The 72089-nt window shown below is 36.5% G+C and overlaps 1 pseudogene; it reads right to left on the minus strand.

Annotated features, from left to right (window-relative positions):
* Positions 1 to 17377: 17377 nt before the first annotated feature.
* On the minus strand, positions 17378 to 27205 carry LOC146545691 (uncharacterized; annotated as a pseudogene).
* Between the last annotated feature and the right edge of the window lie 44884 nt (positions 27206 to 72089).

Genomic DNA, 72089 nt, shown 5'->3' on the forward strand with positions numbered 1-72089 from the left:
TTGATCTCCTCTTACAGGTGTTGCCCCTTCAGTTCCACTGCTACTAAAGCTCTACCATGAAAACTGCATAAAATAATATTTGGATATTAGATACAAAATTAACATAATATATATATCCAAATGTTTAACAAATAATAAAAAAAAAAACATGTAATACACAAAATTATGAGATTTCATAATCAAAGGTCACCAGAAATTGTACACAGAAGGCATGGGGATAAATTCTATATAGTTCAGACATAGTCAGTTTGTAGAAGTTTCAATTAACTTAGTGCAACTTCAAGGCAACTCTGTGTAAGTTGGTATATAAATACATCATAATTCAATATCATGAAATTTCTGTATACTTTTGTCAGTGGTTTATAGGCTAATTTGGCCCAGTTCTGTGACTAACGGGGCAAAGGGACACACAGGTCTATTCCCCGGGAAAGGAAAAAAGGGAAAAAGGGGAAAAGGAAGATAGGCCTAAAAACAAAATAGTGGCAATGATCTGTGAATAAACTAATTAATTTACTAAATAAGATCTTGGAATGCAAGATTGCACACTAAAATACAATATACTACAATATAATTAGAATTGAAGGTATTAAATCAAATATAATGAGAGTGTCCAAAAAATTGAAGGCCTAACTCTAATGCTGAGATGAGTTGTGCAGTCAAGGCGAGCAGAAGAAAGGAGAGCTCACATGCTGCTGAGACCAAAAAGGGGTGTCGGGTGACCTACAAGGCCTTTTATTTGTTCTTCATGAGCAGAAATGATGACAGAACAGTGAAAATCCTCTGGGGTATGTAGTAGTTCTTCTGGGACAGGTATCTGGAGCTGGAACGTTAATTTTTTAACTTCCAGTACACTACATAATGTTATGATGTGGAATACCAATAACCAAAAATCAAAAGCCATGACAACTTTCAATATAATCTGAGATTATGAAGCCATGATCATAATAATTTCCTTTTATTTTCATGCTATGCTATTCCCATTCTGTGTGCCTGTCCAATAATCACAGTCAATATTTTTGCTGTTAGGATTATAAAACTCTAAATATTCTGAAACTCTAAATCTAATATTTATGATATACAGATTCCTCTTAGTTCATTGTATGTTTTTGCTAGTTTTCATATTTCCAACTTGGAATGCTAAAATATAAAAATGAATAGTTAATGAAAAAAACCAAGCACATTAAATTTACATGTCCCTCATAAATATAAAATAAAAAAAATACTGTGTGGTTTTGTTTTTTTTTCTTTTTCCTAGGACTTTTCTTACTTATTTCAAACTGTGAATCTAATCAGCATCTTTTGTATGACTGAGCAATACTCACTGAAAGGCATATTTATTTAAAGATTACTTTAGCAACCAAAACCCAAAACACAAACATAAACAGAAAGCACCATCTATGACTCATTCCTCTGTTTTCATTATAATTAATGACAATATTTTTTCAAAATCTTTCCTTATAACAAAAATAAATGGTGTAGCATGCAGCCTTCAGGGAAGACATCCAAGAAACCTGTTTGGATGAATCTTCTTCAAGAACTTAACCTTGGCATCCAGGACAAATGAGATACTTGGCTTAAAAGGAAGTGGCCACTCAGAGATATAGTGCCTCTGGGAATCCATCAGAGAAGAGAGCACAGCAAAGTCAGGCTTTCCTTTTATCCATTTCCCACGTGTCATCAGAACGACAAGAACATATATCCTAGCTCAGATGGAATGTCAACAGCCACAAGCCAAATTCCTCATCTGCCTTGTTTGAAAGACAACACATTGTGCATTTTGTTATCTTCTGTATACAAGAATAAATAAATAAAATAATAAGAGACTAAGCATATAAAAAAATGCACAAAGAATCAGGCGTGAAGATTTTATACTACATATTTAATTTTTGTCTTTTGGAATAGATACTTTGATTGGATTTATGTAATGTTAATGACAATAAATAAACAAATAAATAAAAATAAAGGAATGGGATAAGCACTGCAAAGTGTGTTGTATTTTAAAATTCTTTTAATGATTATCCAAAAGATATTATTGAAGCCTTAGTATGAGAGAATTTGTTTATATGTATGGCATTTAAGCCTACACTATATGAAAGACTTTCAAAGTGTAAAATTATGAATGGACCTACTGTAGAGGTTACAATGATCTGTAAAAGTGAGTGGAGTGCCAAAAGCTGCCAGCTGGAAAGAAGACAGGAGAATGTCAACAGACTGCATTCAGAAGGAATCCTGATGTGTTGATGTAATAGCTAGATAATTAAATGATTTGCCTGCCTTGAAATTCCATTTACAAAGAAGTCATTTGGCCTTTGAAGTGGAAGACTTTAGAGATCATATAAACATATTCTAGGTTGAAAACAGACTCTTTAACTGTGTTAGATTTGCCTTTGTAAACATTAATTCTGATACTTCAATAGCTAAGGTTGTTACATTTAATAAACATATAGAAATGTATTTGATATCTTGCTAGCTATGAAGTTAAAAAAAAAAAATCAGTTCTCATTTTTCAGTAAACATGGAAAAAAATTAGATTTATCTGTCTAGACAAGGGCAAATGCATTGTCCTCACATGAAGAGAGTAACAGAATAACTGGAAAGTTTTGAGATACAATGCAGAAAAAAGGAGTATGTTTGCATCTTTTTATCCAATATCCAATTTTGTTTTATACTGAACATATAAAAGACAATGCAAACATCAGTGATCTCTAAGTTGGAAGAAAATAAAAAAAATGTCTGCCTATTATGTTCATACTGGAACAAATTAGATAAGATCTAAAAACAGTGAAACCGATTCCTTTTCACAATACAAATCTTAATATGTAAAAAAAAAAATATTTTTGAAATTGTAGTTTCTAGTAGTCTCTGAAGAGAAAGAGCTGTGCTCAGCAAAAACAATTAATAAAGCTTTTCTCATGCACAAATACAATTGTGTGGCAGCCTACCTACGAGGAAGGGTGACCATTGTGATTTCAACTACTGATTCTACAAAATATCACAACTTTTTAAACAATTGTTCAGTAATATCATAACAAAGAATGATTTTGAAGTAGATAAGAGTGAACATTCCAAATTTGCAAAAGAACTTTTCAAAACATAACATGCACTACATGCAGAGGCCCAAATTCTGTTCATAGTGTACAATTCATTAGCAAGTTACTGAGTTTACGAAAGCAGAGACCTAATTTTGGTCAAATGATGAATACTTATATGTATATATAAGTTGTTGAAAAATGTGTATTACCTGCTATGGAATTTAGAATATAACATTGCAAGATATTTAATACATGAAGAAAATTAAGAAATTATATGACAGTAAAACAAACAAACAAAAAAAAAAAACACAAAAAACCTTTTTCATTATTATCAAAAACATATCTTTCTGTGATCCCACTTTTGAAATAAATGACTGGTATCAAATATCATCATATTTTTTCCACAACTCAGCAAAATATTTTTTTTCGGAAGATTAATAAATTTTTTCCTTGAATGTATTAACCTATTTTGACAAAAATTAAAACAGAAATTGTAGAACAAAAGTAAGTAATTCATCATCTTTAATCCAGAGGTAAGATTCAGGTAGGGAATCAAGAGGTGATCTATCTTTGAAATTTCTATTTCAAATTTTAAATCTGATATAATTTAATAATTCAATTTAGTCTACTTCAACAGAAATCAGAATATTCTAAATAGAGAGCAGTCAGCTTTTACTTTGAATAACACCTTACTCAGATAAAAAAAAAATTAAATTAAAAAATCAGATAAATGATTAGATAAAAAGGATTATATATATCCCTAGTGGGATGAAACGAAAACAAACAAACAAAAACAAACAAAAAAAACAAGCCACCCAACCAACCAGACACACAAATAAAAACCAGAGGGAGAGAAAAGAAAAAAATCCATTGCTATTTCTAAACTAAATCAAAGAAAAAGATCTGAAAATAAAATGATTATTCCCAGAGAGGTTTTATACATGTAACTTTCTATTTTGGGAAGAATAAAAAAGAAAAGTAATTTGGGAGAGGATGATTTCATTTCAACTGCAACAGAACTAATTCAGTTATGACAGAAGTGGACAAGTATCTGAGATGTGTGAATATTTGTTATGGGAGAACTTAGGATACAGAAGCTGTGAAAAAGTACAAGATAAAAAACAACAACAACAACAAAAACAAACAAACAAACAAAAAAAGCAAAAGAAATCAAAACCACACCAGTCAGAGATTTAAGTACGTACGTAGCAGACAGACAGCAGTTTCATTTCTAAGATTTGGTTCTACAATTCACACAAAGTCTGGGATTCTGTACTGGATACATGCAATAATGAATTGCTTGCCCAGCTGCAAGGAGCACTGTACACATGTCCTACACCTGGCTGGCAGCCTGGCTATTCCAAATCTTATAATTCCCTTTATCATGTTGCTAAACATAATGTCTCTATGTGTTTCCCCCACTCCATAGGCTATTGTTTTCACTATTGCTTTCCAGTTAAAACTGTTGCCCTAAATTGATAATAGTTTCCTTGTTCATGGGTCTGAGGGTTGATTTCCCTCTCTCTAAAAAGAAAAAACATTTTTTTACCTGGGTTACTATCACATCTGTTCTCTGCTCCAAGTGCATTAAAAGAATGTAGAGTTGTTAAAGTTTATCTGTGTTTTGTTTCTTTCCCACATATGATTTCCTTGTGAGCAGGGTAGATGAGTTCAAGTTTAATTTAGCAATGTATACAGGAAACACCACAATGATAGCTGTATCTTATTTATTCAAATATTTTTTCAGCACAAATTAAAATGATCTTATTAGTTAGAGCTGGATATGTATAGCACCTGAGTAGGTAGGTTTCACTCTGTAATAGTACTGTTTTACAAGTGACAACAAGCATACATATTTGAAGGATGAAGTGCTGTAGTTATCAAATTTGTGCAGAATATGATGCTACATTGAGGAAATATATTACTTGCATATAAATATGCATATTATAAGTATAAATATGCATATTATAAGTGTAAATATGCAAATGTAGCTATACATACATATATGCATATATATATGATATGTATAATCTGTTTCTCTTCTTATCCATTCAGTGATATATATGTGTATACACATATGTATATATGCATACATACAATCACCCAAAGCCTTACAACACTGATTACTGCTCCAGAAATCATGCTACACTGATAGGGTTTTTTTTTTTTTTTTTGCTAAATGTGAATGCTATAAGGAAATAGGACAAGAAGAAATGGTTTCAAACCTGATAGGATAAGAGGAAACAGTTTCAAACTAAAAGAATGTAGATTTATATTGGATATAAGGAAAAAGCTTTTACAGTAATGATGGTCAGGCTGGAAGGTTGCGCAGAAAGACCGTGGATGCCCTGTCTTTGGAGACATTCATGGTCAGGTTGGACTAAACTCAGAGCAGCCTGATCTAGATGTTGATGTTCCTGCTCATTGCAGGCAACCTTTAAAGGTCCATTCCAGCTCAAATGATTCTATGATTCTGTGGAATCCTTTTGGCAATCTGCTGCCTTTACAATACTGAGAAACCAAAACAGATGCATAAAACAAGATGTGATATTAAGAATAAGTAACTCTGAGCTTAATCCTGAATTAGCAATCTCCAGAGATCCTTTTTTAACTAAAATTATTCTGCTTCTCTGTGATTGTTCTATCAATTTTTTTCTTAATTTTTAATTCCTCATTGTATACCTTTGAGCTCCCTAGGGTAATGATGCAAACAGATCTGCTCAACATTCAGTCATTTGATAACAGAAAAAAGGTTTTAGGCCTTCTGATGAATATGAGTTTCACTCTGAAATCAATGCTTCCTAATTTATTATGCTGGCTCTCAGTCTCAGAGACAGATATTGTTGATACGGGAGTAGAAGTTAAACCTTCCTGCCACTACTCTGCTAAATTTTGTTGCCAAGCAGCAGATGTCAGATGGTTTTTTGTTTGTTTATTTTTAAATGAAATATGTATTTTTTTAGTTAAGAAGTCTTTTTCTGGTTTTCTTTCAGACATTCATTTTAAGGAGATAGTCCAGGGAGGCCTACATCAAAACTCTAATCATCTTCTGTCTTGCATTAATTCTGAATGCTGCAGAAAAAAAAAAAAAAAAAAAAAATGAAGGCCAAAAGTATCCCAAAGCTATTCAAATAGAATAGAGAAACTATAATATCAGGTATAATTATTAAGTTTTAAGCTGAATGTATGACTCTGAATACAGGACTTTGATCACGTATCATGACAAATGCACCGATTTGGTAAAAACATTTTCCTTTCCATTATAAAGTATTCAGTTGAACGTTGCTTTTCCATACTTTTTCCCCAAATAGATTGCCTCAAACTCATAGCAGCCTAGAGAGGAAACTAATTGCAATTTAGGTAAATAGATGACAAGAATATCTAAAATATGCACAAATACAGGAAATAAAACAGGGCTAAATCCATCAACTAATCTTTATCTGCTATAATCATTCATTCCAAAAATATAAGTACAGGGTTTCATCTAGGCCTTTCCATAGATCTGAATTTTATTAAGTACATTTAAAACTTCCTAATTTACCCTTATGGATATTTCCAAGTTTCTGCAATTATATCACTATTCGCTAAACAAATATACACCTTTTACCTGAAAAATTGCAAAGAATGTACCATAAAATTCCTTTCATATTAAGAATTTAAGTAATGTATTAATCAGATCTAACACTGTTTATTATCATTTTACCTGGAGATTAAAAAAAAAAAAAAGTCGAAATGCCACATATTGCTTAATAAATTCTTATCGCTTACTTATATAATATGAAATAAAGTTACATGGGACTGTGACAGCACCATGTTTTCTTTTGAGATTTACAAAGTAAAAATAAAAAGTACATCCATTTTTCTTTAACAGTGAGTTCCATTGAAAGAAAATTATTGTCATATTTTTTAAATTAAACTGATAATTCTTCTGCTTTGCAGTTTAAATCTCTCTCCTTCTCAGAAGGGAGCAAATACACAATCTAATTTTAGTCTAGCTATAAAAACTACACAAAATATAACACTTAATCACAGCATTGCAGACTTCAACATAAGTCATTCAGATGAATGAAAATTCAAGACTCCCTAGTAAATGTAAACAACATTAAATACACACTCAGTTTCTTCTTTTACAATAATTCATGTTTGCTTTTTGCAGTAGTTCATGCAGTTTAATATAGAACAATACAAAACATGTTTTTGTTGCCTCATTATCGAAGTTTAAAATTCAAATTCTACTTGGAGTTCCAAACACAAAACAAAGAAAAATATCTAAACTATATTCTTCTCTGGTAGGAAAATTTCTGTCTTCTTTTATTACTTTTTTTTTTTTTTTTTCCTTACACACACTCTATTTTGCTTCTGGAGACCCTATTCTGTTCTGTTGTTTCACACAGATCAGAGATGCGTATGAGTACTATTGGCAAACCTCAAGTCACTTTACAAAAAAGAGGCAATTTACTTTTGAAATACAGTTCTTCACACACAGGTTTTTGATTTACATTACATTTTTTTTTTTTCAGCTATGACATTATTTATACTACGTAATAACATGTCTTCCCATGGTAAATATTTACAGTATTAGGGTAAATGTTTGAAGTGAGTTTGCCAAATTAAGTAGCTCTACAAATTCAGAAATTATTGTAACAATTTTCAGCTTACAAAGCACATTTCTCTGTGTGTCTGTGTATTTTAACTTCTTTTTTTCCTACATATTGGATGTCAACTCTATCCATTAAGCTACACTAAAAGCATTCTGTCACAGTCATTGCTGGTTCACCTCTTCTTCATAACACTACTTATTCTCTGGAAGTCCTATGAATTTTATCTCAATTACTTTTTATTTTTTTCTTCCAAAGGAGAAAAAATGCATAAAGAGACATATTCTTCCTTTAATCTGACTGATATTCATAAATAGTCTCCAAATGACTGAAACTGCATTATACAGCAAATTTGCTATAAGAGAGAGAAAAAAGAAAAAAGGAAAAAAAAAAAAAAAAAAAAAAGAAAAGGAAAAGGAAAAGGAAAAGGAAAGCAAGATAACTGGTACTTTCAAAAATTTTAGCAATCTATTTACAATCTAGCTCAGAATATGTAAGCATAAGGGAAAAATTTAATTACAGTTAAACAGGAAATCATTCTTTAGGAACTTTTAAACTATGGTGTTTACAAATTTACAACAGTAATAAAGTTATTGCACTAGATAATTTTTCTTTTCTATGTATCTTTGCATGTGAATGAACACAAACTACGTAAGTCTAGAAAATAGTACAAATTAACCCTTCTCTCCTTACCTCTTCTCCCTTGCCCAGCTCTCCAGTGTCTTCTACCCCAAATCATCAACAAAGCAAAACTACAGGGTGAATAAGATTTATATCTGATGGGATACATTTATCAATAAATAAATAAGGTAATTTAATAAAAGAAAGATACTACAGAAGCTATGAGGAACAATATTTGGAATGCTAGATAACTAACAGTTTAATAGAGAGTGTTTCCCATTGACCTGGTTATTTCTGTGTGAAAAAAAAAGGCTAACACTTTGATTTGTTTTACTATCCTGACTACTTCAGATAGTGCTTCTGTTATTCTTGTTTTTTTTTCTTCAGACCACTTCCTTGTCTATTCATCTCCATCATGGGAATTAAGTACTTCCGAGATAATCACCAGAATACTTAGCTTCATAATCCTAATGTGTCTAGACATCTAGAATCCTTTGGATCAATTTTATTTTATTTTATTTTATTTTATTTTATTTTATTTTATTTTATTTTATTTTTTACCTTGTCTATAATGGAAATATTGTGCAAGCAGCTCAAGTATTGATATATCTACTGTAGGCTTGGTCTGTTTTAATTCCATAGTTCACACTCTACACTGTTAATTCTTTCCTGTCCAGCTCCCAAGATGTCTTTTGTCCCAGACTTTTTCCAGACTCACCTACTTAACAAAACTTTTATTCAATTTCACAAATGTCCTCCTTTATTTATCTTCATCTCTTCTATTATACACGCTCCTTGTATGCCTGGCAAATCACCCTGCAATTTAATTAACTCGCTTTAATTGTATAGTTATTGATTAAATTTATGCTTTATTACATGACATTTAGTTAGTAAATGCATTAAAAATGATTATTTGGTCGAGAATATCCAGAAGTGACTAATAATTTACCATTCACTAAATACTTTTGGGATCAAAGTCTAAATCTAATATAAAGCCTTGACAAATACTGATTTTGGTAACAAACAAGATATCTGTAAACTCAATAACTCATATCAGAAGCTTGTAAAATCTCCCCTGTTGACTTAAGTAACACCACAGTGACACATCAATTCATTTTACCACATTCTGATTTAGTGTTTTAAGTTCACTCACTCAGCACTGTTGATAGTATGAACAATGTTTTGGTGGGAAGATTAAGCCAATTCCATTGCATTCATCTATACAACAATATTGATGACAGAAAGAGAAAAGCTGTTGTTCTTTTATTATTGATCTATAACAGAGAGAATATGCTTTCATCATAAAATCCTTGAGGATGATCTAATCCAACTCTATAGAATTGAACATATTTCAGAGTGCTCAGTATACAAATGCCTATGAGGCACTGCCATAATTTATCATCTTGAAAATCCTTCACTCAGTTTTCCAGGTAGAGGCAAAGATATTTTTACAACTTTGCAAAATAGCGTTTTTTCCATGATTAAACAGGGTACTATTGCTGCAAGATGATTTTGTAAATATAGCAGTCTGCAGATGTGTAAAGCACAGCTAGATATAAATAATACAGACAAACAAATTTAATCCCTGTGAAGTTATTGATTTTTAAAAACTTGGACAATGTTCTAAATTTAACTACTATTTTTCATATTCCAAATGCATATACTGCCATATTTTCAGCATCATTACTTAGAAAGGAAAGTTGATTTAAACAAAACAAATTCATTCATTAGTCAGAGGCTATTAGCAACATTCAGAGTGAGGATTAAAGAGCTCCTTTCATATCTGAAATTCTTAAAGAACCATTTTGGTATCTCCACTTCTGAGTACAAAAGACACATCAAAATCCGTGCAATATTCAGTTTCTCATAGGCTAATTATTTTACAAGACATCTAAAAACAATCTTTAATTTCTCACAACATAGCAGCATTTACTGAGGATGCATCATGAAAGTTAAACAACTTTCATGAACTGGTGCCATGCTCCAATGAAATACCACAGAGATTTCTGTCATTCTGTTTTTCAAGTAAGCAGAGTGATTCACATATTGTTTAAAAAATTCAGAGCCATCCTCTACTCCTAATAGCAAGATAGTAATTGATTCCATTCACTGTAGTCAAGATCAGAACAATTTGTTATTTGTGGTATTCTGAAGTTATTCTGGAAGATTTGGATAGGTTTTTTGTTTGTTTGTTTTTCTTTTTTGTTGTTGTTGTTGTTGCTGTTGTTTTTGTTTTGTTTTGTTTGTTTGTTTTTCCCCCCAAGAAAACCTAAATAATTTCAAAAGAATATGTGTAAAATATGTAGCTAAAGATCTGTAGTCAAAAGGACTCACCTGTGAACTCCAAAAAATTAAATTATTTTTTGATACCCAAGACCAGCATATGGTTAACTTGCTCTCTTTAGAACACTGAATCAAAGGTATTGTTGAGAAACAGAAAGGCGTAGGCAGGGTAATAAGTTTTGCTGCTCAACGCACTGATGCTACATTCTCAGGGAGCATGGCAAGCTATCAAGCACAAAGTAAATCTCTGTTTAAATGTCCTATATTTGCCATATTTTTTAGGAAAGAACATGAGTTCCTGTGTTCCCCAGCAGCAACAGGAGTGTTCTCAACATTTTCTGAAGTTGAACATCACTCTTACTGTCTCTAGACAAAGCCTTGGTAAATACACTGGTATTTAGTTATAAACTAGATAACCTACTCCTCATCCCCTCATTAATCTTCTTATGATCTGTTTTTTCATATAATAAGTGTCCAAAATAATTAGAAGAAATGAAACCTGCCAAATTCCATCTCTGAAAGACTGGAGTCGTTGTTAATGTAACTTAAGTTTTCTGCTGTAAAGATAATGAAGTAAGATTTATCTTGTATATTCAAAAGACTTCGATATGAGACAAATATTATTTATTCAGATGAAGAAATCTTTGATACCTTTCATCCCACTAAGGAGTAAGATAATTCTAATCATACCTAATATAGGAGAAAAGAAATTACACTTCTTGGGGTATCATGAATACAGTGTTATTCAGAATTACAATAATAACTTTTTGAATTTTTCAACATGTTACAAATTAAAAATTTGCTTTGAATATATGGCACTTCCAGTCAGGAGGGAAAAGAAAAAAAAAAAAAGAAAAAAAAAATTGAGAGAAGTTGATTAATATATCAGTAGCACATCATAACTAAATCCTTAGAGCATGAAAACTGATAGAAGGTGTCACTGGGCTCCTACTTACAGGGAGACTGAAGATACAGAATAACAAATTGAACAGAGACAAAGAAGATAACAGAACTGTGGTTAGTAACGACCCATGGGAAATAAAAATCAGTATTCTGATGGTAGTGGTTAGTTTTCAATCTCTTCTCCTCTTTGCCAGGGCTCTTATAATTGTTGACTGAAAATTTGAGGGTTGGATGTAAAATAGATATGTATGAACTAAAATACAGTTAAAAAGGATAGAGAAACAGAAATGAAGATTTATACTTATGATTAAAGAGTGATTTTTTATTGCACTTGCTGTCTTCATCATTTGCAATGTAGTTGAAACATCAGTACCTTTGGGAAAATATTAATCTACCCCTTTTATCCATTGTCTTTCTTTTCTGCTATACTGTGTTCTTCCTTGTCAAGAAGAGCACTCATCCAGAACTCTGGTCAGAAGAAGTTTTGCTACGTCATCAAGATCATTTCCAAGCCTATAAAAATAAATATCCTGCTTTGCAGGTGCTCTTAAAAAAAAAAAAAAAAAAAAAAAAAAAAAAAAAAAAAAAAAAAAGTTAAACAAATGATAACTGATTACATTGCAAATGCTTTTGTGAGCCAGAGCATGACAGTTAGATTAATGTTGAGCAATACATAACTATAAACAGTTTCAATGAAGTTACATTTTTTAACTGGTTGCAACTTGCAGCATCTGATGCATGGACTCAGATGTGAATGATCCAAATCATTTATTACAAGTTCTCACATCACTTATACACTTTGACAAGTTTTCTTTAGCTTTCCCATCCACCTCTACAACTTTCCCATCCGCCTTTACATGTCAACAGAGCATTATACAAAATACTCTTCAACTGTTCATGCAGGCACTTATCCAATCAGAGGCATGAGAATTCTTTCTTCTAGAGGAGTCCTTGGTCCTCATGCTGTTTATCTTGCTCCACAGCTGCTGCTCTGAACAGTTTTTCCTGTATTCCCACACCAACTAGCACTGTAAGAAGCTACAAGTAGACAGAGGTCATCAGAGACCAATTGGTCTCTGATATCATCTATAATTCCACTACACTACAATTGAGTGTAATGGGATTACTCATGAGAAAACTTTTCTCAATTTGAACGGTGATAACATGCAACCAAAATTACAAACTTCATAAAGGCATGAAAACAAAATATGAAATGAATAGAAATGCAAGACTGAATGCAGAGAACATCTTAATGAACTGAGAGCAGCACATTAGCTCTCTTCCAATGTGAAATAGACTGCATGCCACATCATTTTATATGAAAATGAGGCAAACAGCCTTTTCCACAATGCCATTTTTCCTTCCACAGTAAAAGTTATTCACGTCTACAGAACTCCTATTTTCAAAAGTTAATAATTACAGAACAGTCTGTCCCTTCCCAGCACCACTCTCAAATATTTCAAAGAATTGTAGAGTTTCCACTCTACTGTGCCTAACAATGTATGTAACTGTTTTCTTCAAGCTCAAATGAAGCATTCAAATACATTATATAAAGTTTCCATGCCAGTGCAGTTGATGCTAAGAATGGCACCAGTCCAGAGAATAAAGAAGAAAATGAATTTTCAGCAACACCTCACACTTGTGAAAGAAACATTATTGAAATATATATATATTTCTAACTAGCCATAATTTTATTCTAATTTGACAGGTGATGTTTAGTCTTATTTTACCATCTCTGAAAGAAATGCAATTAGGAAAGACTGACAACAGGATGAAGATCCATTTCTTCTCCCTTTGGTGAGTAGATGCCTCTGCGAAGATATCTCAGGGTGTGATAGAAATATTCTTAATAAAGTTACTTTCAACTCCGAGCTCTCCTTGGTTATGCTTACTTTAGCAAGTAAACTGGCCCTAGGAGATTTGTACAATGAACATTACTGTTGAAGACATGGAATCTTCAGTTTGATCACTTCAGAGATTTTAGTTTAGATTAGCTCTAAGCTGGCATATACAATGTACCAGTATATTGCTATTCAGTATGTACAGGAAAGAGAGAGAAAGAAGAGAGATAGATAGAGAAGAGCGAGAGAAAGGGAGAAAAAGAGAGAGAAAAAGAGAAAACAACAAACAACCACAGAGAGGTTTCAGCACTCCTCAGATCCAGCGTTATCTTAGGCCAAGGTCCTTATCAGTGGATGGCAGGTCAACATAGGTAAAAGCGCACACTCAATTTTATATATTATCATTGGACCAAGACTGCCCTTGGGGCAGCAACTCCATTAGATCTGTGTAATTAAGTTTCCTAGAAGATTCAGAGAGATTCAGTATTCAGAGAGAGTCTCTGGTGGCTGTGGAGGATTTCTGGTAGTCAATCATTTTTCATGTTCAAACTAACACTCTTTTCCTTAATCTAGTAGTTTCATCCATAAGAGGAAATAGAGAAAAGCAGTTTGCCATTTTGCTTCCACAGGGATCAGTCCGCTTCTACCTCCCCTCTTGCAGCATTTCTTGCTCGAGTCGATTGTATCAGCACAGGACAAATTCCTTATCAGTTTCAAACATGCTCAAATTTTAATCTGAATTGCCATGTTGAACTTTTATTTCTCTATATTTCTATAGCAAAATCTGTGACTCATTCAGTTTCCCTTAAAATGAACAAAAATTTGTTAGCTATCATTTCAGTTCCTTTTGTCTGTGAATGCATAGGCATTCATGAGTTTCCAGAAAATAAGAAGATACCTGTTGTATTCCTCACAGTGGAAATTGCGAAGAAAATACAAAAACTTCAATAGTAAAGATGTAATTTCACTGCAAACTTTGAAGTCAGTTTTTCAATGGTTATTTCTTCCAGGATTTGAATAGGAGGGAGTAGTCAAATAAACCACACAGCTATCTCACAGAATCACAGAATGGCCAGTGTTGGAAGGGACCCTCAAGGATCATGAGTCTCCATTCCCCCTGCCACAGGCAGGGCCACTAACCTCCACATTTAATACTAGACCAGACTGCCCAGGGCCCCATCCAGTCTGGCCTTGAACACCTCCAGGGATGGGGCATCCACAACCTCACCACTCTGTAAAGAATTTCCCCCTGACATCCAACCTAAATCTTCCTCCCTCAACTTCAAACCATTTCCCCTCGTCCTGCAGTTATCTACCCTTTCAAAGAGTTGATTCCTTACCTGTTTGTAGGCTACCTTTAGGCACTGAAAGCCTGCAATGAGGTCACCCCACAGCCTTCTTTTCTCCAGGCTGAACAAGCCCAGCTCCCTCAGCCTTTCTCCGTAGCAGAGGTGCTCCAGTCCCCTGATCATCTTCGTGGCTCTCCTCTGGACCCTCTCCAACAGCTCCCTGTCTTTCTTGTACTGGGGGCTCCACACCTGGACACAGTACTCCAGGTGGGATCTCACGAGAGCAGAGTAGAGGGGGACAATCACTTCCCTGTCCCTGCTGGCCACCACTTTTCTGATGGAGCCCAAGATACCATTTGCTTTTTGAACTGCAAGAGCGCACTGCTGGCTCATGTTAAGTTTCTCATCCATCAAGACCCCCAGGTCCTTCTCTGCAGGGCTGCTCTCAAGGACCGTTCCTTCCAGTCTGTATGGACATCTGGGATTCCTCCAGCCCAAGTGCAAAACTCTGCACTTTGCTGTGTTGAACCTCATTAGGTTCACCTGGGCCCACCTTTCAAGCCTGTTGAAGTCCCTCTGAATGGCATCCCTTCCTTCTACTGTGTCAACTACACCACTCAGCTTGGTGTCGTCAGCAGACTTGCTGAGGGTGCACTTGATTCCATCATGAATGTCATTGATAAAGATGTTAAAGAGCACCGGTCCCAAGACAGACCCCTGGGGAACACCACTTATTACCAGCCTCCACCTGGACATAGAACCATTGATGACCACCCTCTGTCTGTGGCCTTTCAACCAATTTCTTATCCATCAAATGGTCTACCCATCAAATCCAATCCCTCCAATTTGGAGATAAGGATGTGATGGGGGACCATGTCAAAGGCCTTGCTCAAGTCCAGGTAAATGACATTGGTCGCCTTCTCCTTGTCCACCGATGCCGGCACTCCACCATAGAAGGCCACCAGATTGGTCAAGCATGACCTTCCCCTGGTAAAGCCTTGCTGGCTGTCTCGAATCACACGCTCATTCCTCATGTGATCAAGCATGTCATCCAGGAGGATCTATTCCACAATCTTCCCAGGCATAGAAGTGAGACTCACCGACCTGTAGTTCCTAGAGTCCTTCTTGCTCCCTTCCTGTGACGTGGCAGTGATGTGACCGTTCCTCCAGTCATCTGGGACCTCACCTGACAGCCACAACTTTTCAAATATGATGGAGAGCGGCTCGGCAACCACCACAGCCAGCTCCTTCAGAACCCTGGGATGCACACCATGCAGCCCCATAGACTTGTACACGTTCAGTCTCATGAGATGGTCTCGGACTTACTCTGACTTTAAAGTAGGGGGGATTTACCGCCCCGGTCTCCACCTAGAGGTTTAGGGATGTGGGGCTCAAAGATGTAAGAAATACCAGAATCCTGGCCTCCAGTGAAGACCAAGGCAAAGGACTCATTCAGTACCTCAGCCTTCTCTTTATCCGTTGAAGCCAGTTCTCCTTTTACATTTACCAAAGGAGGTATGCTCGCTTTGACCTGTCTCTTCTGGCCAATGTACCTGTAGAATGTCTTCCTACTGTTATTATACACATCCCTCGCCAAGTTCAGTTCCGCCTGCACTTTGGCTTTCTTGATCCCACGTCTGCAAGTCCGCACAACATCCCTGTATTCTTCCCAGGTGACACACCCTTGTTTCCAGAGCTTGTACGCACCTTTCTTCATCCTCAGTGTGCCCAGCAGGTCCTTCCTGAGCCATGCTGGTTTTCCTACCTCCTCTGCTCGCTTTCCTATTCAGAGGGTTGGAGAGCTTTTGTGCTCTCAGGAAGGCATCCTTGAAGAGTAGCCAGCTCTCCTCAACATCTTGGTTTTTAAAGACAGCATCCCAGGGGATCTTGGCCAACAGTCCATTGAACAGCTTAAAGTTCGCTCCTCCAAAGTTCAGGGTCCTGATGCCACTCTTTGCCAGGTCCACATCCCTCGAGATCACAAACTCAACCAGGATGTGGACACTGCAGCCCAGGCTGCCTCCAGCCTTAACACCTTTAATGATCCTCTCTGCATTGGTGAGCAGCAGGTCCAGCAACGCTTCACCTCTGGTCAGTCTGTCTAATACCTGGACCAGAAAGTTATCATCAGTGCATTCCAGGAGCTTCCTGGACCTCTTGCAGCTCGCTGTGTGGTCTTTCCAACAGATATCCGGATGATTGAAGTCCCCCCTCAGGACAAGACTCCGTGAGCATGATGCCTCCCGCATCTGAAGCAAGAAAGTCTCGTCAACAGTCTCCCCTTAATCAGGTGGTCTGTAGTATACGCCTATCACCAGCTGCCCTTTGTTAGACCTGTCCCTAATTCTAACTACAGGCTTTCAACCTGTTCCTGACTGTTTCTCAGAGGGAGCTCTTCACAGTCTACCCTGTCTTTGACATAGAGGGCAATTCCCCCACCCTTCCTACCTCACCTATCCCTTCTAAAGAGCCAATATCCCTCAGTGGTGGTATTTTAGTTGTGGGAGTCATCCCACCATGTTTCCATGATAGCAACAAGGTCATAACTTTCCAAGCGCATCACCGTTTCCAACTCATCCTGCTTATTTCCCAGGCTGCGTGCATTGGTATAAAGGCATTCAGCTAGGCTTTCTGTCTCACCACCTTTCTAGAGGATCTAGGATCCCCTAGAACGGCAGCATCTCCAGCATCCCCCTGCCCTAGTCCATCCCTTTGTACTCCCCCATCATTCCCCATCAAGCTTGGAACAAGCCCTCGAACAACCCGCTCAACCCCAGCGGCCCTCGTTTTGTCCCCTTCCCCCTTCAAACCTAGTTTAAAGACCTTTCAATGAGTCCTGCCAGTTCCTCTACTAAGATCCTCTTATCGCTCAGAAACAGGCTACTTCCATCTGCAGCCATCATGCTGGGTGCTGAGTAAAGGGCCCTGTAGTCAAAAAACAAAATGCGTGTGTTTACACCAACTTCTAAGCCATTTATTTATGAGGTGGGTTTTTTGGATCCTCTCAGTATCCTGCCCTGCCACTGAAGGGATAGAGCAAAAAAACACCTGCACACCCACTCTGTCAACTACCCGCCCCAGTCCCATGAAGTCTTTCTTGATAGTCCTGAGGCTTTTCTCAGCGACTTCATCACTGCCAGCCTGAACTATCAATAAGGCCTAGTAATCAGAAGGGCAAATCAGTTCAGGAAGTTTCCTAGAAATGTCCCTGACTCGTGCCCCAGGGAGGCAGCACACCTCTCTACAGGTAGGGTCAGGCCAACATATAGGGCCTTCTGTTCCTCTCAGCAGGGAGTTGCCTATGTCAACCACCCTCCTGTCTTTCTGGGTGGAGGCAGTCTTGAGGGGGGGTTGACCGCTTCACCTGAGACAACTTCAGGGGTGGACCTCCCTCCACACCCTCACTCGCCTCTCTTTCGAGTTCCAGGGTCTCAAATCTATTCCGCAGAGGCACCTGGGGAGCCGAGGATGGTCGGAATGGAGGATGCTCATTTCTCCGAGCAAGTATCCTCTTCCACTCCTTCTCCACTCTCAAATTGTTGCTAGGGGGAGTACAGGGAGCTCACTGGAGCACCATCTGCCTGCAAATTCCCCTCTCCTACCTGCCGTTTCTCCTCTCCCACCTGTTTGCAAGGCAGAAGGTGGTGACATGCTCCATGTGGAGCCTCAGCTCTGTCCCAAGATCTCGAGGCCAATAGGGACTGGCACCACCAATCAATCTCCCTCTCACACTCCTTTATGGTCCTCAGCCTCTCCACCTCCTTCTTTCAGGTCGGCCACAAGGCTGAGTAAGTTATTTAGCTCGTCACATCTTATACAAGTGCTGCCTCCATCACCCAGCACTGCAAAGGCCAGGCTCTGGCACTTGTGACAGCCAGTGACCTGCGTGCTAGCATCTTATGTTGGGGCCTCAGTCCACTCAGTCTCCACACTTTTCTTAGCATCAGCTATCCTTTCAAGCATGCACAGGACCTCAGTCTGGGTCTCCACATTCTTTTTGGCTGCAGTCTTCTTTCTGCGTGATCATGGGACTTCTGTCTGGGTCTCCACAATTTTTGTGGCAGTAGCCTTGTACCGGGGTGCAGCCGGCAGGCACACTAACTCTACTAGATAGCCTTAATGAGGTGTGACTGATCAGCCCTGCCCTGCTGCCGGTAGTGCTGTCTCTGCCCTCGCCCTGTTGCCAGGTCGTTAACAGGAGCCCCCGCAGTTATCACTCACTTGACAGTGATAACAACCCTCCTCGCTGTGTAGTTCCGTGTATGGGTGGCTTACAGTTTCTCCACTTTAAAACAGCCCACGTGATTCTCACACCCTGACTCCTCCTCTCCCTCCATGAGGGTTTTTCTAGGCGATGGTGGTGGATGCAGAGCCCTTGCCCTGGCAACGCCCCCGCCGTGTCAGCCGCTCTCACGCGAACTGCCCGGCCACTCTGTTGTCTCGTGGATCCCTGAATGAGGGAACTGACTGAAACTCCCCTGTACCTCGTGGTCAGTCGCTGCCATTCAGGCTGGAAGAGCCCCGAAGTAGCTAACTTCAGCGATCAAGGGCTTATTCTACATTTGCACCCATTTAAATCTCCCGCCGTTGCCCTGGCAACACCCCCGCCTGTCAGCCACTCTCGGGAGAACTGCCTGGCCAAGAGCTGCCCTGCTGCTCTGTTGTTTTGGAGAACCCTGAGTGAGGGAACTAACCAAAACCCCCCTGTACCTCTCAATACATCTTTTCTCTCCTGTTCCCTGGAAGAAAATGCAGTATCTATAGCAGATGGGTATAAATTTGGATGCTGGAATAAAAGAGAAATTCAAATATGTAGTCATTCTGCATATTAGAATCTCATCTCACCTACAGAAGATACACTACCTGTAAGGGCAGGTAGTGACAGGACAATGGGAAATGGTTATACTGGAAGAGGATAGATTTAGACTTGTTATTAGGAAAAAATTTTTGTAGGTATAGAATGCAATTTAGTTGAGTAAGAACTATACAACTAAAGAATTACTAGAAGAATAACAAGAAATACAACTATATATATTAACCAAAGTGAAGAGCATGAACACTTCTTTGATTATTCGCAGTAGAAGTAAATTGCCTTTGTTTATTTGTTTTATGTGGTGTTTTGGCAGGACAAGAAATACCTTATAATATTCACATACCTTTTTTTCTGTACTCATAGGAAAAAAGTATTTGTGTAACTGTAGCAGAATGTTAGTGACAAATACACATTAGCTCTAATTCCTTGCCTAGAAAACAGCTTGTATTTGATTAGATTTTTATCAGGTAATCCTTTTTGCAAAAAAAAAAAAAATAGAGTTTTTTGTTCTTGGATATTTCCTTTCTAAATGTGTAATGTGTCATGTAAGCTCTCAAAATACCTCTATATATCTTAGGCAGAATTATCATCATCATCATCAGCAGCAGCAGAACCATCATCATCATCATCATCATCATCATCATCATCATTTTCCAGAAAGATCTGTGTATTCTTCAGCATCTTCACTCATTCTCAGCATATACACATATTTAAAAATAAATAAATAAGTAAGGGAAGTTAAAGGCAAATACAATCTATGTAAATGCAAATTCACTGGAAATATTTTCTGGATACTGTTATTCCTGCTCTCTACATTAAAGTGAGGTTACATTTATCTGAGAGTTTAACTGATCCTGGATATTCCAGCACTACTTCTGAATTTTACTGATTGTAGAAAGCTTCAACACTTTGTTAAAATAACTGTTGGCTCTTCACTTTTCTCTTCTTTGTTGCCTAATTCTTTATCTCTTCTATTAGAATTTGGGACCCCCAAAAAAAGATATTCGTAAGAAATCAATGATGGAAAATATTGCATTTATTTTGATTTATTCTTGTAATATGCTAACTTATAAAATTAGATGTGGCTGTATAGTCAAGACATGAGCTAAGTCAGGTAAAGCAGCATTTTGAAGTCAAAGAAAATGTGTTGTTTGAAGTAATAAATAAAAAAAATAAAACATCATCCTGAAATCAAATGAGAAATTGAAAATGTGTTTTATTTTTTTCCATTGTTGTAGATATATTACGGGTTTTTTGTTGTTGTTGTAGGTGGTGGTGCTTTTTTTTTTTTTTTTTTTTTTTTTTTTTTTTTTTTGTAATAGAGATATGTCCAGACCATCAGAACAAACACTTCAAAAATGATTAAAGGATTACCTTTCTCTATCTGAAAGCCTGTCAAAGCCTCTCAAGCACTTGGTTTCTGATTAAATTCCAGTTTCTGAAGGTAAGTAATTGAGGGATTTTTCTTCACCTATTTTGACTATAGTTGAAATCTGACTGGATATCAGGAAGCAGAAAGAGGGAAATTGCTTTGAACAAAGAGCAAATGCTGAATTTGTGCCCAGGTAAATACTCACAGAAAGCTCTTGTTTGCATGACAAGCTCAAGCTTGCCATATTGGTGAAGCATGGAGCTACTAAGCTGGAATAAGACCTCTGCTTGAGGAAAACAAGTAGAAGACTTTTCTCTCTTGTTACATTCTTTTAGGAGCCCAGAATCTAAGTTGGTCTCAAGAGCAATGTGTTAGAGCAATGCTATTCTACAGGAAAAAGAGCAATTCCTTTAATAGAGCAAGCTAAACTTATGAATAGTACCCTTAAGTAAACTAAGCAGCACAACCTTCCCCTTCATGTACATTGTATGTTTCAGTAGAATTTGCAGTCTCTGACATAATTGTACAGCATTATGAATATTAAATGCTTGTGAACAAAGAAATTCCAAACAAGTAAAAACAGACTTATACTGAAATAAATACCTCTGTTTGCTCATTTCTTCCTTGCTACCAATGAATGCAATTTGTGTGACAGATATTAGTCAAACCTCTGGGATGTACTTACATTCTTCATTGTCAGTTATATTGAAAATATCTATATTAATCTACAGTATCCAGATAACTACACCAAATAAAGCAGCACAGAAAATAAGAGCCATCAGCCATCTTCTCCCCTTCTTCTTTATTTAATCTAGGATAGCCTGTTGTCAGGAAAATGTAATTATGAATAAATAAACATTTGATCGCCGAGGTTTGCTGCTTCAGAGCTGCCCCAGGCAGAGCTGAGGCGGCTGATCGCGGGGTGCATAGGGGACTCGCTCGGTTTTCCCTCATCCAGGGATTCCCGAGGCAACGGAGCAGCCCGGCACCTCTCGCAAGAGCGGCTCACGTGGCGGGGGCGTTGCCAGGGTAGCGGCTCTCCATCCCCGCCTCCCTCCCCCCTCCCCTAATAAGAGAGTTGATGAGGGCAGTGGCCACTGCCCACCCAGACGGGGAGGAGGAGTTTTGTCACTGTGAGGAGGGTGATAAGTGCGGTTGCACCCGTCAACGACCTGGTAAAAGAGCGAGGGCAGATCCAGTGCTTTCAGTAATGGGGCGGAGCTGTTAGTCACACTTGTTAAGGCTACTCTGATTGTGCTGGTGCTAGTGGGTCTGCTGGATTGCCATGGCTGCGTCCCAGCGGAAGGCTACTGCCAGGAAACGTGGAGACCCAGACAGAGGTCCCCTGCACACGTAAGAGGAAGGCTGTAGCCAAGAAGAGTGTGGAGACCCAAACTGAGGTCCCAAAACAGCACGCTAGTGTTCAGGTTGCTGGCTGCAATGAGTGCCAGAGTCTGGCCCTTGAAGTGCCAAGCGATGAAGTCAGCGCCTGTGTAAGGTGTGACCAGGTAAATGACCTTCTCAGTCTGGTGGCCTGCTTGAGGGAAGAGGTGGAGAGGCTGAGGACCATCAAGGACTGTGAAAAGGAAATTGACTGGTGGTGCCAGGCCCTATCGGCCCCAAGGTCCCGGCGTGCACCTGAGGCTCCCTATGGAGCATGTGGCCCCCAGTCGCCTTGCAAACAGGTGACAGAGAGGAATCGACAGACAGACTGTGCTCCTGATACACTGAGTCCTCAGTCTGCTCCTTCCCCTCATAATACTTATGTAGAACTAGGGGGTGTGGGACTGGGACAAAATTCTCTCCCAAAAGGGCAAGGTGTTCAGTGGCGGAGCCTCTGCCCTGTTGTTGCCGAGCAGAGCAAAGCAGTTTGAGAGAGAAGGACGTGTGGAAACAGATACCGACTCAGAGATGTGGGCGTCCCCCTCCCCAGACCATGCTCGGCTCCCCAGGTGCCTCTGCAGAATAGATTTGAGGCCCTGGAACCTGAGGGAGAGGTGTGTGCAGATGTGGAGGGAGGCCCACCCGTGAGGGTGCCTCGGGGGAAGCGGTCACCCCCACGCCTCAAGACTTCCTCCACCCGGAAGGATAGAAGGGTGGTTGTCATAGGCGACTCCCTGCTGCAAGGAACCGAGGGCCCTATATGCCGGCCCGACCCTACGCGCAGAGAGGTGTGCTGCCTCCCTGGGGCACGGGTCAGAGACATTGCTAGGAGACTTCCCAGACTGATCTGCCCTTCTGACTATTATCCACTATTGATAGTACAGGCTGGCAGTGAAGAAGTTGGTGAGAAAAGCCTGAAGGCTATCAAAGTTGACTTCAGGGGACTGGGGCGGGTAGTTGAAGGAACAGGTGTGCAGGTGGTTATTACATCTGTACCTTCAGTGGCAGGAAACGATAGTGGGATGAGCCTAAAAACCCATCTCTTGAACAAATGGCTTAGGAGTTGGTACAAATGCAGGAGTTTTGTTTTTTTTTGACTACAGGGCAATTTACTCGGCACCTGGCATGATGGCTGCAAATGGAAGCAGCCTGTCTCCATGGGGAAAGAGGGTTCTAGCCAAGGAACTGACGGGACTTATTGACAGGTGTTTAAACTAGGTATAAAGGCGGAAGGGGACAAAATGAGGACCCCTGGGACTGAGGGGGCAGTTCGAGGCTCCAAACAGAACTTGGTGGGTGGAGACAGTGGAGTTCAAAGGCTTGGAGAGGGGTGGAGGGATGCTGCTTCTCTTAAGTGTCTGTATACTAATGCACGTAGCATGAGGAATAAACAGGAAGAGCTGGAGTTCTGTGTGCAGTCGCGAGGTCATGATCTCATTGTGATCATGGAGACGTGGTGGGACAGCTCGCATGACTGGAATGTTGTCATGGAGGGCTATGTGCTTTTTAGGAAAGATTGGCTGGCTAGGCGGGGTGGTGGAGTTGCTCTTTATGTGAGAGAGCAGCTAGAATGTGCTAGAATTGAACTTCACTTGGGGGAGAGTGATGTAGCAGTGGAGAGCTTATGGGTGAGAATCAAGGGGCAGGCTGGTAAGGGTGACACTGTTGTGGGTGTGTACTACAGGCCCCCTGATCAGGATGAGGAGGTTGATGAGACCTTCCATAAGCAACTGGATATAGTGTCACGTTCCCAGGCACTGGTGCTTATGGGGGACTTCAATTATCCAGACATTTGCTGGACGACCAACATGGCCAGGCACGCACGGTCCAGACGGTTCTTGCAGTGCGTTGAAGACAACTTTGTGATGCAGGTGGTGGAGGAACCGACGCGGGGAGGAGTGTTACTGGACCTTGTTCTCACCAACAGGGATGGACTTGTTAAGGAAGTAAAGACTGGGGGCAGCTTGGGTTGTAGTGATCATGAGATGGTGGAGTTCAAGATCCTGAGTGGAAGAAGCAAAGCTAGAAGTAGGATTGCTACCCTGGACTTTAGGAGAGCCAACTTCGATCTCTTCCGGGACCTACTTGGAGCTATCCCGTGGGCTTGGCTGTTAGAAGGTAAGGGGGCCTCTGCGAGCTGGTCAGCATTTAAACAGCTCTTCTTCCAAGCTCAGGATCGGTGCGTCCCTGTGAGCAAGAAATCGGGAAAAGGTGGCAGGTGACCTGTGTGGATGAGCAAGGAGTTAATGCGCAAGCTCAAAGGAAAGAAGAAGGTCCATGAAATGTGGAAAAAGGATCTGACCACTTGGGAAGAATATAGGAATGTAGTCAGAGCCTGCAGGGATGCGACGAGGAAGGCTAAAGCTCGCCTGGAATTGAATCTGGCTAAAGTGATAAAGGATAATAAAAAAGGCTTCTTCAAGTATGTTAACAGCAAAAGGAAAACTAGAGAGAAAGTGGGCCCCTTACTAAGTGCGGGGGGGGTTCTGGTAAGGGGGGATGCTGAGAAGGCAGAGATACTGAATGCCTTCTTCCGTCTTTAGTGAAAAGGCTCTCCCTCAGGTTTCCCACACCCTGGAGGTTAGTGAGAGGGTCTGGGGAATGGGAGACTTCCCTTTAGTCAGGAAAGAGGACGTGTGTGAGCGCCTAGCAGTACTAAGGTCCACAAGTCCATGGGACCTGATGGGGTGCATCCACGTGTGCTGAGGGAGCTGGCAGAGGTAATTGCTGAACCGCTCTCCATCATTTTTGAGAGGTCTTGGATAATGGGGGAGGTCCCTGAAGACTGGAGGATAGCCAATGTCACTCTGGTCTTCAGAAAGGGCAAGAAGGAAGACCCAGGTAATTACAGACCAGTCAGCCTCACCTCTGTCCATGGAAAGGTGATGGAACAGCTTGTGCTGGATACCATCTCCAGACAACAGGGAGAAAAGGATGTTATCAGGAATAGTCAGTATGGGTTCACCAAGGGTAGGTCGTGCTAGACCAACTTGGTGGCCTTCTATGATGCTGTCACATGCTGGGTGGATGGGGGAAGAGCGGTAGATGTAGTCTACCTTGATTTTAGAAAGGCATTTGATACTGTCTCCCACGACATCCTTATAACAAAGCTGAGGAAGTGTGGGATAGACGAGTGGACAGTGAGGTGATTGAGAACTGGCTGACTGGCAGAGCGCAGAGGGTCGTCGTTGGTGGTGCAGAGTCTGGCTGGAGACCTGTGACCAGTGGTGTCCCCCAGGGGTCTGTGTTGGGTCCGATCTTGTTCAACATCTTCATCAGTGACCTTGATGAGGGGATAGTGGCCACCCTCAGCAAGTTTGCTGATGATAAGAAGTTGGGAGGATTGGCTGACACGCCTGAAGGCTGTGCTGCCATTCAGCGAGACCTGGACAGGCTGGAGAGCTGGGCAGTAAGAAACCGGATGAGGTTCAACAAAAGCAAGTGTAGGGTCTTACACCTAGGGAGGAATAATTGCATGCACCAATACAGGCTGGGGGATGAGCTGCTGGAGAGGAGCTCTGCAGAGAAGGACCTGGGCATCCTGGTGGACGACAGGTTGTCCATGAGCCGGCAGTGTGCCCTCATGGCCAAAAAGGCCAATGGCATTCTGGGGTGCATTAAGAAGAGCGTGTCCAGCAGGTCGAGGGAGGTGATCCTCCCCCTCTACTCTGTCCTGGTAAGGCCTCATCTGGAGTATTGTGTCCAGTTCTGGGCTCCCCAGTACAAAAAAGACAGGGATCTCTTGGAAAGAGTCCAGCGGAGGGCCACAAAGATGGTGAAGGGCCTGGAGCATCTCCCCTATGAAGAAAGGCTAAGTGACCTGGGTCTGTTTAGCCTTGAGAAAAGACGACTGAGAGGGGACCTGATCCAGGTTTATAAATATCTGAGGAGTGGCGGCCATAGTGATGAGGCCAGTCTCTTTTCAGTGTTACGTGGAGACAGGACAGGGGGAAACGGACATAAGCTGCAGCATAGGAAGTTTTGCACGAATGTGCGCAAGAACTTCTTTACAGTGAGGGTGACGGAGCACTGGAACAGGCTGCCCAGGGGGGTTGTGGAGTCTCCTTCTCTGGAGATATTCAAGTCTCGCCTGGATGCCTACCTGTGTGACCTGATGTAGGGAACCTGCTTTGGCAGAGGGGTTGGTCTCGATGATCTCTAGAGGTCCCTTCCAACCTCTACAATTCTGTGATTCTGTGTTTTCCTGCCTTTCACTGGGCTTCAGTGTTATACACAAGATGCAAGCAGTACTATTGTTATAGCAATGCCCTAATGACAGAAATGTGTTGAATGATGAAGAGGGAGGGAGGGCCCTCATTATGGCAATCTTATGATGGCAAAGTGCTTATACTGCTCTACCTTTATTCCCAGCATGATTGCTCTGGGGAATAGATTACCACCTCCGTATACATCTGTAGGGCTAAGTATTTCATACTTGGTCTACGAGGAAAGCAGTATTTAAAAATACAGAAAACTTCTTTACCTTTGATGAGAAAGGATAGATGAATTCAAAAATATCAAACTAATTGCTTATTGACACATCTTACTGAAAATTGCTTTTACTCTAGATTTTTAAAAATGTATGCATAAGGGAGAAAATATATGCATTAAGACAAGATGATTATCAAAATGCTATGATCAGAATAGCCACATTTCATTTACAAACCTAACATACTAATGTCTAAAGGCATATGCTACAACGAAAAGGTGCTGCTTAATTTCTATTAAATATTTTAAGAACCCACAAAAAGTACAAAATATCTTCTGTGCGTAGATTTTACAAAGACAAGGAACTGATACTATTTTTCTTTCAGATAAATCTTTTCCTGAGATTTTCAACACAATAAAATTTTGAAAGCTTGATGTCTATTAAAACAAAACAAAACAAAAAAAAAAATCAAAACAAACATAAAACTAAAAAGCTTTCAAGAACATCCAAAAACAATAATATCTCAGTTTTTCACTTCCAACAGCTAGTAAATAGTACTTACCTAAGTACTTAAGACTCATCACACTATCCCACAGTTCAGTAAGTTTCACAAATCCAAAGCAGGGATAGTATAATAGCATACTTCCGTTGAAGCTGTTATACATAAAGAGGATCATCCACTTCAGAATCATTAGCATACAATTTTTTGAGATTGATTAAATGTCAATCTGAAGAGTTTTGAGTAGAAAAAAACTGTAACTCCTAGCTCCTCAGTCTACGGGGATATTTCTTTAGACTTGAATTCTTCTCCTGTCATTTGCACATGAAAGGACTAATCAACTTAGAATCTCTGGAAGCTCTGGATTTATTTTGCTGTGCATGTAGTTTTCACACAAGTACTGACTTTTCATTCAGCATGGCCTTAAAGCAAGGTGATTTCTCCCTTGACACAGATCTATGATAAGAGGACACAGTGGGTGACTTATTCTGTAGTATTTAGTTCAGTGAATGTTTATTGATAAATTGTTAAATTAATACTGGATATTGTATATAAGTTGATAAAGAATTTATAAACCTGTGGTTTATTGTAAAATCTTATAAAATTTCTAGCAAATTCTTAAAAAAGGAAAGCCCCATTGCAAGTTATTTTAGAAGCAGCCACAGCTGTTTAAGATGTGCTGGGAACTGATAGTGGCAGTGCTCAGCACTTCATTACATGTCATTAATTCATGTCGACATTGTACTCTTCAATTTATGTTGTGCTGAAACATAATTTTTCTGCTTACTTTCCTATCAAATCCATCCAAGTATTATTTTCATTAACTTTCACAGATTGACTTTTTCAAATAATATTGGAACATCTGTTAGCCCCTTATATGAGTGTTTGATGATTTTCTTTTCTACTCTTGGAATCTTGCAGATATTACTAGAAAGCTAATCAATGTCAAGTTAATTGAGCATGATCTTATTCAGGAGAAACTATCACAGCCTCTGCAATGTATACAGATTAATTTCAAGAGTTTTGATGCCTTATCAGGAATATAAGGTGTGTTCCATTGATAGGAAATGGAATCTCATACTTTAGGCTGTAATTGTATAGAATCATAGAATCACAGAATCGTAGAATCGTCATAGAGTCACAAGTTTGGAAAAGACCTCTAAGATCATCTAGTCCAACCGTCTTCTCATTACCACTGCTACCACAAGCTACTAAACCATATCTCACAGCTCCTCATCCAGACGCCTCTTAAACACTTCCAGGGACAGCGACTCCACCGCCTTCCTGGGCAGGCCATTCTAGTGTCTGACCACTCTCTGAGAGAAAAAGTTTTTCTTCATGTCTAATCTAAACCTCCTCCGGTATAACTTGCAGCCATTTCCCCGGGTCCTATTCATTGCCTGGGAGAAGAGGACAAACACCTCTTCACCACAACCTCCCTTCAGGAAGTTGTAGAGTGCAATGAGGTCTCCCCAGAGCCTCCTCTTCTCCAGATTAAACAATCCCAGCTCCCTCAGCCTCTCCTCATAAGACTTGTGCTCAAGACCCCTCACCAGTTTCGTTGCCCTTCTCTGGTCACGCTCCAGGGCCTCAAGGTCTTTCTTGTAGTAAGGGGCCCAAAACTGAACACAATACTCGAGGTGCAGCCTCACCAGAGCTGAGTACAGGGGGATGATCACCTCCCTGCTCCTGCTGGTCACACTATTTCTAATGCAGGCTGGGATGCTGTTGGCCCTCTTGGCCACCTGGGCACGCTCATGTTCAGCCAAGCATCAACCAACACCCCCAGGTCCCTTTCCTCTTCACAATCATCCAGCCATTCATCCCCAAACCTATAACGCTGCATGGGGTTGTTGTGGCCAAAGTGCAGGACCCAACACTTGGCCTTGTTGAACCTCATCCCATTCACCTCAGCCCAGCGATCCAGCTTATCTAAATCTCTTTGAAGGGCCTCCCTTCCCTCAGGCAGATCCACACCACCTCCCAACTTGGTGTCATCTGCAAACTTACTGAGGGTACACTCAATCCCCTCATCTAGGTCATCAGTGAAGATATTAAACAAGATAGGCCCCAGTACCGACCTCTGGGGGACACCACTTGAAATGGGAGACCAGCTGGACTTAACTCCATTAACTACTGCCCGTTGAGCACAGCCCTCTAGCCAGTTTCTTACCCTGTATACAGGAGTGTATACCTGTCCAGACCACTGGCAGCCAGTTTCCCCAGAAGAAGCCTGTGAGAGACCGTGTCAAAGGCTTTGCTGAAGTCTAGGTAGACTACATCAACAGCCCTTCCCTCATCTACCAGTCTGGTCACTCAGTCATAGAAGGTGATGAGGTTGGTCAGGCATGACCTGCCTTTCACAAACCCATGCTGGCTGGGCCTAATCCCCTGGACACCACACACGTGCTGTGCCATCTCACCCAAGATGATTTGCTCCATTACTTTCCCTGGTACCAATGTCAGGCTAACAGGCCTATAGTTCCCCGGATCTACTTACGGCCCTTCTTGAAGATAGGAGTCACATCAGCAAGCCTCCAATCCTCTGGGACCTCTCCAGTTAACCAGGAGTGCTGATAGATGGCTGAGAGTGGCTCAGCAATCACCTCCGCCAGCTCCCTCAGCACCCGAGGGTGTAGCCCATCCAGTCCCATGGACTTGTGACAGTCCAGATGGAGGAGGAGTTCTCTGACTGTCTCCACCTGAATCGCAGGGGGTATATTCAGAGTAGCATCCCAGGCTTCCAGATCAGGGCATAGAATGCCCAGAGGACAACTGGTCTGGCTACTAAAGGCAGATGTAAAGAAGGCATTGAGGACCTCAGTCTTCTCCTTGTCCTCAGTGGCCACATTCCCTGCTGCATCAAGTATAGGATGAAAATTATCCTTTGTTCTTCTTTTGCTGTTGATATATTTATAAAAGGATTTTTTATTGTCTTTTATTGCAGTGGCCAACCTGAGTTCAAGTTGGGCTTTTGCCTTCCTAACTTCCTCCCTGCATACCTTAGCTACTCCCTTGTAATCTCTCCTAGTAGCCTGTCCCTTCTTCCAGAGGATGTAGACTCTCTTTTTCTCCCTGAGTCTCAACAGTAGTTCCTGGCTCATCCACACCGGTCATCTACCCCTACAGCTTGCCTTAAGTCTTTCAGGGACAGCCTCTTCTTGCGCCTTCAAGATTTCCGTCTTGAGGAGCCCTTTACCCTTAAGAAGCGACTCCCAAGGGACCTGTGCTATAAGCACCCTGATTTATCCTATCATTCTGATATCTGGCACAAAAAGGATCACAACTTCACCTGGAAGGAGAAATAAAACTATGTTTGTCTCTCTTGAGGCCAGAACTAATGCTAATACTTCATTAAATTGCTCAAGAATGATGCAAACTGCAAGAGACTGAAAAGGTCACCTTGCAATGCCTCCTGTTTATGCCCAGTGAGCAGTAAACCTGAGGCTAAGTACCAAAAAAATCATGTCCCTAATAAATTGGCAAGTTATCCTACCAAAGGATCCATGAGGCAATTTCATTAGCTGCTTAGTCTTTTAGGAATCTATTCATAAAGTTATGACTTTTGTCATAATTACTTGCAACTAGTATAGGCATTTTTTTTTCAGTTCCTTGCTTCATGTATTGTTACCACTTCAAAACTGTTCTGCTCTTTAATTTTAATCTGATAAATTTGACTGGCAATGTATGATCCTTATCAATTTTAGTTTTTTGGGGACTACATTAGTATTTTGAGGGATGAAAACAAAGCCAAAATTACAATGTTTAAATAAATATCTACATTTGTCTTGAGATACATACTTCTAACACAGGTACATACATCTTCAGTAGGTTTCATTTAAGCAGGGAAATGTTCAGTCCTAATTTAAATGAAATCACAAGGACTTGCAATTAAATACAACTTTGAGTTGAGTGGTAGGCAAGTAGAGAAACATCAGAACAAATTCTGTTTCAAGAACTATATTGACACACTACGTAAATATATATATCTGTAATGTATTTATTAAGAAAGTTAAGTTTCAAAATTTTTCATGACTAAGTATAGCTTTTGCTTATCTAATGTTAAAACATTTATGATGGAAAGATTTTATTTTTTTTCCAAGAATTTTAAATAAACCATTAATTTTCCTGTAAGAAGACCCAGGGAAATTTCAATACACTACACTGTTGGAAATTCTACTTCTTTATATCTGCACTCTGAGAATGCAGGAAAAATAAAAAAAGGAAACTCCTGACTAATACTGTAAAGTCCTAAACTGAAAAATATTGGGGGTATATATGGAGAATTAGCCTGGCACACTGTTGGAGTACAGTAGTATCTGAGCAGGATCTTTTAGATATTTGACATGTGGAGGGGGAAGGGTCATACTAATACTAATACTAATACTAATACTACTAATAATAATTTATTTATTTGTTTTGCAAAATTACATTTCCGTATGTTTGGAACTAGTTTCTTACTGTGCTTTGTAGCTTTGTCCCATTGGATTTTATTTTATTATTATTATTATTATTATTATTATTATTTGGAAGATGACCCCAGGTGTTTTAGAATCATAGAATGCTTTAGGTTAGAATGGTCCTTTAAAATCATTTAAATTCCACCCTCGGGGCAGGAACACCTTCAACTAGACTACATTTCCCAAAGCCCCATCCAACCTGGCCTTGAGCACATTCAGGGATGGGCATCCACAGCTTTTCTGAACAAACCATTCTTGTGCTTCAGCACCCTCACAGTAAAGAATTGCTTCCTAATGTCTAACCTAAATCTCTCCTCTTTCAGTTTAAAGACATTAATCCTTGTCTTATTGCTACACTTCTTCATAAAAAGTGCCTCCCTATTCTTCCTGTAAGTCCATTTTAGATACTGGAAGGCCTCTATAAATTTTCCTGAGAGCCTTCTCTTTTCTAGGCTGTCACCCCAATTTTCTCAACCGGTCCCCAGTGAGTGCTGCTCCAGCTTTCCAGTCACCATCATGGCCTACCTCTGCACTTGATATAGTATGTCTTATAGTGGGGGCACCAGAGCTGGATGCCGTACACCAGATGAGTCTCATGAGAGCAGAGGAATAGACTCTCCACCTTTGACTTTGCACACTGCTATCTCATACTGAATTTTTAATCAACTGACACCTCCAAGTCCTTTTTCTCAAGGTTGTTCTCAATTCATTCCTCAGAAAGCCTGTGTCTTTGCTTTGGATTGCTCCAAGCCAGGTACATGGCCTCACTCTTGGCTTTCTTGAACCTCATAAGGTTCACATAGACCCACCTCTCCAATTTGTCAAAGTCCCTTTAGATGACATTTTTTTCCTTCAAGGTGAGGGCAACAGAGTTTGGTATCGTCTGTACACTTGCTGAGGGTGCACTCAGTCCCACTGTCCATGTAACAAAGTTGTTAAATAGTGCTGCTCCCAACACTGACTCCTGAAGAACATCGCTCATCACTGGTTTCCACCTGGACATTGAAGCATCAACCTGAATTTTTTGAGTGTGACCATCCATCCATTTTTTTTTTTTTTTAAATAAAAAACCCAAACCAAAAGAAGAACAGCAACAAAAACTGTAATGTAAAGATTCCTCCTTATCTTTATGCTTTTTAAAAATTTGTTCTTTAAAAACAACAATAATGTGCAAAAGGAAAATAAAATTAAAAAGAAATAAAGAGAAGAATCAAAATCAAAAACCCACCAAATTTATAATTTTCTAACAGTTTATTATCATATTTTAAACACAGAAAAAAAATAGCCTCAGGAAATCAATGTCATTACTGACAGGAGAGAGTCTCTGACTGGGTTCCAAATTTTCAGCCAAATTGAGTTTACACTAAATTCAGCTGAGTGAATCAGTGAGAAAATGAGTTCCACATATATATTCCCCTTCTCAGAAAAACACGAGATGTCTTAGGGCTCTCTCTTGATCAGGATGCTGATTCAGTATTATCCTACTGTTGTTGCCTACTGTGAAAATTTCCATCTGCTCAACGAGATTGCATTTTGTCTCACAATGCAGAAAAAGCATAAGAATTGGAGGCCAGAATGCTATCTATTTATACAAATATTTTATTTGTAGACAGTTTTATTTACTGGATGTGTAGACAGTTATAAAAATAACGATGAAGTAGTCAAACTCATTCTAGTCCAGACACACAGGCTCCCATGTAGGCTTAAGTATTCTCATTAAATGATTGCTGTATGGAGCTTGTGATACATGGTTATGATCCCCGCACAAAGCTTTTAAGACTACAATTACTGGTTCCTGTTCAAGGAAAAAAGTTATATTTGCAGAGAATACCACTCTCTCATCTAGGAAAATATATTAATCTCTACAGCCAAGGTGTTCTTCCTGCTATGAGATCTTTCTGTTTTATAGAATCATAGAATCATTTGAGTTGGCAGGTACCTGGAAAGGTCAACACCTCTGCAGTGAACAGGAACATCTACAGCTTGATGAGGTTGCTCAGAACCTGGTCCAGAATGGCCTTGAATGTCTTCAGAGATGGGGCATCCACTACCATTCTGATCAACCTGTTCCAGTACATAGCTAATTTTTTCATTATATCCAGTCTAAATCTCCCCTCTGTTAGTTTGAAACTATTTCCCCTTGTCCTATCAAAACAGATTTTACTAAAGAATCTGTTCACTTTTTTCTTATAGTTCCCTTTTAGATATTGAAAAACTGCTATCAGGTCTCCCTGGAGCCTTCTCTTCTAAAGGCTCTCTCAGTCTGTCCTCACTTGAGAGTTGTTCTATTCCCTGGGTCATTTTTGTGGCCCTCCTCTGGATGTGCTTCAACAGGTCCATGTCTTTCTTGTACTGAGGATTCCAGATCTGGATGCAGTACTACAAGTGAGGCCTTAGCAGCACAGAGTAGAGGGACAGGATCAACTCCCTTGACTTTCATCAACGACATAGATGATGGCATCTAGTGCACTCTCAGCAAGTTTGCGGATAACACTAAGCTGAGTGGTGCAGTCGATACATTGGAAGGAAGGGAAGCCATCCAGAGGGACCTGGACAGGCTGGAGAACTGAGCCCATGTGAACCTAATGAGGTTCAATAAGGCCAAATGCAAGGTGCTGTACTTGGGTCAGGGCAATACCAGGTATTTATACAAACTGGGGGAAGATCTCCTTGAGAGCAGCACTGCGGAGAAGGACTTGAGGGTCCTGGTAGATGAGAAGCTGGACAAGTCATTCCTGACAAACTTTCCCACCTTTTATGATGGAGTTATATTGTCCATGGATAAAGGAAGAGAAACTGATGTCATCCACCTGGACTTATACAAAGTGTTTGACAGTGTCCCACATGACAGCTTGGTCACCAAATTAGAGAAAAAGGGATTTGATGGATTGACCACTTTCTGGACTAATAATTATCTGGATGGTTGCACTCAGAGAGCTGGGGTCAATGGCTCAATGTCCAAGTGGAGACCAGTGATGAGCAGTGTTCCTCAGGGATCGTGCTGAAACTAGCACTATTTAATGTGTTTGTAAGCAATATGGACAATGGGACAGAGTGCACTCTCAGCAAGTTTGATAATGACACCAAGCTGAATTGCGAAGTTGACATGCTGAAGGGAAGGGATGCAATCCAGAGGGATCTGGACAGGCTTGAGAAGTGGGCCCATGCCATCCTCATGAAGCTCAGTAAAACCAAAAAGTAAGATCCTGCACCTGGGTCAGGGCAATCCCAAGCATAGATACAAGTTGGATGGGGAATGGCTTGAGAGCAGTCCTGAGGAGAAGGATTTGAGAGTGTCGGTTGATGAAAAACTGAATATGAGCCTTCAGTGTGTGCTTGTAGTCCAGAAGGCCAACCGTATCCTGTGTTGCATCAAGAGAAGCGTGACCAGCAGGTTGAGGGAGGTGATTCTGCCCCTCTACTCTGCTTTCATGATACTCCACATCCAGCACAAGAAGAACATCAAGATGTTGGAGTGGGTCCAGAGGAGGACCACAAAGATGATCAAGGGCTGAAGCACTTCACCTGTTATAACAAGCTGAGAGAGCTGGGAATCTTCAGCCTGGAGAAGGCTCTGGGGAGACCTCAGGGCAGCCTTCCAGTACCTCGAGGGAGCCTACAGAAAAACTGGGGAGGGACATTTGTAAGGGCAGGTAGTGACAGGACAATCGGAAATGGTTATACTGGAAGAGGGTAGATTTAGACTTGATATTAGGAAGAAATTATTTTCTTTGAGGGTGGTGAGACATGGAACAGATTGCCCAGTGAGGTTGTGAATGCCTTCTCTGGAAGCATTCAGGTCCAGGCTGGATGGGGCTCTGAGGAACCTGGTCTAGAGAGAGGTGTCCCTGTAAATAGCAGAGGGGCTGGAACTAGATGATCTTAAAGGTCTATTCCAACCCAAACTATTGCCACTGAGTGCCCTATAAGATATAGACTAACAGTTTGACTAACATATCATGTCAGAGCAATAGAACCACTGTTTAGAGGGTTTTTTGTTTGTTTTTTTTTTTTTCATTTTAAGGAGAGAGAATTGAGGACATATGGTATGGCTTATTACATCTTTCTCTATCCAGACTTTAGTAGGAGACAGAAAAAGTTCCATAGCTCTTTGTCCCAGTCTAGCCTCCTAGCCTCTACTTCAGTGGGATGATGTTCTTCCCCTCCACCATTGCATGGCCACTGTTGAGGACAGAGTAAGCTGGGTCTGTTACATGGCTCATTGAGAAGTACAGGAAAATGAGACAGGAGAAATAAGCAGATGGGGAAATGAGATAGGAACCATGAGGAGAAGGTTTGTCTGTGATATGGATGGCAATCTCTTAAATGAGGAGTCAGAATAGGAGAGAGCAGGTAGTTGTGTCATAGCATGCCCAGAAAGAAAGAACAGAGTAGAAAGAATTGAAGTCTAAAGAAGAGAGAGATTTCCACCAACGGGTTCAGTTCCTTGAATCCATGTTAATTGCTCCCAGCTCACTAGTTTCACCCTCACATCCTGCAAACTCTGCTAACTTTTTCAAACATCTTCTTGTTCATAGTGTACTGGAAAACAGCTCTAGACTTGGACAAATCTCTCTCTGCTGTCATTAGCCTTCTAAAATACTAATAAGCCTCACTTTCTCCTTAATTTCATTTTGCTGTCACAGTGGAACCAAACTGTACCTTCAGTACTAAGCCTTGAGCTGTTTCTCAGTGTACTCAACAGCAAATCAATTGGAAAGCCAAGAAAGCAGTTATATTTCCTTTCTTCATCAACATCCTGTAATGAAAAGATGTAAGAGAGAAAAATAATTCATATCCTTCCTGTCTAAACAGTTCCTGACAGCTCATTATAATTATCGAATGCCAACTGTAAGTTCAGTCATTTGCAAACATATGGAGAGAAATGGCTCCTGTACAAGATTCAACTGGTTTAGACATGTAACTTCAGCAAGATGAACATAGGTTAAACAATTTACATAAATATATACACATGTACAAATATACAAGACCACAGACACTGCTTTAAAATTCCATTTAAAAATCTAAACTTTATCAGTGGCTCATATTACATATACCACCCTCTGTCCATTCAGAATAGAGGTACAATACAATATTGTCAGAAATATCAGAGCACAGTGCCAGTTTGTCTATGAAAATATATACATGATTCAGGATCATTGCTATTGTGAACAAATCTCCAAACAACTGAGAAAGAAAAGCAATGTGATGGAAATACTTGATGATAAAACAGCTCATCATCTATTCAGTTCTGTTGTACTGCAAGTCAAACTCTGTCATTAGGGTAATAGTAATATTAAGTATGTCCTTACACATTAATATGTTTTTTGAGGCGCCTAAGTAGTACGTGATATTTTTCCCCAGATTTAGTAGTTTTACTTCAAAGACATACACTGTTACTTCAGTGATTACTTTAAAATACACAGTTCTCTTTTTGGGCAGAAACCAGCTCTCTTCCGGTTATTATTCTAAGGTACTTTTTATATTTTCAGACATATTTATCAATTTATTGCAGCAATCCCTATGCATAAAATTGATAGTCCAAACACTTACTAAACACTTCATCTTCAACTGGATTTCCTTATGCAGAGAATGAATTGGAAGTAATAACTAGAATCTTGTTAAATGCAAGAGAATCCTATGCACCTTTACAGCTAAAAGGCCCAATAGGTCTGAGCATCCATCTGAAGCTCAACAGGCTTTAGAGTCCTATTTTATCTTCTAAAGGATAGATAGACTGATGGGATATAATAGCAACACAGACGATTCTGTACTTAAAAATATTTTTTTTTAAAGTGGATTTTTATTTATTTATTTATTTATTTGGTGACTGTTAAACACAGACTTATAAAGAAGTCTTGTATTTTTTTACTGCTTTTGTAATCATGGAAATTTTGATTATGTCACTACACACATATTTTGTAATCCAACTATTTTTTTTTTCCATTCATTTTGTCCAAAGCTGACTAATGACACCAAATTTTACCTAAAAACATAAAGTCAGTCTACAGAATAGATATAAGAGAAATAATCAAAGAGTAAAGTAGCACTTAGCTTATCATTTTAAGCTTTACGTACTATTTCAAAGTCCAATTGTGTTACATATGATACGTATCTTTTAAGATATTCTTAAAGCTTCCATCTATTGAATATTTAAGCTTATGACTAAAACCCCCATTTCACTGACTTGGTGACATGTACATATCTATAATTTCCTTGACTGGATGAAAAACAATCTAGCCTGATACACTGTTCTTAAGAAAAATACCAAAAGAATGTCATGTAGCTGTTTAAAATACATCTGACAAGATAGAATCAACAGTAATCTCACAGTTAAAAAGTATTTCAAATACTTTTTTCAAATACTCAAATATATATATTTGTTTGAATTGAAGCTGTGCTTCAACTAACTATAGTTTATCTGGTGATGCTGCTATAAGCCATATGGAGTGAGATCATTATGAATAAGCACACAAGCATTTCTAGTTCAAATACCGAGGACTGTGTGTATTGGGGATAGTTCTTCCTCTGAACAAAGTAAATGAATTATTCACAAAAGGTGAACAAAGATAAGCTAAATGAAACTCAGAGCAAATATTTGTAGAAATTTATTATTTTCTCTATTTTATTTAACTTTGAAAAAAAAAAAAGACATAAAATGCCAATAATTTAAATAAGGCAGAAATGTCAATGCAGAGAATTGAAAAATAACTACTATTATTATTTTTAGAAGTCACTAGTAACAAAAGCTAACAAGGCGTAAAAAAAGCTTCATGTTGGAAGTATCATATAAAAAGTACATTTTATGAGTCTCAATATTTTAGGTAGATTAAATATGTAATTTCTAGTCCTGTTCCTTTTGAAAGAGGAAATTTGAAATTAAATACAAAAGGATTTTTAAAATACAATTTTTAAAATACAATTTTTAATTCAGTTTTGGAGCATACTTTAAACGCATTATTTCCTATGAAGTTTTCAAAAAAATATTTGCTTTCTTTGAGTCATAGACTTTCTATTTATTTCCCTATAAATGTCAAATAAAATCTGGTGGAAGTTTCTCATTTGTCCTAGGCCTTGATGTTATTGGCCTCTAAAATTAATCTTGGCACGTTGTTACATTCTCAAACTGGTCTCAGAAATCAGGCACACAGATGTTTCTCTGCAACATTTACTTTATTTGGATTAATTGCTTTTGAAGATAAAAAACACTCTAACTTTAGACCACATCAAATGTCCTTTTCTTCAGAGAAACTTGTTCACTTCTTTCAGATTTCTTTTGGGGTTTCTCAGGAGTCTTCCTATTTTGCCATTTGTTCTTCTTCAGATTATTATTGTATGAATAGAGCATTCCTCATTGCTTGCTCAGAAGTGTATATATTTACTCTGGATTATTTCACATCTGTCCAAAATTAAATCTCAGTCTTTCTTGCAAGTCAAAATCCTAGTAGGTTTGAAATAGCTTTCATACAAGTTAACCTCACTAAGTTCAGCTTAGAAATTTTATACTTTTATAGAAATTGCTGAAGATTTCTAATGTTGTGTCCATGCTTCATACATGCCATGTGGATGAATCTAAGTGAGCTGTACACTTCCACTTAAACAGAATTTAGCAACCATTATTCAGATGAGTTTATCCAATCTGCTTAGCATATGGGAGGCCCTATCCACTGTGAGGAATTGTTCATTCTGGAGACGAGAATGTTGGAGATTGTATCAGTATTTATGAATATATGATAAGAGAGAGTGAAAAAGACGTAGATAGGCTACTCTCCGAGACATCCTGTGATAGGAGAAGAAACAAAGGGCAAACACTGAAATACAGTTTCATTTAAACTTAACAGAATAGTTTTGTTGTTGTGGAGTCATCATCCATGGAGATACTCAAAATCTAACTGGACATATGTACATATATAAAATATGAACTGAATGGATATTACTACAAATAGTAGTTGTCACTTTGAATGACAAAATATTCAAAATAATTAATAAACAAGGTTAAAAAAATACATATTTAACCCAGAAGAAACAATTTCCCTGCTTGTCTTGGTTTTGAATAGAATAGGGTCAATTACTATTTCCGTTATACATGTTACTACTACGATAAAAATTATCTTTATCCCACCTGAAACCAGGACACTGCCTTTAGATATTCCCTTTGTAAATTCAAATTACCCTGTGTACAGGTAATTTGGTTAGGTTAGAAGGAACAGCATTATTTATTTATTTATTTATTTATTTATTTATTATGCTGGTTAATTTGTTACCTGTGCAGGATTTTGTCTGTTCAACCTCCTGCTCAAAGAGTAACACTTGAGATTACACCAGGATGCTCAAGGCTGTGTCCATTTTTGTCTAGAAAACCTTTAAGGCAAGAAGCGATATATTCTGGCTCTACGATCTGTCCCGTTGCTTGGCTGTCCACACGGGAAATTTCCCTCATTCAACTCATGTTTGTGTCCTGCGGGCATTCACTGCTGTGGAGAGCCTCACTCCACCTACTTGCTATTCTTCACATAACTACTGGAGATGCATCCCACAGCCTCTCAGGCTGATCTAACACTGAAGCTTCCATCTCCCTTTCCATCACTCAGCCATTTTGGTGATTCTCTCCTTGACTGATTCTAGTATAATGATGTCTGTTTTAAAATCCAAAAACAGCTTTATTAAGTTCATATTATCAGTAAGAAAGAAAATACGCTACACAGTGTAAAATATTCTACAATTTTAAAAGAGGAAAATAAATCTGTTTTACAAAATAAGAAAAACAAGAAAAACAAACAAACAAACCAAGATGTCCTGTCTTATCCTAGTATAGTACGTTTTGCCACATATTATAGAATAAATATTTTAGATAATAGAATTGGAGTGATCTAAGACACATTAGTATATATGACTGTACTATTCATATTAATGGAATACAATTGGGAAAGTTCAGTACATCTTTTCAGGATGTGTAAGCTTATTTTCCTCATATTTCTGAAGATAAAACTGTGATTTTTTTTCTGATGGTACCAGAAAACAAAGCAAAACAGAACAGAAACAAACAAACAAACAAACAAACAAAAACAAAAACACAATGATTAAAGAAGATGTGAGAAGATGTAGTCCCGGGAAATCAGTATACAGGAAGATCATCATTTTACTTCAGAACAGTTCATTCTTAGCTATGCATATTCTTTTTCTGTTTCTGTTTCTAATGAGCATTCTGCTCTATCTTCAACTAATATCTATGACCACCTTTGTGACTGTGCTATGTGTCTTAGACAGAGTGACCATCTAGGAGACTGCAGGATTAGACCATGATCAGTTACCAATATTTAGAAGTGGGTTACCAATATTTAGAAGGACTTAGTGTCAGTGCTGAAGGCTGGTCCAGGGCTGGGGTGTGAATAACTGTTAATGCTGGGCCAGAATACAGAGGAACTTACAAGTGGGAGCACACACATACGACTATGTATATCTTCCACAAGTAAACTTAAAGCAAAATTAGATGAGAAAAGTAACAAATCAGTTGTTGATTCTTATATATGTGCCTGAAACACCACGCTTCTCTCTGAGTTAATCTTCCTTCATGGCTGGCTTCATTCATGGGTGTAACCACATGTCAGTTAGGAGTATGACCTCAGCTATGCTGCTAGATGGACACATGAACAGAGAATAAGTCCAATTTATGAAGTGATATTAACCAATCAATAACATGCCACAGGATACTGCCTACTTAACGTAATGGCTATATATACACCTAAAAAAAAAAAAAAAAAAAAAAAGTTGGAGTGTATAGTAAGTGAAAAGAAAGGCTGAGTTTTCAGGAATTAAGACACAATGAAGGAGATTTTATATGGTGATACCACAAAAAGTTGACCACTTCAGTCACAGATACATTTTTTGAACATGTCATTGAACAGCTGGAAATATGAAGGTATTTTCAAGGAATTGAGCAGTAGAAAGAAAGTAATAGACTAAAAGATGTTTGTGTGAATATCTAAGATATTCCAGAAATATCTCATCATTATGGCTATATAATATAATGTAATTAAAACTTTTAAAAAAAATATCCAGGCATTTTCATAAAGCTAGTCTTTACTATCGTAAAGATGTATTATACATATTTTTTCCCTAAAAAAATGAAACACAGTAGATTAGAAACAGCCACACTACATTCACAAACACAACCTACCATAGTCTTTCCTTTCATTCCTTTTCCCTTCCTTGAATATTCTTAATCATTTCAAACTCTTTAAGTAGTTGTGTCTTTTTTCTAAGCTTGCACATAATGATTTTTCTTTGTTGTCTTAGAAGCAAACGCTGTCTCCTGCTTCAATGTAGTTTTAGAAGGTTTATTTTCCGTTGCCCTAGGCTTCTATGAATTGAACCCAGATGCCTTTTCTCTTTGGAGCTGTTGAACGTTTTGAACTAAATATGTCCCTTGTGCAATAGTTGAGTGGAAGAAAAATGCTTTAGTTCTATGTTGATACCTTTCAAGGCTCTTTACAGGCTTGTTTTAAAGGAGCTTTATTTAGCTACAAGACTGTTTTTCACATTAAAAAGGAATCTATGCATCTATCTATCTATCTATCTATCTATCTATCTATCTATCTATCTATCTATCTATATACATACAGAATGCTCTAAGCCATAATACCAAGATAAGGACTTAAAATATTCATTGGTTTGGGGCATTTCAATCTCAGAAGACCAAAATAGACTTAACTGAAAACAGGCGCATCAGTATTGCCACACACACTGTCAAGTAACCAGAGCCTGGAAATAGCTACCTGGCTACAGTCAGATATATAGGATATGGAGGACTGGACTGCAAAATCAAATATTGTGTGCTGTTACATAACTATGTGATATATCTGCTTTGTCACTTCTGGCTTTTGGCAGAATGATGCTCTACTTTGTGTATCAATCCCTCCTCCTCCTTGCAGAAAATCTGCATTCTTCAGTAACATTTCTGCTGTTTCAGCCACTCCAGGCTTTACCTTGTGGAAAGGACCTTGTATGGAGTTGTCTTAGGCTCTTGCAACCTGTCACTAACCATAGTAGTATACTTCCCATGTCCCTGAAAGGATCTATGTGCTTGGAAATTAATTCAGTGTCAAAAGTTTACGGGCTGGTTCGGCCCAGTTCCGTGACTAGCGGGGCAAAAGGATTTTGCAAAAATCCACATCTCCAGAAAAGGGGAACGGGGGACCCCAAAATAATTAAAAACAGCGGCAACAATCTGAGAAGAAACAAACTAATTTATTAAATAGACTATTGGAATGCAAGATAACACACTGTAATACAATATAATTAGAACTGAAGCTAATAAATCAAATATAATGAGAGAGAGAATGTCCAAAAGGTGGATAGGCCTCACCATAACGCTGAGGTGAGATGCGCAGTCCAGTTGAGCAGCAGGGAGATGAGAAAAAGCAGATGAAGAAAAGCAGATCAGGTGACCTTGCCAGGAATATATCTCTTCTCTAACTGCAAATACCCCTGGGGAATGTAGTTCTTCTTCTCTTCCGGACAGGTACCCGGAACTTGAGCATTAACAATTAAACTCCCAGTGCACTACATGATATTATGATGTGGAATACCGATAACCAATAATCATAAAACCATGATATTCAGTCTCCAAAGGACCTTACCTGGCAAAACTTTGATCCATTCACTTATTATTTATTTAAAATGTGTCTTTTATAATTAGTATTCTTATTGACATAGTGAAAGACTAAAAAAAGCTTACTGCTTGTAGAAAATTTTTACTACTTCTCATATGAATTATTAAGTCCATTCCTGTTATGCATTCTGTGATGCAGATGATATATTTGTTGTTGATGTTGTTGTTGCTTCCTTTATACTCATTATGTAGTTTTATACAGGATACTTCTGTATTTGAGTAAATTCACCTGTCCAGAACAACAACAATAACAAAAGTAAACAAAAAACATCAACATTAGTTAAGTAAAATAAAAGAAAGAAAATGATAAAGCAATAGAATCAGGAAGAACTATAAAGGAATCTCTTTGGACAGATGATTTTCTGGTAATAAGCAGTAGAAGTAATCACACAGTCAGTGATTTTATTTTAGCTATAATTTTGGCTAACAGAATCTGACAACCTTTTGCATAGTCTCTTGTTCTTAATTGTGCTCCAGATATGACTCTACTTTTGTTATGTTAGACATGATACTGATATATTTTAAATGGCCTAGTAATTATAGCAATGCCTTTAGGCTACTGCTAATTTCAGTTTCAGCTTTCATCTAAATTTACTTGAGAGTATGTGTGTGCATTTGAAAAGGAAAGCATGTGTTGTCTTTAAAAATCTGACCATTTTAAACTTTTTCAAAACAATAATTCATTAAACAATCCTTAGAATAGGCTAATTTACAGGCTGCCAATAACCAAATTCTACTTAATCTATACACATTTTCAGTAGATATGTCAAAGTAGATTCACTTTAGCTACTCACTGTACTGTTTTTCAAGCAAATTGTATAAAACTATCAGTGGGATAAGTACCATGTAATCACAAGTCTGGGACTCTGGTAACAGAAGACAGAAATGTTAGTGAAGTTTTCCTAGTTTAAAACGTTTTAAGAGGTATTTTAAAGAAGTAGTATCATAACACCTACAAAATTCAGTCAATCACTCAGAACTTGAAGTCCTTTGATCCTGATAAGTACATGAAGACAAAATTAACCCTTTTCTCTCATTCATATATTAAAAGATGGAATGCTTATTTCTTGAAACATTTACAAGTTCCGATTTGTATCAAACCAACAGCATCAAACTTTCAGAACAAATTTAATCCTATCCATCCAGTATAAAAAAAAAAAAAATCTGATAATATTTGGCAGGTTTTCTCAATCAGTGGAACTGAACTCTGAATGGAATATATAGAGAGGGATAGAAATGGGTACTGTGGGCTTGCATTGCCATTAAATACTTCTCTTTTCATTTTCAGAAGTTTATAAAAATAAAATCTTGAGAAACTGGTTACAATGTACTGATCTTATATCCTCCGTTGGTTTTGCAAAATGCAATGAGTAACTATGACAATGCGTATTTTTGTCAGTGATGCTTCCTTTATTTTCTTAATAATAACTTGAAAGGTATTTATGCTCATTGTCCTTCATACTGTCATGTGAAATTCTTTACAACAAAGCAAAAGAGATGTGACACAAGAGGGGGATGTATATGCAGTTTCTTCATTTTCCTTGTATATATAAACACATGGTCTGGTTTTAATTTGTCAGTCTGCCTTCCTATATTATATTATTGAAATTATGTAAGAAACAGGCTTTCATAATTGTTTGTGGATTCCAGAATAAACAATTTATGTATGAGTCTTTTTGCTGATTTATAGAGAAAGTACAGATTCCCTCCAGCATTGCTGGATCAGCCCTGTGAGAAAGCTGTCACACCTTTATAAAAATGTAATAAGATGTGTAATGAATGTCTAGTAGAAAGGATGTTTTTGAAAGCTCTGATCTTTCTGTATCCTAAAGCATCTTAGTATCTTTTATAAAAGTCATACAAACATTAATGACCAACAGGATAGAAACTTAGAAAGTGGAGGTGGGTGAAGAAGAAAGGAGAAAAGCACAACATTACTATTCCCTGATGCCTTCAAGAAATGTTTAGCCTTATCTTTAAGAGGTGTAGGCTCAACTTTGGCAAATCAGGGACTTATTCTGTACCATGAGTGTAGTGCCCTTTTGGTTTAACAGGGACTAGCAATGTACAACAATAATTTCCTTCAAATGGTAATTTAATTGAAACGAAAGTTGGGAACTGGGAAACAAAAAACCACACCAACCCCTTTTCTGCTTATATAATCAGCTGTTGGTATTTTTACTGAGGTATAAATACCAAAACTTGAGTAAAGGCAGATCTCTGTAAAATCTTAGCTGTAATATCACTGAAATAAAAAGACATTTTTATTAAACAGTTCCAAAAGGAAGCCTGACATGAGAAGGGGATATGCAAAAGTAAGCAGACTATTGGGCTTACTTTGAGCCTTTAAGCAAAAAAATATATATATTCCTTCCCTCTGTCAGAGACTGATTTATGCTGTAGCCTGAAGACTCTATACGTCTTACATCAGCTGCAGCTGGTGAGGACTCCTGTCCTTTTCTGGTCTTCCAGAGCACATTTAGCTGTGTTTGATATCAGGAATAATATGTTTGTATGTATGTATACACAAACAGAGCTTCATAAATATCATTCAAAGTACAAATATATTCCTAAGCATATGATTTGCTTTGTGAATAGGAAAAAAGTAGATGTCCATTAACTAATGTAAGCTTACAGAAAGATATAGCACAAAGAAAGATTTTCTGGGCTGCATTTTATGTGAGATAATCATTGTGAAATAACTAATTTCAGCTTTTGTCTGTCCTTGTTAAACAGCACACAGGGCTAGTGTAAACTGTGGTGCCATACCATAACCATGAAGAAGGGATCTGCAATATAAAAAAACAACCTCTATGCCAGTTCTAGTAGAAATACAAGAAGTTTGATCATCTTATCAAATATTCACCATATAAGCCAAAATACATTGCTGTATTTTTCCTGTTTTGACATCCAGAAATGAAGGAAAGTCTTGTGACATCTAGAAATTGTAAGTTCAATAATCATCATAATCAATATTAAATTCCTTCTAATCAAAATACAAGTTTATTATAATAGAGTAACTAGAGAATATATGGAAGTAGTTTGTAATGCTCTGCATGTATAGTCACTCACAACATATAGTTCTGTAGAAGTAAACAATGAGACCACCAAAAACAAAAGCAAAACAAAACAAAACCCTAAAACTACTACAACTATAACTAAAACTAAAACTAAATAGATGCATTTGAGAGGCCTGAGAAGGCCTGTGAACTGCATCCTACATAGCAAAACTTGGCAGATAAAGAACAAAGAATAAGAAAAGCACTAGGGATTGTAAACAGGTAAGACATCTTGCTAAGACACAGGAAATCCAAGAAGAGATGCAATGAAGAATCCAAAAGTAATGGGCGAAAGACACAGGAGGAAGATGACTATCAACTTCCAGGTCCAACTTCTCTCAGGAAAGATCTTTGAAGCCTGATCACCTTGAACATAGTGACTATGGGTCCCCAAGAACTGCAGTTGAGAGTACTGCACTCATAGTTTCACAGTTTCAAAGGTGATCATAGTAATTTCTAAGAACTAACCATTAGTATGAGTTGTGCTGATAATAAATGTCTATCTAGAAATGTTTGGTTTAGAAGTTGAAGACTAGTATTATTTATCAGTCTTCTGAAAACTCACATCACAGTGGTCAATTAGCTCATGAACACTTTCCTTCGGAAAAGGAAAGCTGACTGTCTTAGAATCTGATACCAAATGACAAGCCCATGCAACTTGGATAATAAACAGAACATGAACAAATGTTCAGGGGAAAGAGATAGACAATATAACTTCATTATACAGTTTTCTTAGGTGCCATTTTGAGCTTTACTGTATCAAGTTTTAATCACTCATTACCTTCATAATAATGCAAAGCCTATTTGTTCATAAGCCACACTCTTATTGTTAGCAAAAATACTCCCTGTCTGCGTTATTAATCATCCACATTATTTGCCACTTAAACAAAACAATGACAATAAAACAAAACAAACAAACAAACAAAAAACACAAGCAACTAGATATATCTCTGAGGAAAAAAATAAAAATAAAAAAAACCACAAAACTTCATGATCCTTTATAATGATCACTTGTTTTAATATCTTCACTTTACGCTATTTTTACCTGCATTGAAAATCTGCAGCTAGGCAAGGCTGCTCCTAAAATATAGTCAATATTTCCACCTTAGTTGAGACGGTGGAATTTCTCCTCAATCTGGACAAACACAATTTCATGGGTATATTATTTGTTCTGCAATGAAATATAGGAATAGACTAAATATCTAACATTCTTGAGTAGTTTTGTTGTTGTTGTTTGTTTGTTTGTTTTGTTTTTGTTTTACTATGAATAGGTTGATAATATAATGTAGTCCATGTCAAAGAGAGAAATAAATACTCTTATATTTAGAAATACGTGTTTCATTACTTATTTAAGGAGTACTTACATAGGAGTTGGAAGATTTTTCTTCAGTTTTTGCTTTGACAAAAATTTGAAAATATTTTCAAGTTCTTGGGAATCTTGTGCTAAATATAAGATATTTCCCTTGGGTACATCTAAACAATATGCAACGATATATGAAAATAGGATTCTGAAATATCTACACTATACGTAGCATCTGAAAGATTATATTCTTCATTCACATAGCTGATTTTTGGCTCACCTTCCTATATTTCATTTCTAAAATTCATAATCTTATTTTCTGACACTAGTAAATGTTCCTTCTTCACCCATTGAAAATGACATTTAATGCATGTTTTTCCCGGTCTTATCACTTCACTCAAATTATTCCTGTATTAGTAGCCTTCCATGGTATCCAAAATAAGATACTCATCCAGATGTCTGTTATAGTATATTCTGGCCTTAATACTTATTTCTTAGAAATTAACAAGATGTGAAAACCCCAATTCTCATCTGTCTTTATCACAGCCTGTGCAGGTAATATTTCAAAGATTACCTTAGGGCTTTCTGCTATAATGCACCTCATACATGCAGTTAAATTTTAAGCAGCAACATAGACAGCTCATTGGTCTTCCTGAAATGTTATTGAACAAGAATACCTGGGATATAAAAATGGCAATGATTATAAAGCTATAGTTCTATGGGCTACAGATGTTTACAGAGCACATTTGTCCTGCCAAAAATTTAATGTCTTTTACAATCTTGAATTCCCCAACTGCCTTTATTGCACAAATATTCCTTCTGTGCCTGGCTCTTTATCTTGATTGCAACATCTTGCTTCTGAAATAAAACTCTATGTGAAGTTTGAGGATGTGGGGATCACTATCTCAGAGTGGCAATACAGACAAGCTTCAGACACTCCATCTGCATCAAAAACAGAAAAAGAGTAATTTATTTATTTATTATTTATTTTTTTCCCCACTCTATAAGAATATTGCTGTGGCAGGCTATGATTCGACCGTAAGATTATATCACATAGAGGAGCAGGAGAGTATAATCCTTGAGGAGAGCCATTGAGGAGAGTCACTGAGGAGAGTATAAGCCTTGAGGAGAGAAGTTTTGACCTGGGTATAAATGCTGTGCAATATGGAGGTAGGTAATCTATTTCAAGTACTTCATCAATACTGTGGATGTAGAGCAATCTGCATCCCCCAGCATAAAGGCTGGGGTTAAGTTTTATGGTGTATCTAGCAATGCAGCTGTAGTCTATTTTGCATTTCACTTAGTAGATCTGTCTACAAAGCCAAAGGAGTTGAAGCTGAGGTACTCAGTAAGTGTAGGGGGAAGAGCAGTTAGAAACAGTCCAGTGTAGAGGCTTCCTCTACTGACAGAGAAGGAAAGTGAAGCATATGGATCTCTTAGAAACATGGTAAATAGCTCTGACTGATTTTCACCCATTACTCATGAAGTCACAATTTAAACTTCCTACAACTAGTATTTCTAAGATAATGCATTAGTATTTCTCTCAATTCCCATTTTCTAATGAAAAAATTAGATCTTGTTAAAAATGGATTCACACAAGCTTAATTTATCTTTAGAATTAAAAGGTTTTGTTTGCTTTTGTGTTTGTTTTTTTATCATAATGGGATGCATGAGTACAGCTTCTACCAATTTTCAGTTTCATTTAGAGCATGCTTTTCCCTGAAAATTTTAAAATGCTTCCCACAGTCACTTGAATTTTTTTTTTTTACAAATGGTTTGAAAGATTATTTTACTACATATAGAAAAAATATTGTTTATGAGCAATTAAGAGGTGTGAAAAACATGAGCTGAAGACAATTACTTCCTTTACCATTAAAAAATGAAGTATTCCTTGTATTTTTTGCCCTTCTGTACTACAAATATAACTATTGACTAATAGATAAGCATTTCTTTTTTGTGTGTGCTCTAAACAGAAGAAGCTCAGGTGTAGCTCAGAGGACATACAAATGTGTTAACATAGAAAAATGTAGTGGGCTGTATTCCTTGCATATATGTGGTTAATTTCACACAGCAAATGAGGCTGTGGCATTTCCCCGAAAGGAACAGAGCAGGGTGAGTAATTCAAACAGAACAGAAACCGTGCTGATCAGATCAGAGCTTTATGTGATTGTTTTTGACAAAAGCCTATTAGATATAAATGTCCTTTTTTTTTTTTTTTTTTTTAACTCTTCAAATTAACCTAAGTTATTCGCAATAAAATGTGTTAAAAAGTAAATGCAGTAAATTTGTTTACAGTTCAAGTTTCAGGAATAGACTTTCCTCTTGAGCTAACATATTTTCTGGTGATCACCATTTGGAGATAGACAGGAATGAAGACCAAAGGAGTTATGTCTTGACATAGTAAATCTGCAGTTGAAATCTGCAAATTAGAAAATATGCTAAAATTATATTTTCAGCAGATACATATAATTGCACTTACAGGCATGCAGAAAAACTAAAGCTTTAAAGTAAAAAATGTTCATCTAGAATATGAAAACCTCTTTCTGAGACAGTGTCTAATGAGATATACACTGAGCAGTGGTGATAGAGAAAATGCAATTATTTGGGGATCCATCACTTTTCTTAAACGTGCGGAGCTCATGAATGATGCATATGCACAGGGAGGTCTTGTCACAATGCAGGTGTAAACTTAGAGATGCGTAGTCATGGCAGAAATGCACAAGTTGTTATCTAGGCCACTAACGACAAAGTTTGGATACTTTTATCTTATGCCTGTTATGACTTTTACCTGGGTTAGACCAATATAATGTGTCAAGACTATTTTTCAAGACAGGTGATTTTTGTGTTGTTTAATTTTTTTGTTTGTTTGTTTTTGTTCTCCCTCCCAAAGGAACTTATACCTTGAGCCACCTTAAAATGTATGATCCAAGCTTGACAGCTTCTGGATTGGATTAAAGATCATCAGCCTAAATGCTAATATTCTCAGACATTTACTACAGTAGTGTTTCAATTCTTAAGTTATTGATCACATTTATTGGCAGTAGGACAACCTTTTGAAGAGCCCAACTGTTTTGCACTTTTATTTACTGCCTCATCTGAGATAAGATCACATTTCTAGAAAAAATGCTTGTGCTAATATTAATGAGGCATCATTTTTATACTAATATATACTAATACAAATTTCAAGTTAGGAAATACTAAAAACAATGTAGTTTCCAAATGTCTCTACATTTTCTTGTGACACAGAGCCATTTCTCTTTTGAAATGTTTATATTCAGAAATAAAAGTCTATCAATCATTGATAAGAATTTCTTCCTACTGAGAAATAATTCAACAGAAACAAAAAGATGAACTGAGGCAATTCTGATATTCTGACAGTCTTTAATTTATTTGAAAACAGACACACTGACTACATGAAGGTCTTTGAATGTGTGCATTATAAGCAACTAGAGAACTATTTTTCTATGTTAACCACCTATTAGGTCAGTATATGTGCTATTTGCCCACCTCAACATTATTTTGAAGGCACACGTGTGAAAATTGAAGCATAACGATTTACGGATTTAAAAGCATCTTTATTTTAGTGGGATATTTGACTGTTAAAATTGAGATCTTGGCTGCCAATTCTATAATTTAACTCAGAAATTTCTTATTTAAGTGAAAAGTTCTGCATCTCGTGACAGTATTTTATTGTTATATTTGTTTCTTTGTCTTCATAAAAGGGTTCAATCTGAAATTTCAAACTTTTGTATGTATTTAAATTAGTAGTAGATATACTGTCTGGATTCAGCCTAACAGGAAGATGATTAGCAAAGAAGCAGATGCTACTGTGAAAAAGAAACCACTCTAGCAAGTTAAAGTTATAAATTTCATCACTTCTATCCTTCAAACCCTTTTGACTATTTTTATTTTTCCATGTTAAAGCTACAATTCTTGATCTGGAGTCAAAAGCAAGTGTAATACTTTTGCCTCAGACTCAAGCATGAAGTCTTATTAACAATATTGCATCCTTGTCCTGGAATGCAATGAGTGTGTATGCCCGTAAACAGATGCAGGCTGACCCAAAAAAGAGATCAAAAAAGAAAAGTGTTACTGCTCAGTAATATTTCATACGGTTAAAAGAATATGTGTCAACATTCAATCTCCTTGAGCTTTTAATTAAATATTAATATGAAGGAAAATAATTCAGTGTAGTTGTTTTCCTCAAGCATTAAATGCAAAACATTTATGTGCATTATGTGCAGTTTATGTGCATTCATAAACTATATTGTTTTCAATAAATAGGGATCCAGAATATGAATGTTTTTACAAGAGTTAATCCTAAATGTGAACAAATGGGAGCAGACATACTATTATCTCTTCTACATCTTATTATTTTATTAGTCTGCATTGTGCCTTGAAGATTACAGACAAATTTAATTTCAGGCATCCAGTACTTTTATCCTCCTCAAAAAGCACATTCCACTGAAAGTCCCTTTCCAAAAGCATCTTTCCCCCACAAAGGAAAAAAAATAAAAATAAAATAAAATTCAGCAAGTTATTAGTGCATTCCTGAATCAGAGCCCTTAAAGTGGTAAATGGGTATGACGTACTAGTATGGATTGGTATGTAGGTCTAGATCAGTGCTTCTTTAGTTCAGAAATTGTCTGCTAAGTATAAATGAGCTGCTGATTTCTCAGTTTATCAAGAAATTATGTATAAATCTTATGCATAAGATTTATTTTTTGATTTAGCCTTTACATCAAATCCTTAAAGCAAAAATAGGTTAAATATTTATGCATATTCTTTGAAAATAAACAGAGACCACATAATTTTTTCAGTAGTGTGTCACTCTTAGGTTAAGTTAATTAACCAAGAAGATTCTCAGCACTGCAAATCATTGTGCATGCAAGATGAAGATCAGCAGGAGTCCTCATGTGAGTGCAGACTCTCAATTATATTAAACATACTTAGAAATCTGTTCTTTGTTCAGATATTACATGTGTCAAAAACATGTTGGCTCCAATTAGTAAATCCATCCACATGATGAAGCTTCCGCTGATTTATTACATTCAATATTGTGACCTAGCAATAGTTATCTCACAAATGAAGGCTTTCAAACTTCTGTCAAATAATAATAAAAGCTGTAGAAGTGGTGGTAAGGATGCTGTGGAAACACAGCATCTAGGGAACTTAGTTTTCACGTATCACTTTCTGACAGTCTCCCCCAGTACTGGAAAAGCTGTTGAGGCAGCTGTTCAGTGATGCCTGCCATTTGGTTGCCATTCACCAATGACCTATAGAGAAACTGACAGCGATGAGACAGTAATGCAAAGCAAAGAGCAAATCCCCTCTCAGTCCTCCACAGTGATAAAGATGGAAGGAGCATCCTCAGCTGTCTGAGATGCTAGAAAATCTATCCTAAAATCCAAATATTGTGCTTATGTCAGTACTGCAAAAGCTTATTATTTTAATATAAGTCCTGGTATGTACTTTTAAAACATTTATCTTGAAATGACTCAATTACTTCTAAGTTTCAATTTTAGAGTTGTAAAAATCTCCCTTCTGGTCATGCAGAAAAGGTAAAAACAAGTTCAAAACTGTGAAAAATGTATGCAGTTCACTGTTTAACTTCTCTAAAAAAAAATTGTATGAAAAGAACTGCAGAAACAAACAAGAATCCACCACACCTCCTTTTAAGGCCAATTGTTGTCCTTAGAACACATTTAAATATTTGGCATGTTAATGAATCTGATCACAGTATTTTTCTCCTTTTGTTATTTTATGTAAAGGACTAAAACAACAAAAAAGTTGTCTCCTTGTCAGTCATTCTTTCTCAGTGTTACTTCATTTCAGGAGCAGAATCTCTTTTAAAACAGGAATAATTCCAAGTATTTATGCAGCCTGTGCCATTTTCATGTTTCTGTGTGTAAAGAAGAGTCTCTTTATCAATATCTAAACAAGTTAAAATAATTAGACAGTTAAAAAAAATTGAATATGTTCCACTTCTCCTAATGTACAGTACTATGGGAGAACATACAAAACTAATGAACAAGGCCTACTTTATCTGATTATACAAAATTACGCAGAAGAAAAGATTTTTGTACCAATTATCACAGCTGTAACTGATTTGAAGAATGTTAGAATTCTGATTGAAAGAAAATTCCTACATTTTGAAGAAAAATTAATTGGAAGACATTGTTAGTTTTTTTTTTAAGAATGAGTACATTTCCTTGTACTCTAAAGTTCAGAGTTACAGCCAGAAAACTAAAAAATATAAGAAACAAATTTACTAGAACAGCCTTTTCAAAGAGAATGCTATGTTTTAAACATTTGGAAATCAGTGTCAGAATATTGATAATAGATATTTATTAATAACTAAGGGCTTCCAAGAAGCTATACAAGGCTTAAAAAAGGGTTGTGTATGTTATAGTTCTCTAATTGTTCTATCAGTGTAATGTACACAAACTAAAGTAGGAATTAAAATGAAATGGAAAGTCTTTGTGATTTTCTCAAACTCATTAACATATCTTTAAATAGTATTTCTATTTGAATTAGTAATATGAACAAAGACATATTACTGTGAAGAATAATTCTAGGAAGTGTTATGTTAACATATACAATGCATTTTCAAAATAACTCAATTGTGTTGAAAGGGAATTAAGTATTAATGCTGGTTACTTATTCGTACTCTAGAAAAGTTTACATTTCCTAATAAGGATCAAAAATTTACTAGGTATGGTACACATGGGCAAGAAGACATAGAAACGGAGACATCCAGGGAGCTGCACCTTTCACTTAAAGTAGTGACAACAGATTTTTTTCTTTGGTCCATATGCAATAAAAGCTAACTCCAAAAATCATGAAAAAAAAAAATTACACTATAATCTCTTAACATTCATTTTATTATAAATATGCCACACTATAAATAATATTGTTTTCCAAGTTGAAAGAATAGTAGTACAGTATACGAAACATTCTTATTTTAATTTTCAAATTATATTATTTTTTCAGTCGTCTTTGACAAGGCTAGTATAATTCCCTCAACAAGAGGATAATCATAAACTTTTATTTCCAAAGGAAATTAGAACTGAAGAGAAACTGCTATGCATGTAAGTCTCACTCTCATTAAAAATCACTGAATTGAAGTAAATCGTGGGGTAACCTGAAAAGTGCTTCTGACTGCTCCAGTTTGGGCATGACCATTAACACCGGGATAAAAAGTGCACACTTAAGGTACTTATTCTGCAGAGTGCTTGAAGGCAAGTTGTCATGTAAAATCCATTCTAATGATTTGTGCACTCAATTTCCAACATGGTTTATTTAAAAACTCAGGAGATAATTTATCCAATTAGCATTCATGTTTCTGGAAGACATTGTAAGTATATCAAATTTTATTCCTCTAGGAATAGAATTCCTCTATTTGTTCTCTGGGCAAAAGTTATTAATGTCAAGTTGTTATTCTCCTATGAAAGTTAAACAGGAAGAACAAAAATGTCAACACCTCTGCTTGTACTTTCTAAACAAGAGAAACATTAGAACAAGCAACATGTCACAAAAAGTAGTTTTAAGCAGTCGAGTATGAGCAACCTAAAGTCTCTGCACCAAAGCAGAGACTTTTTTTAAGCAAAAAGATGTTAAGGTTGACAGCGTCCCTCTAAGCAAGACATGTCCTCAATCTAAAACATCTAATCTCACCCATCAGAACACAGTATTTCAAAGAATCTGTGAAGAGGAATTATTTGTCTTTTTTTTTTTTTTTTTTCTTTTTTTTTTTTCTTTTCCAGACTGTCAGCCTGATGAAAGGGTTTTGTTGTTTTTCAGACAATGCTCAGACAGCATTGCCCAACTGCACAAGATGCAAATAGTTTTCAAACTTTAAAAGTATCTATTAAAAAAATATATATATACACATCACAGTACATTCATCTTCTGGCTGCAGGCTTTCAGAAGTTGGAGAAAAAGAATGTGAATATATGTTCTTAAAGTTCTGCTTTTGAATTTATTTCTATATTACTGTGTTATTCAACTCCCCTTTGAATCCCAGGCTGACAATACAGAATGTCAGCTCTTCAATTTCTTTTCTAACATTATGCCAGCAATTATCACCATGGAGCTCAGAAATGTGCTTCAGAATTGAAGAGGAAGAACCAACTTTGGCACTATACAGATTCTGGAAACAGTTGTCATGAAATTCACTTCACTATGCTAACTGATCAATTTGACATAAAGGGATAGTTTAGAGTGACAGATTAGCAAGGTGAAAGATATAGCTCAGGGAGCATAAGATGTAATTTCACAACCCTGTCTTTTCAGCAAAGATAATTTATAAGCTGTCCATCTTGTCTCCATTTTTGCCCCTCTATAGATGTAGCTGACTGAAATTGGAGGGGTCAAAGTGGTCTCTTATTCCCAATGCAAATAGCTTCAGTGAGACAGTTTACAGCTGTTGCTCAAGCTGTTGCACAGGTGAGCTATGATCAAAGGGAGTGAATGGCACAGCTACTCCAAGCTGGCTTTGAAATAAAAGCCATTTTCCCATGAAACTACACACTAGTGGGAACAGAGAGAAAGACAAAAAGATGTAACCAAGTCTTGCAGAATAACAAGGGGTTAGCAGGAGATGAGAGTGAACAATTTGCAGAGAACCATAAACTAATGCAATTTAGAAGTCCACTAACTGAGAAAGGTAGATCTGGAAGATTTTTTATTTTTATTTCTTCTCTCTCATCTGTAAGCTATTCCAGTATTCTTATTCCTAAACAATTGCAACAACAAGATCAAAATTATTAAATGATGGTACATTTTTTCAAAGCATAACATACCTGTAAAAGTAAAATAAAATTATTTAATTTGAAAACTTTTTTTTTATAAGTTTATTTTCTCTCTCTACATATATAAGTTGCATATTATTTCTCCGTATCTACTGATGTACTGTAATCAAGTTTTTGAAAGAAAGTATGGAGAATTGGATAAAACAACCTTTATATACTCTGCTACTCATTTTCTTTGACTAAGTACTTTCTTCTAGTTTCCCAGAAGTTACAATACAAACACCTATGATGTAATGTCAAAATTAATTTATTTTGCTTAAATTTCCTTAATTTCCAAAAGTTGCCAGAAATATACTTTTCGTTATTGAGAAAACTTGATGTTTTAATTAAAACTTTGGTTTGATACAGTTACGGTTGATGTAAATGCACATTAGTATTGACTTACAGATAATTTGTAAAACATGTTCTGCAAGTTGTCCACTGAATGTATACTTATTCCGTGTAATTTACAGCACATAAATATCTCAGGCTACATCTGAACATAATAAAATTTTATTGTTCTCTTAATATATTATGTAATTTTTACTATTTTCTTTGTGCATTTTTCCAAGAGAACAATCTATGTGCATTTACATAGATTTACTTTTGTTAAAATGCATATCTAAAGAAATAAAAAAAGATAATAGGATATATTTTTGAAAGGAATAAAAAGAAAGTATTTTAGCCATATTTTACAATGAATACTAGTACGAAAATATAAAAAAGTAGATATTCATATTTATGTATTCAAAAATTTATTTGAAAATTTTACAAGCTTATTCAGTACTTTTAAGAGAAATATTGCAGTATAGTTTTTAGTTACATTGTACTGATCTTTCTGTTCACCTATAATAGTCAAATATCTAGTTTTACATTACTTAAAAATGATACACAAATAGTCTTAGAGTGTATTGAAAATTATTAAAATTCATCATTATCACTTGCTTTTGTAGTCTCCTTTTATCTTTTCTCTGCATCTCAATCTGGAGTAAACTTGAGAAAAAAGGTTTTGGTATGAGCTTTAGTTCACTTAATTATCATCTAAACCAAGACAATAAGAATAGTAATCATGAAATCACAGTTTCTTTTAACAAAAACATATATTTTCATTGAGGAGAATGATTGTTCTGTTAATTTGATTGTGTCTCTTAGAGTTAGTACACTTTGTAATCCAAAATATGCAGGTGACATCAATATGTTTGCAAAATTACAACTTGAGGTAGTATCGAATCAGAAAAAGGGCTGGAGTAATAATCATCAACATAGTCTAAAAGCACTTCAGAAACTGTTCAAACAGTTTAACATGACATAAAATCCCAAGCCTGAAATCATGTCAGGAACTGTTTGAACAGTTTAACACACTGTGAAGTCCCATTACAAAGTTTCAAAATGTTCCAAAGCATTAGCTAGCATACATGTAGCCCCAGCAGTTTTATGAATAGATAAAGCTTTGGCTTGTAGTCTAGGTGTTAAAACTGGATATATTTTAACACATTTTTTTACAGGAAATGTTTTCTGTTTTCACATTTTCCCTATTGCAGATTCGGAAGGAAATGAAATTCAAATTTACCCACGCTGTTGGACTATACTGCTTGCCATCATGATCATTATACACTCATTTTGTTTTGTCATGATTATTTGACCTTGTTCAGACTGAGAACTCAGCAGTCTGCATGTAATAAGAAGACCATAGGCAATGAATAAATATTTATTCATGAATAATATAATGTCTAAATTAGAATGAAAATGTCTCCTAGGATTAAACATTATTCAGTTACAAAACAGACAAAATAAATATCTAAATTAGTCTCAGACTTAGCAGGATTTCACTGTCAGATGGTAAGTTTCCAACATAAAACAGAGCAGGTCAAGCAAGCCTAAGATGCTTTGATACTTGTTTGTTCCTTCAAGACTAGATTCTCCTTACACTTTCTTCAGTTTATACAGGATTTTGTGGGCTTTACACAATTAATATTGGAATAACTCTGTTTTCCAGCACCAACAACATTCTGATGAAGTAATTCCCCAGATAGAGGATTAGTGCCTGGAAATGCAGGTTCTTCACTGTCTCAGTTTTGTACAATTAGTTTGAAAGTGAGGGTATGTGATAGAGAGCAGTTGCGCTATTATGTATGAAGAAATCTACTGTAAAGCTGTAACTAGTAAAGAAATTTTACGTCAGTCTAAATTCAAAGAGAAATACATTGGCCTCAAATATCAAGCAGCAGAATAAGCATGAACAATAAGATATCAAGACACAATAGATTAATTCTTCTTGCATGCTAATACATTCATAGCTTTTGTCTTACTGGGAAAGAAAGTAGAGTTTACCATTATTAGCTATTCGACAATAGCCTCTGTCCACTAATTTTGTATAATCAAAACAGAAATTTTTAACATATGGACCATCTATCTCTATAGTTTTTTGTATCAGGCTTACCCAAAATAGTCTAGTGTCCTGAACTTCTAATCTAAACTGATATAGAAATGAAAAGCTAAAAGAATAAGTGTTTGAATTCTTATCATAATATTGGAAAAACAAGGCAGCGAGATTTCTGGGAGATAAAGTCAGATATACTTCCTGACCATGCAGGACGTCCTCATTTTGCTTCATCAGCTGAACAGACACTTTTTCTAGTCAGATCAGACCATGTGATCTGCCATCACAGAAGTCAGTTGTTGCTATGCTATGGCATTGTTCCCAGACAATGAAGTCTAGTTTATTCAAACATGACATTTTAATTTAACAGTTGTATGAAATATTTTGTTATCCCCTAAATGAAATCATGTGGTAAGCAATTTTTTTTTCTCTGTAAACCAATTCAAAATTAAAAAGCATCCTCATCTGCCTATTTCTTCTTTCTACAGTTGATACAGTATTTCAAGTCTGTCGCATAACACCAGATACTAGTACTTTTCCTACTGCTGTACCATTGTTGTCTGATATGGTACACAACGATACATTGTAATATATAGCATTACACATTTGCTAATTGGTTGCAAAATACCTTTATTCATTTTACATGGTAATTATTTTTATGTACTTCATGTTTTAATATATTCCAGGTTCCAGTAGTGTTTTAATGTAGATAAATATATGGATGACAGTCATGAACTTGCTGCAAGTCCAATTCAGCTTAGTTCAGTTTCAGGTCTTCACTTAATCCATCAACACTGCTCAGAATTATTCAACACAGAACAAAATTTCTGCTAGACCCATCAAAAGTAATTTATGACTTCAAGGATTCAAAAGTAATGTTTCCTATTCTATTATTTTATTATGTTTGCTTAAGACATCAAAGGCAGATATTGGTGGTTTGTTATTTCTCATCAATATTTTATTAAATTTTGTTGTCACGTGACAGCAGCAGAGGGACAGTGTGACAAAATAGCATCAGACTTAAAAGCACATACAAAACAAAGGTGTGTCATTGAATTCCTCCATGAGAAAAAATTCACCCACTGATATTCATCACTGCATACTGAACACTGATGAAGGCCAAACAATGGATGTGAGCACAGTGAAGTGGTGGGTGGTGCATTTCAGCAGAGATATCAGCAACATTAAAGATGAATCACATGCCAGACAACCATGCAGATGTTTATGAGTGCAGCATACAGGTTCTTATTCATCACTGGTAAAAGTGCACAGTTAGTGATGGTGACAATGCTGAAAAGTATTGCTCTGTAGTTCAGAATTTGCTCTATAACATAGTGCTTTTTTTTTTTTTTTTTTTTTTTATCTGTTGTAGATTCCACTGAAAGAAACAGGAGCCATTACTTTCAGAGTGAACTACATAATTTGCCTTTGCACATACCATTATCTTTTAGAATTCTGCAAAATTACATTTAACAACTTACTTATTACTAGGCAGTTGGACATTATGCAAATTCAATTAAAGAAAACAAACTACAAAACAATTACTTTTGTTCCCTGTCAGTAAACAATATCCATAAAACACCTTAAAAAATATTAAATAATTGTTAACATATTGAGAGAGAAACAGAAATTTAGGGAGTAGCAAATTACTCTTGAGGAAGAGGTTTCAGTGGATGTTTGTTTAAATCAACAAATATACAAAGTGGTATGGTTAGGCTAGCATTTACAGATCATATAGCTGGAAAGATAATCATGATGGAAAGGGATAATAAAAAATAAATGAAAATGCTTACCTACATCCTGAGCTCATAGAAAAACTCCAAAGGGCACAAGTCAGCCCTTAAATGGGGTCTAGGAGAGGTAGAGGTCACACAGATGAATTTCCTTCACCTGTGCTCCTGCAACTAACTCATTGCTTGCCTCAGGTGATTAATCAGAAGTTCAGGCTGTGATTCATACACAGTTATATAGAGAGGTGTTGTATATTTTGCTGAATTACATTATACAGTGGTTTGTTTTTTTTCTGTTGTTGTTGTTGTATTTTTTTTTGTTTTTGTGAAATGTCCAGTATTTCCTGTATGCTTTTTCAAACCATTTTCTAGATATGAATGTGTATGTACTCAAAACTAAAAATTTTAAAATTTCCTGTCATCTGAATTTTTTTAAAAGTGTTTTTAGGATTATTATTATTTTTTAATTTACTTTGTCTTTTAATTAGACCAGGTGATTAATTATTACTTATTTAGTTGCCCATCAATTTTATTTTGGTATCTAGGTAATATTGTGCATGCTGGTATAATCAATATATATGGTCCCATTTCAAAATCTTAACTGAAGACTGAAAATGTGAAATATAAAATCAGACTGACAATAAAATAGTACTCAATATAAATCAAGACTGCAAAATAGAATCATTCATATGAATTTTTGCTGGTAGTACTTGTTTCTACCTGCTACGAACTTTTTTCCAGTATTTTTTGATAGATGGGCATGAAACCATAAAGCCTGCCAAAAATCACGTTTACTGCTCTAATTGTTTCTACATGCTCACAGGAGAGTTTATGCACTTGTGTAAACATGTAAGACATTAAAAAGAAGTAAATTAGCATTTGAGGAGAAAAAAAAAGTCATTGAATCACTGAAGGGGAATTTAAAGGAAAAAAAAAAGAAGGAAAAGGTCTGAAAAGTAGCCTTTCTTCTCAAAGTCATGTAAAGATTGGCAATAGCTTTGACAATGAGATGTTTAAGATAATGGCTCACAGAAGCTGTTAAGTTTTGCTTATGAACTGTATGTTTCAGCTTTAGCATTTTGGGGAATAGGATTTTCCCTTGTGGAGAGTTGTGGCAGCATTACTACACACGTATTAATCCACCATAAATTCACTGCTTCTGAAGACTTAAATAGTTAGAAACTACTGAGAATTGAAAATGAACTGTTATTATTATTAAGGTCACTGAAACTGCAAGAATCTTTTAACTTCAATAGCTGGAATACAGAGTCTTGCTAAAAGAATTGTTTAACACTTCCAATTTAACACTTATTGAATTACATGTGTAGCAGAGCTGGGAAAGAAAACGTGCAGAACTGTGTCTTCATTCCTAGTAAAAAATCAGGCTCTTTTGTTTTCTTCTTAATACATTAGTTTTACATTTCTAAGTTTCTACGTTAGTAGCTCTGTTTTCAGATCTTCTGTTACTTGCCAGATTGCTCATAGCAAGCAGTCCTACAGCTGAGTTCTTCTGAGAGCTCTGCAGTAATGAGGTTCACACTCATTACACTCATGTCACCAGTTTTTAAACTTCAAAAGTCTGACTATTCCCATAAAATTCATCATACATTTTTCAGACTTGGAGGCACGGGGTTTCTTTATGAATGTGAGATAGATCCAGTAGTGATGACTGATTAAAGAAGAGAAATACACCTTTTGTCTTCAAGTGAGAGAGAACTGATGTGGCAAAACATTATTAAAAGCACAGCCCAAAGGCGTCCTTCCTCCTTGTCAAACAGCTTCTGATGGAAAAGGAAAATTCAGCTCATCCCAAATCACCTTGACTAAAACATCTCTAATTACATAGCTCTGGCTGAAGATTACACATAACACCCAAAATAGGTCCATTCATTTCTAAATTCCTGGACAAATATCTACTGGAACCTTGTGTGCGGATTACAAGCTTCTTCATGGCAATGCTTTCATGGAAAACATCCTTGATAAATTTAACACTTTGTTCCATGCTGCACATGTTTTTAATCAGTTTAGGATGTCAACAAAAGTTGAAATACCTTAAAGGCAAAATTAAAAGAGACAAAGAGAATTTTCAGCAGGTAAAAAAGAAATATAGGTTTTTATATGCTCACCCATTTTAATCAGGGTTTTGCTAGATCTTTTATTATATATATGTTTTGCAATAAAGTAATATTTTTTAATAAGCAAATCTTAACTGCAAGATTCTAAATCTCTAATTATAAAACTGAAATGAATATAAAAAAACATTTAACTGTATATTGTCTCTATATCATGATAAATGAGTATACTTACCCATTTCCAGGTACTTTGCTCTCCCAAGTATTTATGACAAGATGAGGATTAAAGATGACTTCAGAAGCAGCATAAAGCAGCAGAAATAACTGCTCCAAACCTTATGTCATATACGAAGATAGAAGGAGAAGCAACTCTTTGCAGGCTCATGCTTTACATACCATATAAAGGTAGACATAATACATTTAAAAATATAATTTTTTTGCTCATCTTTTGATTCATGTTTTGTTGAGTCATAGTACTCAAAAATTACTATCTTCCAAGAAAAGTAACAGTAGTATAAAGACACAATGCCCTTTTCAGTCCCAGTAGTTACTGTCAGTAATCTGAAGGGAGTAACACCTGTAATTTGAATCAGCTTGGCTTATGTTTCTCATCATTGATACTTGCAATGATCCAAGAAAATATTCCCCATTGTTTTGCACCTTCAATTCAAGACCATTTTCTTTCTGTAATCAACGTAGTCATGGATTTCATAAGTAGACTGTGGAACACAGCAGTCTATGATGAGCAAGTTGTCACATCCGATTAAGATATTCTGACTTCTATCCATTAAGTACAAACTCTCTGATTATGCCCTGCCTTGGAGAAAAAGACCAAAAATATATTTTGTTAAAGAAAAAGAAAAATTATTTTTATCCTTCTTTTTGGAGGAATTATAAAACCTGTCTAGCTAGATTCTTATACTTCCCCTCCTTTACATGTATTTGAAAGAAATGAAATCTGTTCATTCTAGCGACGTCTACACTGCATAGGAAAAAAAAAAAAAGTAAGCTTTTTGCACTTAGTTTTCTTGTTCAGCTAGAATTTATGCAATTTTAATATATATAAATGATTATTGAAATGCAAGTTGGATACACAAAAGCTGAACACATGATTTAAATCCAGTTGTGTTCAATTATCATCATAGAAACTGCATGTTAGACTCAGAAATCCTGGAAATCCTGGCTGGAGGGTATCCATTTGCCCTAACTAACCTAACTACACAGAAGCTCATATTTTTTGAGCTTGTTATGACTAGTATTTCTATTCTGATATAAGTTGCACAAAAATGTAAGTTTCTACTCCGATTATCTCATAAAAACAACTCTTCTATTTGACTAAAAATTCATGAAAACCAATTAAATAGTTTTGTTTTGTTTTTTAAAGGAAAAAAGCATTCATACATAGCAAACAGACTAAAGTGCTGTTGGTTGGCTTTACTGGAGTTCTATACATTCAGATTTCCTAAGAAAACTAAGATAGAATGTCATATATTTTTTTCAACATATGGTTGGAAAAAATGTGCACCATAAGATATTAATAATAAAATAGGGTGAGAAAAATTAAGAATACTGGAATGGAATATTTTTGCTGTTCTTTAAATTATGCATATTTTTATTTTCCTTAAAAGGTTAATAGAATAGATATGTTTTTATGAATTCAGAACTCTTTTTTGGTTTTCAAAGTCATACTACATGCAATTCTATTCCTGCCTCAAAAATTGCAGACAGTTTAAGAATTTGTGCCAAACTCTTGTTCATGAGATTTATCAAATTTCTTTGTTATTTTTTCCTAATAACATTACATTTGAATCACAGTGATAATTAAGTAGTAGTATTGCTTCATAGGGACTGTATGAGAAAGATAGCAATAGATAATAAATTTTTTAAATTACTAATGTAGTCATTTGTCTTAGTAATTGGCATCAATGCGTAAACTTTGGAATTAAAGCAATAATTGTAACAGATACTGCCAAATGTAAGATCTGCCAAAATAGACCTGAATTACTTAACATTGCCACAGGGACTCCTTATAATAAATAATCTTCCTTGTCTCCAAGAGATCAAGGGCCAAAGAGGAGGAATTTGGATGTTTGAAATAAACCACTGTAAAGGGGTCTGTGGTTTTAATTTAGTACCTCAGAGAACTTCTGGTAGATTCAGTTAGAGATCATGCCTTTGCTGCTTTTGCCTTTTCATTTGATATCCAGAATGACCAGGCCAAATGGTTGTAATCTGCAAACTGCATGTACATTTTTCCTTCATTTAACCAGGAAAAATGAAAAAGGTAATTAATTTATTTATTATTTCAAGTAATTAACCTTGCTAGATAGACCATGAAGAAGAATAAACAGGTAATTTGCAGCCAAGCATTCATTCTATAGGGTCTTACATTGAATTTCATGAAAGGATGCATCATTTACCTGTCTGGTAACTCTTGTTTGAGATATTGTATACAGAGAAAGTCAGAAAAGAAATACATTTAATAAACATGTGCAAGCTTTGATTAAAGTGTCAGGATTACATAAACACAATAACGCATTTCCCATATTCTTAGATAAGCACAGGAAGGTGAATCTGTCAGCATTATCTTTCAGTTTTATTCCCACCTACATAGTATAATTTCTCAAAAGCATGAAGGAAATATAGGGATATGTATCTGTAGCCTCCTGGTTAATGCTATATAAAGATCTAGCTAAGACTTACTCTGGCAGCAGTTCTGATAGGAATGTTGGCGAGGTGGGAACTTTGCACTTTACATTATCATATTTTAATACCCTAGATCACTGTAGTATCAGTAGTCATGGTGCAATGCACTCTACACTTGTATTCAGCACTTTACAGAGTAAATAGTTTCAGATCTCCAGTCTGATAAAAGAAGATACACAATTCTTCAAAATTCTCTATGACTATAAAAGAGAATAATCAATTTAAGTTCAAATTTCTTTTCACTCCCTTAAACAGCCAGATGATACAGAAAGATAATTACTCCCACCCAAACTCCTGTACACTTTATTATATTTAAGATTATAGAACTGATCACTTTGTTACATACTATTTACATGTAATTTACTTCTCATTAAGTTATTTCAGACTTACTTAAACAGAGTAGAAAATGAAGCTCCTGCCTAGCAGATATATTGGGAAAGTAGCCTTCGCTTCACAAAGCAGACTTTCCTATTCATTAATTTTCACAGCACACAAAAATGTAATTGTTAAGTTCAAAGACTTCTAGACCAAATATGTTTTATCCCAAAGCAACTTTGATTTGTCTGTTGAACATATATTTGTACAGATGAATTCCCCAACAAAAGAGGAGAATGGAAGAAGGAAAATGTCCATTTACTTATAACTATAGAAATTAAACACAACAGATAAAACCAAAGAAAACAAAACAGCTTATGTGCCTGAATCCTTAGGTTAATGAGAACAAATATGTCCTAGAATTATTCAAATTACGTACAAAGAATGGTTGGTTCAAATATGAATGAAAAATTATAAAATGATGGGAAAGAAGAGATGAACAACTGAAAATGATAATTTATAGGAAAAATATGTTGTATTTTCCCAAGTTGCTGACATCTGAAAAACAAATCATCTTTAATACTCATAGACTAGAAGGCTAAGAAAAAGTACAAAAGATACCTCATAAGCCATGCAAACAAACAGGAGAATAAGATGACAACTTTCTTAAATCCTTCACCATGTGCAATAAAATTTTTATTTTGGAAAATTTTTCATCTCATGTTATTAACATTTACAGAGATTTAGAAGCAAAACAATGTTTTTAAAATAAATAAGCATGTTCAGAATCAGAAAAGTCTATGCTTTCAAAAGAATTTCAAGAAAAAACCTGCTAATTAAAGAATCAAAGATAAAACGCATGAGATAGTCATAAAAAGAAACTAGGGATGTGGGTCTCTGTTTTAGACAATTATACCTATCATGAAAATTTTGAGGAACTGGTAAGTAGACTACTGCAGGAGAGAGAGAGCAAACAGCTGTGTGATGGTTAGCTTCCTCATGGATTAATCCATAACAGGGAAAAAAGGGTGACCTCTATATCAAGTGTTATTTTTTTCCCCACTTCATCATAATTAAGAGGCCAGTAAAGGATATATATTAATATTAGAATCTTAATGTTTTCAGATTACACAATTTGAAAAGAGAAAGCTTCTGAAAGCTTTTGGATGATAAAGGTCAATTTTCACTAAGTGTCTGGAACTGATGAAATTACAGTTGCCCAAAAGAAAAAAAAACATGGTGCCAATAACTAGAAGGCACAAATAGCATGAATCAGATCATTAAAAACCCATGAATAGGTCAGTTGGCCATTACAGTTCTGACACTGATCCTGAAATAATGGCAAATCTGATATGAAATTAGATTTTCCGTATCTTCACTATTTCTTCTAATCTAGATTTAATTTAGTTAGGTAGAAATATTGGATTTATTCAAACACTGGAAATTGGAAGTTTAAGTACCAGATTTAGATTAGCAATTTGACACGAAAAAATAAGTTTATTACAACTCTTATTATATATAATGAATTATGCGCCATCTAGAAATTGCTAACGTACCATCTGTTTTCAGTAAATGATGCCATGCAGTTTAAAGTTCTTCATGTGCCTACAAAGTCTAATTCTTTTATTATTGATTCATAAGAAAAATGATCATTGATGAAATTTGTAGATGGCTTTTGTGAAAGTTATAATAAAGAAATAAGTTAGTGAGATTAAAAAGCCTTCTTTCCATGGTTAAATAAGCATGTGTAAGATTTGCTTTTCTGTGGCCTACAGTGATTTTGTGCATCTTAAATGTAAGAATGCAAATGATACAGGTTGGAAAAAGCACATATTGAAAAGTAATCCCAACAAATATATAAAATCTTGAATAACAAATAACACAAGAAGTGATAGCCATCTCCTATACTTAGAAACTACTTAAAACCAGCAACATTTGTAGATCTTATTCTGGTTTACATCTCTCTTGTGATATTAGGAAGTTAGAAACTTTCATACATGAGTGAGGTGCTAATGTTTTCATTAAACTAACATATATTTATTGATTTACTGCTCAGTACCAGGGCTCTCAGTCAGCACCAAGAACCTTGTTTTTAGTGGTGTGTGAATAGAATACAATCAATAACTAGTGAAGCCTTTGTCTTTGCCAAATCAACCTTTATCAAGAATCTGTTGTATCAGATTTTTGACATAACTCAAATAGATTCTGCTAAAGTAGAAAGCCGTACCTGAGAATTTATGACAAGGTCACAACCCAATAGTGTCAGGGACTTCTCAGGCCTGCCTAAGGGATTGGCAGGACATCGACCTTGAGAGATTTTCTGTGTTTAAACAATTATTGCCTGAGGAGTAAGAGGAAGTAGAGAGGGGAAAAAAAAAAAGCGTGGGTTAATGTCACAGCTGATGATCTCTGATATGATTTTTTTTTATGCCAATTGATAGGAAAAAGCAATGAAGTGGATAGGGCAGAAATAGCAAAAGTATGTTGAGAGACAGAAAAGTGCAAATGTTACTTATTTATATTATATTGATAAAAAACCAATCTACTGTAGTATATGTAACAATAAGGTGTAATATATAAAAAAGCTGTATAAATTTGAAATATTACTGAAAAAAAAAAACAACCTACAAATCCATAAAAAACTGCAAAAACTATTGAGTAAGTATGTTTCCTTTTACGTGTTTTCCCATTCATCTCCTTATTCTTTTAGTGGAGTGACAGCACAATCACTGCAGCTAATTGAAGCATTTCTAATTGTGATTACAGTGCTATTTCTTTCTTGTAGCCATGCTTTCCTTCTTATATCATCCACAAAATATCTGTTATAATGAATGAGGGATAAAATATGAGTACTATGTTCATGACAGTAGAGAACAAAGAATTTTTGCATTGCATCCACAGGAGTTTATTCTATCAAAGGAAAGATATGGTGTTCTTTAGAAATGTCTAGTTGATCATATGAGAAATACTAATTTTTGTTACCTCATATCAGAAAACTGTGACATCTGGAGCTTAATTTACAAAGATTTGGGGTGACTCAACAACTACAGAGATGGAAAAAACTGGCAAAAAAAATGTAGGAAAGATTGAAAGACACATGCATTGTAGCTAAGGGATGATGATGGTGATGAAAAGAGAAATGCTAGAATATGTAGCAATTTAAAAATATTGTGAGATTTTAAATACATAGTAGCAAGGAGAAGAGTCAAGTTGAACAGAGTTAGCTGACAACATGTGAAATGACAAGGCATCGTGGCACTAACTCTTTCTAAACTGATAATAAATTTCTCTTAGGAAATGACCTTAATGGACTTGTACTAAGAAAATATTAAGAAATAATAAGAAGAAATATTAAGAAATAATTGATCTCTGACAAAAGGAGTAACCTTCTCTGTTCACTCAAGTCATTAGGATCTATGACCTAAGCAGCTCTGCTGATTTACACTGAGAGCCTAGTCATACTACTTGTATCATGTAGCATAAGAAAAATATAAAGAGAAGTACAATACAGAGCTTGGATGGCATTTTTGTAGCAAAAAGATTAGTGCAACATCACACAAGAGAACATGAACAGCACTGTCACTATGATATTTCCTCTTCTTTATTCTAAATTGTTTTAGAAAACATATTTGTTTAGTCTACAAATAGCTATTCCATAAGTGCAGTTAATATTTTTTGATACCACATACTGAGCCTCTGCATTCATAATGCATGTTTTAATCTTTTTTTTTTTTTTTTTTATTAGTTTGCCTGTCTAACTCACAATTCATATTAAGATTTATTCTTGCTTAATGTTATGTTGTAGGTTATATTAACCTGGATGATTGGAACAGAGAAAAGTCATAAATTTTATACACATTTGTGGGTTTTGTGTGTGTGTGATAAACAGATATTGTACAAAATTTCACCTGAATTTAAATTGTTGTTTTATAAAAAGCTCATTAAAATGTTAGTCATTAAATTAATATTTTTTTCTTTTTTTTTTTTAACGATTCTGCAACATTTTTAAGCTGATGATCAATGATCTATGACTATGATTCTATGATCAAGTATTAGTTACCATGCTGATAACAGTTTCAATTACAAGCTGCAGGGAGAGCATTCTGTTCAGTTATAGTAATTTGAGCCTGCAAAACAAAACACTTAATGAAAGTAAATTCCCCTTTTTTTTTAAAAAAAAAAAGAAATCTAGAGAGAGGAAAAGCACATTTCAAGAAAAATGAATAATTTTCTAACATATTTTGCCTTTTACACATGAAAAGAATCAGTTATAGATGATGTTAAAACAAACATATGACATTTCATGGCGCCATTCTTAACAGTGTTGCATGACAATATTTTCAATGAAGATGTAGTCAGTAATTCCTTATTCAAGCACACACCTATTTGTGGAGAATGGCTGCCAGGGGGGAAAAAGAAAAAAAGAGAGAAAAAAAAAAGAATAAAAGAGGTCATTTCCTTTTCAAGTGTACTCAGAGTAAAATCCACTGCAAAAGATCACAGTATTGTGCTTCTACAATTACTTCACTTCAGAGAACAGAACTGAAGTGATGATAGGAAGGCAAATGCCAAAAAGTACAGTAATAATAAAAATTGACATTAGCAAAAATGTATTTGTCTACACCTGCTGAGAACTTAATGTTAGAGTTGGCTGAGTACTCAAGAGAACTAGTCACAGGCAGTGACAGGTGACAAGATGGAATCAATTCAGAGCACACTTAAGTAGTAACATGAAATATCTGAGAAATAAAAGCCTCTATATTTATTATCCCCTTTTTATTTTTTTAACCTCTCAACTGTTCTAATAGCAATTCTTATATGAAAAAATTCTTTCCCTCTGGCTAAACACTCAATTCAGATACAGAAAACGCATTGTTTTACCCTGCTTCTTCAAAAAATCATTTTCACATCTGAATTGCCCTCTGAAGCTAGCAGCAACACCTTTTTAATACTATGTAGTTGGCTCTGCAAGTAACACCTATTTATTTCAATGAAAACTACAACATCTACAAAGATCAGATTAACATTATTTGATAGAGCAAATTCTCAGCTACAAAGCACTATTTTTCAACATAGCTTCCACCATTATCTATGCATTTCTCCCAGCAATCAGCAAGTGCCTGCATGCCTCACTCATAAAAATCTGTACCAGTGGAAGTGACCTACCACTGTTGTCTTTTGTGTTGAAATGCACCACTCACCACCTCACTTTGCAAACATCCATTACTTGATCATTATTAATGTTCTGCAAGCATCGATGAATGTCAGTGGGTACAATTTTTTACACATGGAGGAATTCAATTGCACACCTTTGCTTCCTATGCGCTTCCATGTCAGGCACCACTTTGTCAGACTGCCCCGCTGCTGCCATTTGTCACACATCAACAAATTGTAATGGCGTACTGGTTGGAAGGTTCAATCTCTACTGTGATACTACCAACATCTATCTCTGACATCATGAGCAAATAGAATAAAATAGGAGGCATTACTTTTGGAGTAGCTCTCATTTGTTTTCAATCGTAACTCTTTTTCTTGAATTCATTATACAGTAGAAATAGAGTACACAGGCACCAATGTTTAGCATTATCCTTCTTTGGAGATACAGTGCATCCTCAATCTCTTCCACTAAGTAACTAGAAATGCAACATCCAGAACCACAGTGATATTCTACATCCATTATATAGTGGGTCCTGGTAACTAGCTGCACTTTTAAAACTAAGAGGTGAGACAATACCAAACTTCTGTAAGTTCCCCATAAATCTATTTCTGAGCAGAAATTCAGAGCTACAACAACAGCTGTTGCAGACCTCTTTTAAGTTGCATTAAACTATGTGCACTATATGTATAGTAGAGGAATAGGAAATTAAGATTTGTTTAGTCTTTGATTTAAGGCAATAATTGAGGTAAGCCATTATAGGTGGAATAATAGAGGTTAATTTTAGAGAGAATTTTAGGCAATGTTGCTCAAAATATTGAGGTTAGACTTACAGATACCCTTTAGGCATTATCATTCAAAACACTGCAACATAGACAGCTTAGCCTCTGGTCTTAGGAATGAATATCAACAGGCATTGAAAATGGAGTATGTCAGAAAGCCTTTGGAAACATCATGTTATCACGCAAGGGATGGCTGGGCCACCAGACACTGAAATTTCACTTGACTGGGGTATCTGTGTCAACTTCAAGCCCTGTAATAAAAAGTTGCAGTCTGACAATCTCAAAAACATTTTTTTCGCTCAATGGCCCTAATGATTAAAACACTTAGGGAGCTGGAGACTTTACGTAAGTTTTTCCCAACCCTCAGGGCATTGCATCTTTCTGTTTCCACTTTCCAGAGTCTGCTCTCATTAACACATGATAAACAAGGCCAGTTTGAAGAAATGAAAGGGGAGAAGAAACATACATTCATTATTCCTCTTGCTGAAAGTTAATTGCCCTGCAAAGAATGCAAGACTGACAGCATTAGAGAGAATAAACAAGAGGGAGTCTGACTCTCCAGGCAATAGGGAAAGCGTCTGAGCTACCCCAGTACTGAGCAAGG

This window comes from Meleagris gallopavo, chromosome 1 (assembly GCF_905368555.1).
Source record: "Meleagris gallopavo chromosome 1, MGAL_WU_HG_1.1, whole genome shotgun sequence".
Lineage (NCBI taxonomy): Eukaryota > Metazoa > Chordata > Aves > Galliformes > Phasianidae > Meleagris > Meleagris gallopavo.